This window comes from Ruditapes philippinarum, unplaced genomic scaffold (genome assembly GCF_026571515.1).
Source record: "Ruditapes philippinarum isolate M1 unplaced genomic scaffold, ASM2657151v2 ctg3166_1_1_1_1, whole genome shotgun sequence".
NCBI classification, from domain to species: Eukaryota; Metazoa; Mollusca; class Bivalvia; order Venerida; family Veneridae; genus Ruditapes; species Ruditapes philippinarum.
The window spans coordinates 36,641-108,729 of NW_026860098.1; the positions used below are offsets into that span (position 1 = coordinate 36,641).

General features: G+C 31.7%; 5 protein-coding genes across 5 annotated transcripts in view; 3 read left to right on the forward strand and 2 right to left on the reverse strand.

Moving 5' to 3' along the window:
- LOC132758888 (probable serine/threonine-protein kinase clkA) overlaps positions 1 to 969 on the reverse strand; it is a 3,123-nt gene extending 2,154 nt beyond the window's left edge. Inside the window, exons 1-3 of the mRNA XM_060750596.1 lie at positions 763 to 969; positions 412 to 612; positions 1 to 107 (exon numbers count right to left, since the gene is read on the reverse strand). The exon at positions 1 to 107 is cut by the window's left edge and continues 9 nt beyond it. Of these exons, the coding sequence (XP_060606579.1) occupies positions 1 to 107; positions 412 to 612; positions 763 to 906 (452 nt within the window). The 5' untranslated portion in view covers positions 907 to 969. The remainder of the gene's footprint in view (positions 108 to 411; positions 613 to 762) is intronic.
- Positions 970 to 29,621: 28,652 nt separating this feature from the next.
- Positions 29,622 to 43,073, forward strand: LOC132758878 (very-long-chain enoyl-CoA reductase-like). Its single transcript, XM_060750583.1, has 10 exons — positions 29,622 to 29,769; positions 35,605 to 35,652; positions 38,191 to 38,242; positions 38,634 to 38,678; positions 39,292 to 39,395; positions 39,902 to 40,011; positions 40,968 to 41,073; positions 41,387 to 41,503; positions 42,209 to 42,266; positions 42,901 to 43,073. Exons 1-10 carry the CDS (start codon positions 29,764 to 29,766, stop codon positions 43,056 to 43,058), a joined length of 804 nt encoding a protein of 267 aa, XP_060606566.1. The 5' UTR covers positions 29,622 to 29,763; the 3' UTR covers positions 43,059 to 43,073.
- A 6,622-nt stretch (positions 43,074 to 49,695) lies between these two features.
- Positions 49,696 to 59,646, reverse strand: LOC132758883 (cilia- and flagella-associated protein 57-like). The gene is made up of 17 exons (XM_060750591.1): positions 59,531 to 59,646; positions 58,172 to 58,665; positions 57,711 to 57,952; positions 57,343 to 57,499; positions 57,162 to 57,205; positions 56,342 to 56,507; positions 55,674 to 56,000; positions 55,243 to 55,416; positions 54,617 to 55,026; positions 54,502 to 54,506; positions 54,216 to 54,406; positions 53,685 to 53,858; positions 53,215 to 53,375; positions 52,205 to 52,313; positions 51,651 to 51,782; positions 51,048 to 51,191; positions 49,696 to 50,775 (listed from the first exon to the last, which is right to left on the reverse strand). Exons 2-17 carry the CDS (start codon positions 58,640 to 58,642, stop codon positions 50,464 to 50,466), a joined length of 3,219 nt encoding a protein of 1,072 aa, XP_060606574.1. The 5' UTR covers positions 58,643 to 58,665; positions 59,531 to 59,646; the 3' UTR covers positions 49,696 to 50,463.
- A 10-nt stretch (positions 59,647 to 59,656) lies between these two features.
- Positions 59,657 to 66,324, forward strand: LOC132758879 (alpha-ketoglutarate-dependent dioxygenase alkB homolog 7, mitochondrial-like). The gene is made up of 4 exons (XM_060750585.1): positions 59,657 to 60,263; positions 61,308 to 61,481; positions 62,985 to 63,109; positions 64,471 to 66,324. The coding sequence occupies exons 1-4, from the start codon at positions 59,790 to 59,792 to the stop codon at positions 64,583 to 64,585; spliced, it is 888 nt and encodes a 295-aa protein (XP_060606568.1). The 5' UTR covers positions 59,657 to 59,789; the 3' UTR covers positions 64,586 to 66,324.
- A 5,710-nt stretch (positions 66,325 to 72,034) lies between these two features.
- Positions 72,035 to 72,089, forward strand: part of LOC132758880 (ras-related protein Rab-13-like) — a 4,186-nt gene continuing 4,131 nt past the window's right edge. The window contains exon 1 of the mRNA XM_060750586.1: positions 72,035 to 72,089. This exon is cut by the window's right edge and continues 59 nt beyond it. The gene's annotated coding sequence lies outside the window, so the exon portion shown is untranslated.

Consider the following 72,089-nt stretch of genomic DNA (forward strand, 5'->3'; position numbering starts at 1 on the left):
TAAAAGCATCCAAAGAACCACATGTTCTGGTAATTTTGACCATTGGCATAAAATGAAGGGCACCAGTTCATGGCACATCCAACTGAACGACTCCTGTACCAGTCCATCTAAATTATAAAAACACAGAAATTGACTATTCTGATTGACGACTACAATTTAAATTTTAAAAAATTGATAATTTCACGTATCACTTTATAGGTATTAAAAAATCAAATTAATAACAAAATGTTTAACTGATAAAACGTCCAAAATGAATATACTGCTAAACTTGTCAATGGACTGAAGTGAAATAATCCTCGCCACCCGGATCGGAGGTTCTGTATAGTTTGGAACACCAATCTCCTCTTTTTAGATAACAAATATTGATATAGTCGAAAATATATTTCTTGTGAATATATTCATGTGTTATACCTGATAGAAATCTCCCTCATTGTTTTTCCAGTCAAATTGTGACATTCCATTGTACCAATCGTTAAAGGTTCTACGTATATTGTAGTAATGATCGCCACCGCTATAGTAGGCATAGTGTTCACCACGGCTGTAATATCCGTTCCCCATGTTACATTGTGACATACGTCTGTCTGCCTCCTCTGCTAGAGAACTGTCCCATTCCTACAACATATCAAGCATGTTTCTGAGAAAACTATGTACTATTTGCGTTATTTTATAAACCAGTCTTTAATTTCATTTTCGCTTTATGTTGAAACTAGGAAAAACGACATAAAACAGATATAATTAAAGGTAAGAAACAAAACAACATACCATTCTGTCCCATTCTCTTCCGTTGAACCATCCTTGTCTGAAGTTGTTGTGTCTGCCGACAATATACTCCATATATCTTTCAGCACTCTCACATTGTGCCCCAACTACCAGCAATAATACGAGAGAAAACTGCGCCGCCAACATTATTACCCGTTGTGAAATCACCAACAACGTACAGAAGGAATGTCGAGGATGTCTATAGAAACATTCATCAGGACAGTCTTATATATACGTATGTTCATATTTCAAAGTGAATACAAAATGCTTTTTTAACATTTATAAGCTTGAACATTGTATAAAAATAACATTATTATGGAAATTTCTAAATGGTAATTAATTCTAATTGAAGCAATATAACATGTTACATTTTTTCTGTTTACTAGTTTTCAGCACTACCGAATATAGTATTGCTATAACATCATCTAAGGCTATATTTTGTGCATGAAGTCGAATGATTTAAAATTGTTTTTAATAAAATGCAGAAACTTCAAACCAAGTATAGTTGATTTAGATAGATACGTTCATTTTAGTATTGTTTAATAACATATCTTCATATGACTTAATTAATAGTATGTTCGAGGCATTAGACTCGAAATGGAACACTACTGTATATAATATTGCAAGAATTTCTTTTATAATTGAGCGTAAATGACCTAGTGTCACAATTCAAATGAAATTTATCACTTTAATTAAAATTCAACAATTCTTTAATAACAAAGATATATGATATATATGCAGCTATATGATGCAAACGTTCCAAGTTATGTTGAACTACTTACTACATGTATATCACGCATTCAAACATATCTTATATTGTTGACTTATGTCATTTGTTAAGAAGTAAGAACATATTCTGGTTTATTTCAACATACATAGAGGATATTTGTTTGTTTGTGTGTAAGATGAAATTTTATTTCATCGAGTGGGCTTTAAAAACAGTATTCTCACGAGTGGCTACGCCACTCGTGAGAATACTGTTTTTAAAGTGCACGAGATGAAATAAAATTACATCTTACACAACAAACAAACAAATTTTCTTTTTATTTTATGCTTAAAAACAGGTTAAAACGAAATTTCCTTAATATTTACGTTAATATTAAAATCTGTTTTCCCCATTGAGAGCCTCAAAAAAGTCGAATCTCTCATTAAATACAAGAAGTCATGGGCTGAAAAATAAGTTCCACAATCAATGTTAAAAGGTAGTGATAGTATTCCTTTTATTAAAAAAAATATGTCTGATCGCTTGTTTTAATAATAAAAACAAACAATTCTAGTAGGAGAAAAAGTCCAACCATCCATCCATATTTCTGTTACTGACTGCGAATTTATATTAGACCTGGCTTTGTTAAATGTAAGCGGCCGCCATTTTTAAAGTTGCGTATTTCACTGGAGGAAAATAATTGTGTTTGATTCAGAGGGAAATCATTTGGATTTGTTAGTCATACACCTTTTTAAAAGAAAGAAAACTTATTTGAGGATTGTTACAGACAATAAATAAGTGTTGACAGATGTGTAAACATTCAAAAAAGTGGATAGGAAATTGGAAAACTTGGAAGCCTTACGAACGCTGGGTTGTTTTACATATTCTTGGACTGAAAGCTGCCATTGCTTTTCAAGTTTTCATAAAGCATACGGCAGTTATTAGTCGTAGGATACTTAAATATTCCCTAATATCATCAACAGCAGTTTTGCATGTGTAAGGAATGTGTTTTTCAGACTGTAAAAATGAAACAAAAAATTAAAGAGACGATATTTGGTGATTGGTAATTTGAATGAATAGAAGTAACATACTGTAAGTTTTCTTCATTTTATTACTTTTGATATCAATTTCAACTTTGCTTTTCTTTAAACAGCCTGACATTGTCGGAATAGTCAGCAAAAATAAAATTGAGGTACCACATGGGGAAAATCTTAAAAAAGTAGTTTCGTCATTGAAAAGTGTGAAATTATATTTTGATAATTTTCACTGTGAAATTATCAAATATAATTTTCACGGATAAATCAGTAATCCACTGAAAAGCATAAAATAAATTGATATCTTTTAATTATGTATGATATCGGTATCAGATCTCAAAAGTATTATTTAACCAAACATTTTGAAATCATTTGTCAGATATTTATTTAGATGGATATTATAATAATAATAACAACAACAACAACAACAAAAACATAATGATATGAAACCATTTATTTAAAGACCCTTATATGATTACTAGTAGTATTCATAAGACAACAAGTTGGTTGATCAATATGTTTGTACTCTTCAAATTTGGAGGAGTAAAAGAATCTATCTATCCATCCACTGGGGTATTTTTACATGACTGGACTGGGAATGATTTTTTGAGATTAGTGTTCCATTTGTTGTAGGTCTTGTGTACCATTTCCGATCATTCGCTCACTCCGTTTTTCCAGAATGATTAATCTAATCCAAAATTGAAAAGCGTTGCAACGCTCTTCACTCAACTCGGGCTAAAAAAGCACAATAATACGATTTTCGATTTATTCGTATGAGTATGTTTCTTAAATATTTTTTGCATATCTTTTCTGTATTAATTAAGTGCCCAAGTTGTTCTATGTAAGGAATTCATTTTTTTAGTTTTATGTTTTTGGACCTTAGTGGAATTCCTTTCATGTAACTCTATATTATAAAGAAATCACTATCATAATATAATGACTTAAACCATACATTTTCTCTTCTCAATATTTTTTGTAGACTTTAATACAATATCCTGATATTCGCTTGATTTTCGAGAAGGATTCTGTGGTTTAAATTTTCAACTTTCATTTCATATCAAACTCATCAAAATTAGTATTATGATGTAGACTAAACAATATAATTCAAATTGCATATTCGAAATCATGGCAAGTATATATTTATCAAAACAGTATATTCTGCATTTTTGTATGATAGCTACTTTTGCGTGATGTGTTTTGAATTGCAGGCCCTACATATATGTTATTTGTTGCTGTAAGGTACATGAGAAGAGCATATTCACATAATAGTAATTAAATATGGCGGACAGTGTATGCGATTTTCTGACATGGGATACTAAAATACGAATTTGTGATTGTTTCTAAGCTAAAAGTGAAATATTTTATTTGGATATATGTGATAAATAACAGATTAAACTATCAGTGTTAAAATTATTTCAGATAAATGTATAAAAGTAGTGGATATTAGAATTTTCTTTGCAATATCTTAGCGCGCGAAAACATCTCTCAATAATAACAATGGCGCAGTTTAAAGATATTTGCAGACAGGATTTTGTAACTAGTACTACAGATGATAAACTTGTTTATATGTTTGACGAACTTCGCAATATAAGGAATGAACAAATTGGATGTAGTCGAGGTATTTTCTCTCTTCAACAAACACTGATAGGACTGGACATGAAAGTCGGTCAGGTAATTGATGTTACCAACTCTCAAACAGAATTGTTAAAAACACTAGCGTTCAGGTCCATAGATATTGAAGCCAGATCACGCCGTAATAATTTAATATTTCGTGGGCTCCCCGAGAAAATTGGTGAAAATTGTTTTTGACTTGATATTTGAATTGCTAGAAAGTAGCCTAGCCATGAATACAAACGACATCTACATATCAAGGGCACATAGACTAGGTGCTAAAACCCCAAATAGACAAATACAAAGCCGGCCAATTATTGTTTGTTTCCGAGACTTTTGTGACACTGAAAATATTATGGGCAGAGCAAGAATGTTTAAAGACACACCATACTCTGTAGATGTTGATCTACCACGAGAAATCCAACAAGCTCGCTCAAGACTCTGGCCAAGATTTAAAACATGTAAACAAGAAAATCCGAGGTCAAAGGTCACCATTGTTAACCCTGCAAAATTAATAATGGATCATCGCCTAATACATGACGAAAATGCCAGAATGGGGCCGATACATGCGAAATGACAGATTATTAGAAATTGAGGCATATCGACAGACAACAACAAAAAACACGGCCAGGATCGATCACCCATGAATCAAAAGTCTGGACAAGAAACCATGGATGGGATTGTTTTTCCGCCACCGCCAACATACAGTATGGTAACTAGTATTAGACAAAATGACTTACCCAATATAGGGTGGCCAGGCATGCCTTGTACCAGTCCAATATCCTCAACATCCATCACAATTGCCTCCCGTTAATCAATCACAGTTGCCCCCCTATAGTTCAACACAGTTACCTCTCGTTAACCAAGCGCAGTGCCCTCTCCAGCAAAGGAATTTATACCATGGGTCACAAGTGTTAAATCACCAAATAACTGATAAAATTCCACACGAACAAACAAATTCTGAGGAACATAACATCCATTTAGTCAAAACAGGATTGTCGAACGGCGTTATAATATCCGAGAACCATGGCACTAGTTATCCGGTTGACCATTGCGACATAGTGAATCCCTTTCTGTCACAACTAAATGACCGATCTCCAACTGTCAACTCATCACTCTTATGCGAACAAAATACATTACAAGAAAACGGTGTAATTCATAGTAACTTGGAGCTTGAAAAATCACATGTACATGTAAATCGCGAGTCAATCAACCCAGTGACAGTTACAGATTCAGTTACGTTGGTCAATGGCCCAATTAAAGTGAATCCTTCAAATACACAACACATTGATAATACGTCCGAAAATGGGTCAAACAGCTGTGCACAAAAACCGGTTTCCCCAGACAGAGGTAGATCACGAAATATGCGTGCGATGTCTAGATCGGAGAGACGCTTGCACTCTGCGAGTCCGTATAGGAAAAGAAGCGTCGAAAAAACTAGGAACAGTGACAGGTTTTCCCCCGTGGCTATAAATAGACTCTTATATGGGGAAGAAGATCAAACATCTATTAATAACACAGGTCAAACTATAAATAGTACAGATAAATAGGATGGACAGGAGAAGGTGTCGTTACGTTTTACATTATTAAATATACAGGGTATCTCAACAAAGAGAACAAATAAATTAGATTCTCCTGAAGCACAGAACATATTTAAAAAAAGTGATATAGTGTTATTGACTGAAAGCTGGACAAATGATTTCTCGCAGTTAAATGTGAATCATTTCGAATATTTCGTCTTAAACAGAACTGAAAATAAAATAAGTAGTAATTAAAAGAGCGTCCGGTGGTATTATTGTATATATAAGAAATGAGTATGTATCTAACGAAACACTTGTTTTCAAAAGTAATGATGATATTTTATGCATTAAAATTGAAGGTTGTAAACTGTCTTTAATGAACGATTTGTTTATTTGTTTATGTTATGTAGTGCCCGACGATAGTAGCAGGCAGTCAATGATAGACTCTAATGTTTTTGATAGACTTATTGATTTTATAACACTTTAGATGCAAAATATGAAAATAATTTAAATCTATTGCTTCTGCAGAGACATGAATTCTCGCACTTTCTGATTGTCCGGACTATGTTATTGATGATAAATTCTATACATATGAACATGTTGCCTGATGACTATACTATTGATACAGAAATAAAACGTTTTTCTCAAGATAAATGTCATATGAATAATAACGGGACATTACTTCTTGATCTTTGTAAACAGACTGGATTACGTATATTTAATGGTCGAGTTGGCAATGATAAAGAAATAGGTAAATACACTTTCATTGGGAGTAGGGGTTCCAGTCTTGTAGATTATGTAATTGGTACACAAAATATGTTTCAATATATTGAAAGTTTTGACGTGTCAGATCCAAATATTTTATCAGATCATTGTATTGTCTCTTTTTCTTTTGTATTTGATAAACCATGTATTAATGATATAGATAATGAGTATGATTATGTAAATATAAGTATGTATGGTCTAATGATATGAAAGATGATTTTATAGAGGGTTTGTCAACAAATTGTATGTTAGAGAAATTGAATATTTTTTTCTGAACAGGTACATCATGCCGAAAATAAGCAGGATATCGACGAATGTATCAGTCATTTTTCTAATTTAATTGAAGATGTTGAGTCCCCTTTATTTAGGAAGCAAATGAATGACCAATTACATAATGAGATCTTTCCTGATAATAATAACACTAACAAATGGTTCAATGAAGAATGTTTTGAAAAGAGAGCTGTGTTTTTTATCAAATGCTGAATATTTATAGACAGGATAAATGTGATGAAAATAGAGTTAATTTGGTTCGTGCAAGGTCCGATTATAAAACATGTATCAGAAAAAGTAGATTTGAATTTGATAAAATGGAATCTTTTAAACTTGTTCAAGCTAGACATAATAATGCAAAACAATATTGGAATATGTTGAAACAAAGTGCTGGCATTAAGAAAATCAAATGTACACATAGACACCTTTGCGCAATATTTTAAAGCTGTTAATAATCCTCAAAGTCATTTTTACACACAGACGAAGATGTTGTATATTTTATAGAACGATATGAAATTAATGAATTTAGAGTTATGTTTTGATCAACTGAATACCCCTATTATTGATTTTGAAATTTAAAAGCTATCAAGCAATTGAAGACTGGTCGTAGTGGCGGTCCAGATGCACTACTGAATGAATTTTTATACACGGGTAAACACATTCTTTTTGCCATCTTTAGTTTTATTATTCAATAAAATTTTCTCTCAGGATATTTTCCGGAAAGTTGGTTAGAGGGATACGTTATACCATTACATAAAAAGGGTAGTGTAAACGAAGTTAGTAACTATAGAGTATAACATTACTCAATGTCTTAAGTAAAATTTTTACTCGTGTACTAAATAATAGCTTGAATAATTGGGCTGAGATGTATGGTGTATATATGTAGAAGAGTAAGCAAGCTTTAGGCAAAATATGGGAACAACGGATAATATTTTTGTTCTGCACGGCCGTATTTCTCACATGTTTAATCAAGGCCGACAACTCTCTTGTGCTTAAATAGATTTTTATAAAGCGTTTGACTATATTGGTCATGATAATTTATGGTTTAAGTTGATAAAACTGGGTCTATGTGGAAACATTCTAAATAATATAAAATATATGTACAAAACAGTTAAAGCAATGGTAAAATATTGTAATAGATTAAGTGACCCATACGAATGTTTACTTGGTGTAAAACAAGGAGAGTGTTTATCTCCCTTTCTCTTTTCCATGTTTCTGAATGACCTTGAAGATGAATTTATAAAAAGTGATTATTGAAGGTATTGATGTTGATATGTTTAAAATGTTCTTAATCTTATATGCTGATGATATTGTTATTCTTGCAAAATAGTAAAGACGAACTACAAAAAGGTTTAAATGTTTTAGCAGATTATTGTGATAGATGGAAACTTTCAGTGAACACATCTAAGACGAAAATAATGATATTTAGAAAGGGGGGGATACTGCCTAGAAATTTGAATTTTTATTACAAAGAAAATTTGTATTGATATAGTTAGCAAATTTACGTATTTAGGGATTGTTTTCACATCAGGGGGTCCTTTGCAGAAGCTCAAAATACCATTGCTGGACAAGCGTTGAAAAGCAATATTTAAAATGAAACAAATACCTATATAAATTTAATATTTCTACTTTACACAGATTTGATCTTTTTGATAAACTAGTTAATCCTATATACTCAATTATAGCAGCGAAGTCTGGGGTTTTATACATGGTAATGCAATTGAAAGAGTACATATGCAATTTTGTAAACGTACGTTAGGTGTTAAAAAAACAACTCAGAATGATTTTATATATGGTGAACTCGGTAGAATATCTTTCAAGACAATACGATACTATAACATTATTAGATACTGGGTTAAAATATTACATACAAATGAGAATAAATTTTGTCAACAAAGTTTATAATTTATTAAAAAATGATTGTGAAAATTACCCAAATAAAACAAATTGGTGTTCATTAGTGAAAAATCTTTTATGTACATTAGGTTTTTATGATGCTTGGTTAATGCAAAGTGTTGGTAATACTGACCTGTTTTTATATTATGTGAAACAACGTTTGAAAGACCAATTTTGTACAAAACTGGTCAAGTAGATTAGATAACTCTAGTAGAGCGCTCTATTTTATAGACATATTTCTGTTTTTAAGTTTCAACCATATCTAAATATTATCAATGTTGAACGGTTTTGTAAAGATCTCACTAGGCTAAGAGTATCATCTCATAGATTGCATATAGAATCAGGTAGATGGACTAAACCAAATAGTACACCTTTAAATGATAGAAAATGTTTTTCATGTAATGTCTTAGAAGACGAATACCATTTCATATTAGAATGCAATGTATATAATGATTTAAGAAAAAGTCTGATACCGCCGTATTACTGGAGACGTCCAAATATGCCAAAATTCATTGAATTATTAAATTCTGAAAATGTATGCAGATTACGTAAATTAGGAAAATTTGTAAACAATGCTTTTACACTAAGAAAAGAAAGATTATACACAAATAATTAGTAGTCATTATTGTTAAGTTAATTATATTTTATTTTTGTTTTGAATAAGTGAAATTTTTTGTGAAATGGATAATTATTGTCAATAATATATATGTAAATGCATAGTTAACTTATTATGCTTAATAATTTTGAATTAGTGAATGCTTTTAGTTTAGAAGATATATAAAGGATATATATTTGTAAATGTATAGCTAAATGATTCTTAAGATTGTGCGTCCCTTTTTAAATCGAACCACTCTCTATAGCTAAATTTACTGACTAATAGTTATGTTGTTCTTGTGTTTTGTTTCGGCAAGAACAACATACACGTACTTGAACAAGTATAAATAAAATTTTATATGATACAGTATATACATCCGAGTTTTTTTTCAAATTCATTTAATTTTTAGCTCGACTATTCGATAAGAATAAGTAGAGCTATTGCAGTCACCCGAGCGTCGGCGTCGGCGTCGGCGTCGGCGTAACCACTTATGTTAAAGTTTTTGTAATAGTTCAAATATTTTCAAAGTCCATTGACATATGGCTTTGAAACTTTGCACACTTGTTCACCATCATGACCCCAACCTGAGGACAGGAGGTAACTCTGTCAAGCATTTTGACAGAATTATGCCCCTTTTTCGACTTAGAATTTACGTTAAAGTTTTTGTAATAGTTCAAATATTTTCAAAGTCCATTGACATATGGCTTTGAAACTTTGCACACTTGTTCACCATCATGACCCCAACCTGTAGACAGGAGGAGGTAACTCTATCAAGCATTTTGACAGAATTATGCCCCTTTTTCGACTTAGAATTTACGTTAAAGTTTTTGTAATAGTTCAAATATTTTCAAAGTCCATTGACATATGGCTTTGAAACTTTGCACACTTGTTCACCATCATGACCCCAACCTGTAGACAGGAGGAGGTAACTCTATCAAGCATTTTGACAGAATTATGCCCCTTTTTCGACTTAGAATTTATGTTAAAGTTTTTGTAATAGTTCAAATATTTTCAAAGTCCATTGACATATGGCTTTGAAACTTTGCACACTTGTTCACCATCATGACCCCAACCAGTAGACAGGAGGAGGTAACTCTATCAAGCATTTTGACAGAATTATGCCCCTTTTTCGACTTAGAATTTACGTTAAAGTTTTTGTAATAGTTCAAATATTTTCAAAGTCCATTGACATATGGCTTTGAAACTTTGCACACTTGTTCACCATCATGACCCCAACCTGTAGACAGGAGGAGGTAACTCTATCAAGCATTTTGACAGAATTATGCCCCTTTTTCGACTTAGAATTTACGTTAAAGTTTTTGTAATAGTTCAAATATTTTCAAAGTCCATTGACATATGGCTTTAAAACTTTGCACACTTGTTCACCATCATGACCCCAACCTGTAGACAGGAGGAGGTAACTCTATCAAGCATTTTGACAGAATTATGCCCCTTTTTCGACTTAGAATTTACGTTAAAGTTTTTGTAATAGTTCAAATATTTTCAAAGTCCATTGACATATGGCTTTGAAACTTTGCACACTTGTTCAACATCATGACCCCAATCTGTAAACAGTAGGAGGTAACTCTATCAAGCATTTTGACAGAATTAAGCCCCTTTTTCGACTTAGAATTTACGTTAAAGTTTTTGTAATAGTTCAAATATTTTCAAAGTCCATTAACATATGGCTTTGAAACTTTGCACATTTGTTTACCATCATGACCCCAACCTGTAGACAGGAGGAGGTAACTCTATCAAGCATTTTGACAGAATTATGCCCCTTTTTCGACTTAGAATTTACGTTAAAGTTTTTGTAATAGTTCAAATATTTTCAAAGTCCATTGACATATGGCTTTGAAACTTTGCACACTTGTTCACCATCATGACCCCAACCTGTAGACAGGAGGAGGTAACTCTATCAAGCATTTTGACAGAATTATGCCCCTTTTTCGACTTAGAATTTACGTTAAAGTTTTTGTAATAGTTCAAATATTTTCAAAGTCCATTGACATATGGCTTTAAAACTTTGCACACTTGTTCACCATCATGACCCCAACCAGTAGACAGGAGGAGGTAACTCTATCAAGCATTTTGACAGAATTATGCCCCTTTTTCGACTTAGAATTTACGTTAAAGTTTTTGTAATAGTTCAAATATTTTCAAAGTCCATTGACATATGGCTTTGAAACTTTGCACACTTGTTCAACATCATGACCCCAATCTGTAAACAGTAGGAGGTAACTCTATCAAGCATTTTGACAGAATTAAGCCCCTTTTTCGACTTAGAATTTACGTTAAAGTTTTTGTAATAGTTCAAATATTTTCAAAGTCCATTGACATATGGCTTTGAAACTTTGCACACTTGTTCATCATCATGACCCCAACCTGTAAACAGGAGGAGGTAACTGTATCAAGCATTTTTTTTACTATCAAGCACTAAGAATAGTCGAGCATTGCTGTCCTACCGACAGCTCTTGTTTAAATTGATTCTATATCTAAACTTACCGACAAATGGTTATGTTGTTCTTGTATTTTGATTCGACAAGAACAGCATATACATACTCAAGCAAATATGAATATAAATATGAATATAAATTTATATGATGCATTATATTATATACATGTATCTTATCAAATTAATTCAATACAATGTATGAAGTTCACTTCTCTGTAAGTTTTGCTAGACAGTGGTAATTTATTTAACATTAGGTAAATTTGATTGTCCTTTTGTTCTGATGTTCATTTTAATTGATGATATACAATTTTTTGTATACCTTCTACATTTACACATGTTATTGTATGTATATGCTTTACACTGTCTTGTCATGTATCGTGTATCTGTTTATCCTCATGGGCCATTTGGCCCAATGGAATATTGAAATAAACTTATCAAACTTATCATAATTTGCATGTCAATGCGAGGACATGTCAGAAGATTTTGAGCGTTTCGCTCTTTTATCTCCATGGAAATAAGATTTCAACTGGCGTCAAATGAACAGTAATATAATAACAAAGACTGGTACGCCTTTGAAAAGATTCAGTTCAGTATATAGTTTACAAATCGTTTTAAATAGATACATTTGACGATCCAAGAAATTCTTATATATAAAAAGTGTATAGACTTTGTGACAAATCAAGTGTCAAGAGAACCATGAATATGTAATAGAAAGAGCAACGAAACACGAGGCTATCTGATTTTTACGAGGGGGCGTAGCCCCCGAGTATAAATCAGATTGCCGAGTGTTTTGGTGTTCTTTCTCTTTTGTATCATAGTCAAACATAAAAGCACGTTCCCTGTATCACAATATGAAACCCCGGCAAAAATGAACCAATGAACGAACATCTGGATATGACATTTCTGTCGTTTTCCCTTTCTCTGCCGTCACAATATGTAAACCCCAGCAAAAATGAGCCAATCAATGGGCATGCTCTGGAGTGCGGGTAACTAATACCCGCACTCCAGTTAACGCACTGTGCATGTATATGTAAACGATTTAACCCTGACACATTTTCAACAGAAAGGTCTCCAAACTATGATACAAATATTAATAATATAATAGTTATCTGGGTGGTAACGACATTTCATACAAATGCAAACAATATGATTATATTTGAGTCTGATCAGGATCCACGCTGTTCGCTATCAGTTTCTCTACTTGTTATATACGGTTTGTAAGCGAACAGCATGGGTCCTGATCAGACTGCGCGGATGAGCAGGCCGGTCTGGATCCATGCTGGTCGCAAACCCATTATGTTTGTTTTGTCATGTCAGAGCTCATTTCTCTTATAATTAAAGTAACCTCAATGTTGTTACCAGATAAAAAAAGTGTAGCCTATTGTACTTGCAGTTTCATTAACAACATGAAATGTTATTACCCCTCACTTTTTTCGTAATGCTAATTTCCCATAGGCCTCTGGGAGTTATTCTTACTGTTAATGCAAGTGTACCACGTGACTACGAATTTTGTACCGTTACATAGGTAACAGTATTTTTAACAGTATAAAATCTGGTCACGTGGTCTTTTTTCTAAATAAAATGAAATAAAATGGCCGCCATTTTTGGCTTGCAGCCACGGCTGCAAGCCATTTGTTTTGCATTAGTTGTTCCGGTTAGGTGGTTTCCTGCTTACATTTGTTAGTGCATGATTGAACGGGAAACCAGCTGCAATCATGCCAATCGCAACTTTTCGGCCCTTTCCGTCACTCTTCGGATTAATGATAACAGCCGAGGTAGTTCCGATTGCAATCGTGACAATTCGGGCGATTTCGTCATACTGCGGACTCAGACGAAGAAATATTACGGAAATCTAAGCTATTTTAGTTACTTCGGTAATCCCAGTTTGTTTATATAAATCGGATTTCTATTTTTACTTGATTCCGTTTCAATTCTTTTTCAAGACGCAAAAGTTAGTTTCTTTTATAATTGGTTTTTGTCTTTATTAGTTTTATACAATAGAGAATAGTTACTGTAGCCAAAGGGCGGTCCTGCTTACCAAAAGATCGTGACCGAATCACGCAGAATATAAGTGCATGATCAAGTTATATATTTAGATCTACTGACAGAGTTAAAACGTCTTGGTGAGGTAATCTAAAAATAGCCCATGCATATCATTAACCTTACCACGTGCTGATCTCCTGTGTTGTCGATCATAGATATTTTAGGTGTAACATAGTTGATACATGCTTATTAATTGGTACCACGTCACGAAGTCTTTTAGTGCATTTACTTGTCTCTAAAGCTGCTATATAAATGAAATTAGCAACTGCCAAAACGAATGACTCTCTGCGAAAAAAGTGGAAATGAAATGTTCACACTTATTTCCCTTCGGTATGAAAGATTGATCTACATGTGAGAGCCAATGTTAGTATTTTTACGATTGATTATTTTCTTTATTAGTTTTATACATTATAGAATAGATTTCGAATCGTTTTTGACAAAAAAATATTCGTTTTTACAAAAAAAGTTGCTACTGTTATCGTCAGCATGTTCCCGTTCAGTTATAATCAGTGGACTTCTGGTCCCTATTTGGTCCAAATTTGCACGCATAACACTGGTGCTCAAACAAATGGGCACAGGTGCTCGTCCAGTCTTGGGCTTACCCTACCTATCCCTTTAAAAGTGAAACTTTTTTTTTTCGAGAAAAAAAACTAAATAAACCCTTTATGATATACACAGTCGGGCATACTTCCTGATCGGGAAACAAGGGGATTTCCCTTCAAGGCTTCCCGATCAGGCAGCAAACGTCAAAATCCTTCCCGATCGGGAAGTTTTTTGGCCTTTTTTTACGTAGTTCAGGAAAAATGGCCGGTGCATAATAGTTTTCAACCCACTTCAATATGAACAGCTGATTTAAGTGCAGAAAAGATACATCTAAAATCCTACCGAGTCATTTTCTTTTAAAATGTCTAAAATTGAAATAATCTGAAAGTGAATTTGAGTGAAGTTTTACGATTTTACTAAGAAGTAGCTGCTTCCCGTTTTGGAAACACTGTTTCCTGATCAGGCATCTAACATAATATTCATCATTAAATGTTTCCTGTTTGAGAAGTTTTATTCTTTAAGTTAGCGCGTTTTATTCTGGAATTTTTTCGTGTTGATTGAGATTGCTTGGGACAACACCAACATATAAAATTATTTGTGCAACAAATCAACATGTGAGTCATGGAGTGAATGTTTTGAAGTCTGGTGTGTCTAGCAGTTCAGATACAAATGATAGCATCATAGGTGGTGTCTTCGCAAATTTTGTAAAAGCGAATATTCAAATATATTCGAATATGGAAAAAACGAATATTCGAACATCAATTTTCTTATTTGTTCCCGGCCCTAGTTACATTTGTATTTTCATTATGCCCCACTTCGAAGAAGAGCGGGTATATTGATTTGCTGATGTCCACACAATATCTGTAAGACTATAAATTGTATGTATACAATTTTATGTTGAATAAAATATATGGTATGTTAATGTTGGTCGGTCAGTCCATCGCGGTAGACCTCAGTTATTATCTTAAAAACTATTTATCACAGTCTTCATAATATTCATACTAATTGGACATTACTATAATAAATGACACCTATTGATTTCAGGGTCATTATGTCAGAGGTCAAGGTCACAGGGACCCTAAATGTCAGAATGGTTTCCGCTCATTATCTTAAAAATTATTTCCCACAAAGTCTTCATATTTCCAAATTAATAAGTCATATGTAGTAAATCACTCCTATGAATTTGTTGTCGATAGTTCAAAGGTCAAGGTCACAGGGGTCTTTAATGTCAGAATGGTTTAAGCTCATTATCCTGAAAACTATCTTTCACTAAGTCATTATTTTTCACATATTGATTGGTCGACCCTATCGTTTTTTGGGGTCTTTAAGTCAATGGTCATGGTCACACGGACCTCAAGTATGTTTGTTTATCCGTCGTTAGACCACATTGTTTCTGCTAATTATCTTAAAAACTATCTATCAAAAAGTCTTCATATTTCATATATTGATTGGTCATAACTATAGTATGACCTATATTTTTTTTTTGGGGGGGGGGGGGTTACTAAAAACTAACCCTTTTTAAAATAAAAGTTTTTGTTTTAATTTAAATTTTTAATTTGGTAAATGACCCAAATTGTTTTTAAAGGTTTACAAAGGTCAAGGGAACAATAACAAAAACCCCTTTTAAAAAAATTAAAGGGGTTTAGAGGGGCCATTATTTAAAAATTTTAAAATGATAATATTTTTTAAAAATTCGGGGGGCAATTTTCCCCCAAAAAATTTTGTTTTTTTTTTTTTTTTTTTTTTTTTTTTTTTTTTTTGGGGGGGGTTTTTTTTTTGTTTTTTTTTTTTTTTTTTTTTTTTTTTTTTTTTGTTTTTTTTTTTTTTTTTTTTTTTTTTTTTTTTTTTTTTTTTTTTTTTTTTTTGTTTTTTTTTTTTTTTTTTTTTTTTTTTTTTTTTTTTTTTTTTGTTTTTTTTTTTTTTTTTTTTGGTGGGGTTTTTGGGGTTTTTTTTTGGGTTTTTTTTTTTTTTTTTTTTTTTTTTTTTTTTTTTTTTTTTTTTTTTTTTTTTTTTTTTTTTTTTTTTTTTTTTTTTTTTTTTTTTTTTTTTTTTTTTTTTTTTTTTTTTTTTTTTTTTTTTGGTTTTTTTTTTTTTTTTTTTTTTTTTTTTTTTTTTTTTTTTTTTTTTTTTTTTTTTTTTTTTTTTTTTTTTTTTTTTTTTTTTTTTTTTTTTTTTTTTTTTTTTTTTTTTTTTTTTTTTTTTTTTTTTTTTTTTTTTTTTTTTTTTTTTTTTTTTTTTTTTTTTTTTTTTTTTTTTTTTTTTTTTTTTTTTTTTTTTTTTTTTTTTTTTTTTTTTTTTTTTTTTTTTTTTTTTTTTTTTTTAAAGGGAAGGGGGTTTTTGGGGAAAAAAAAACAAAATTTAAAATTCACCCAAAATTTTAAATAAAACTTTTAAAAAAAAAATAAACTCGGTAGGTTTTTAGATGTATTTTTTTTCTTAAGTATGATATTAAAATTTGAAGCGGGTTGAAAACGGGTTTATGCCCCGGGCCATTTTTCTTGAACAAACGAAAAAAAGGTAAAAAAAATTTCCCGATGGGGAAAAGGTTTTTTGGGAACATTTTTTTGCCTGATCGGGAACCCTTAAAAGGGGAATCCCCTTTTTTTCCCGATCAAAATTTAATGCCCGACTGATAAAAAATGCCGTAATTAAAAAAAAAAAAAGTTAAAAAATAAATTGAAAAAAATTTAGGGAAGGGATAAAATGGAAACAACTGGGCAAAGCCTTTCCTTTTTAAAAGGGAAACTTTTTTTTCCCTTCAAATTCATTCTTTTTTTCGACGATGGGGCCCATCGCGAAGTAAAAATTTACTCAAAAAATTTTAGTTTTTTGGCACCCAAAGGGGTCACTTTTTGCGAAATTTAAATATCTTTTTTTGAATAGTCAAAAAGGAAACTTTCCGTTTTAAAGGGAAAAGAAATTGTAATGTAAATAATTTTGGGGTCAACGGGAACATGCAGACAATTAAAGCATGCAACAAAGGATAATTTAAAAATTTTTAACCATGAAACGTTAACAGATAGATTTGGGGGGACAGACATTTTTGTGGGTTAAATGTTTTTTTCCTAAATGAAACTTTGTAAAAAAACCCATGCGAAGAATTTTCCCTTGGATGCAAAAGGGAAATCAAAATTTCACAAATCATAACCTTATAAAGGGGTTAGGGGTTTTTTTCTTAAATTTAAAACACAGCTTTTTAAATTTTTAAATTTGACTGGTAGAATCACCCATTTGGGCCTAAAGAATAAAAGAAAAACAGCTCCTCTTCTTCTGGGCCCACAGTGCACTTAAAACTTGAAAAAGGAAAAGGACATTTTTAGTTATTGCTTCTCGTGGTTTTTTTTTGTTACATTTAGATTTATTTTGCCAAATTCCCAGATCATAAACAGTTTTTTGTTGGGGGTAATAAAAAAAAATAACACGGGGTTTGTGGGTAACAGAAAAAATTATCATCCCTCTTTATAAATACTTTTTCCCCTCGGCGTAGTATTTTCCCCCGGGAATTATTTTTTTAAACTGTTACCACAAACCCATGTGTTTTTTTATATAATATTGATCAGGCAAACGGCATTTAAATAAACATTGCAAGGGTGGGGGAAACGGCGGCCCAACTTTTTTTATATTTAAGGGCGGGCCCAAATTCACACATCTTTTTTCCCTTCGAATTCAAAATGTATATAATCTTTTTTTTTGAAAATAAGAATTAAAAAGGTTTTTTTTGGAGGAGAAACCCCGCCCCCTTGGGGAAAAATGAAAATTAAAACAATCAAAAATTTTCATTTCAGAAAGAAATTTTAAATTTTTAAAATTATTTTACGAATTGTAAAAAGTAGCAGAATTTATAAAACAAAAACTTTATAGGGGTTTTAATAGATGACTATTTTTCCCTTTTTTTATCATACATTTGATATAAACCCTAAAAAATGTAATATTTCCCTTTAAACATAAATATAATTTATAAAATTTTTGCTTTTTTTCCCGTGTTACTTTACTTACTTTTTGATTAGTTTGCATTAGGAAAATTTTTAAAACCTTTTTCTAATTTCTTCTTGGATAAACTTTTTAAATTTGTAGAAAACTTTTGCAACTATGACACAAGAATTTTCCACGCCCCACTTGGAAATTGTATTTTAATTTTTTTTATTTTTTAATTCAAGCTCGCCTTTTTGGGTGAGAAATTTTTCATTGCAATTTTTTTTACGGGGGGTTTTGTTTTTACTTGTTAAATTTTCATTTTAAGCAGCCTTCTTTTTAAGAGGGAATTTTTTCATTTGTGTTTTAAAAAGTTTTGTTTTAAAACTTTTGCTTAAAAAAGAATTTTTAAGGGTTGAAAACGTACATTTGCGTGATTTTGCGTTAAAATTTTTCATTTTAAAAAACATAAAATTCTTTAAATTGGCCGTAATTTTTTCTTGTTGACCGGAACCCTGCCCCGGGGGGCCGGGTTACCCAAATTGGTGTTTTTCTAAAAGAAAAAATTGAAAATGCGTTAATAAATTTGCTGTAAAAATTTCATGAAATAAGCAAATATTTTTCCAGATAGCGACCCTTTATTTTTTTACAACAAAAAGAAAATTATGTGACTCCTGAACAGAAAATACAAGATGATGCTTCCCCTTTTAAAATGAAAAGGCAGAAAGGAAAATTTTTTAACATCTTTTTTAAAATTGGTGCTTTTGGTCCCCCATATTTTTGTTTTGATTATGTTAATTTTAATTTTTAAATTTTAATCTTTTGACTTTTTTTTTTTTTTGTTTTCAGATAATTTTAACAAATTTTAGTAACATTCTAAAAATGGGCAATTTAAGATCACTATTTTTTTCTTTTTTATTTTTTCCAGCGAGATTTTTTCCCTTTCTAGCTCCCGAATAAAATGTCTTTCCTTGGTCAATTTTCTGTCCTATACCACTGCTAAAAACGAACTATACCGTTTTTTAAGTCATAGCAAAGATAAAAGATTGATATAATTTTTTTTTAAATTTCTTAACATTAAAAGATTAAGATGTTATTATTTTCGTAAGTTTTTTTTTTAAGATTTTGCGGGTAAATTTTTCATCTTTTTGAATTTTGTTACTTTTTGTTTTGAAATTTTTATATGACTTTTTGGGTGCTTTTTATTTAAAAATTAAAATTAGTCATTTTTTATAAACCCAAAATTTTAATGGAGTGGCAAAAAACATATTATCAAAACTGTAAAAAATATAATTTGACTTTATGTGTTTTTTGTGAGACAAAAATTTAAAAACATACGGGCTACAGATTATTTCTTAAATTGAGTATTAAAATGTAAAATGGCCATCCCTTTGAACATTTTTTGGGCGCAAATCCCCCTTCTTCTTTATTCGCCGCGCACTTTAAAGGCCCTTGAAAATGAATCCAGGGGCCTAAAATTTTAAGAACAGATCACTTTTGAAAAAAGGTGAAAAACCGAAAAAAATTTACAAATTAAAATTTTAGTATTTTCTAACTGGCCTACCAAACCCTATTGGGTGGGGACTTTTTAAGAACCTTCTTTTTGGAAATTTTTTGAAAATCTATTTAACAAAAAACAGAAATTTTTACTTTTTCCGCCTAAGGAAAATTATATACCTATGTGGGGAAATTTAAAAACATTTTTTTGGAGTTTTTGGTTGATTTTCTCTGGTTTTTTAACAGTCAAATTTAAGCCACCGGAATGCAAATTTTCCACCTTTTTTTCAAAATCACCTGAAAAAACCCCCACGAAAAATAACAATGTTTTAAACTTGTTTGTACAAAAAAAGTAAAAACTTTTTTTGGGTTTTAACCCAAAACCTTTTGCGGGAACAAAAAGGGTGATCGGGCCTTTGAAACCCCAGTATAGACCCAGGCCAGTCTTTTCTTTAAATGCAGTCTGACCAGGCTCAAACTTTGGCAGCTTAACTTTGTATTTTTTATTGAATTACCCCTTTGGGGACTTTGAATGAAATGTTTAAATTCAAAAGCTTTTAACAGATAAATTATAGATATATACTTTTTTAAAGGGGGTTTTAATATGTTCTAAAAGGAACTACTTTTTGGGGGGTTTTTAGATTTCCTGATTAACTTTTTGTTGTAGCAAAACCCGGGATACATTTTAAAATAAAATCAATTTGTGATAAATTTAATTTTTTAAAAAGCTTAAAAGTTTTACAAAAAATGATGTATTTTTTTTTAAAGGTAAACATAAATCAGTTTTTTAAAATAAATTCTTAAAAATTTAATTTTTCCATGAAAAAAGAATTTTTTTTTTTTTCTATCAGGGAAAAAATTTTTTTTTTACAAAAACAAAAACCCACGAATAGGTTAAGTTTACACAGTGTTGGGGCTTTTTTTAAATTTGATAATAATATATTTTACTCTATAACCTGTGTACGGGTTTTTGATTTTTCCATGGGGAACTGTCATTTGCCTTTTCCAAGATCGGTGAACCAGGTTAGTCAACGGCCCAACTCCCAAACTTTTGCCCAAAAAAAAAAATTATAATATTGCATATTTTCCACATCAATAAAGATTTTTTAGCCCAATTTGATGGTCCTAAATGTTTTTTCCATTTTTTAAGCTAAAGGGTTTGTAAATTCTTTATTTCTTAATAATGAGTAAAACTTTTTTTTTCAATACAACTGGTAAAAACCCATTTCACAGCAAAAAAAATTTAATCTACATAAATTTGAATGAACCCGGGTTTTTAAAACTTTGTTTTAACTTAGGGGAAAATGTGCAATAATTTTTACGTTTAAACTTTTTTAACATTAAAAATTTAAAAAATTTTTCCCTTACGCAGATCCCAGGGCAAATCGTGCTAAATATCCGTGACCAAAAAAGTGAATTTTGTTTTAGGCTAAATTTTTAAAAGCGGGAAAAATAAAACCAAAAACACACGCGCTTTAATCATAATAAAAAAAAATAAAAGGGGCCAAAAAAGTGGATGTTTTTTTAAAATAAGTTGAACAAAGAAAAGTTGTGGGCAAGAAACATCTTACCTTAACCCCTGCCCAATTCCAATTTTTAAAGGGAAAGCAATAACTGTCATGTTTCGAAAATATGTAAATTATGTTTTAAGTTCTGAAAAAAAAAACTTTTAAAAATGCACTAAACTACAATACAACAATATTTTCGCACCATGTCCGGAAAGGGGTTTGTCTATTTTAAATCCTTATTATTTGTACAGCAAAACGTTTTCATTCAAAGAAGGCTTATCTTTTTAAAAGGGATTTTTTCCCAAGGGATGTTTTTTCCAATTTTTTAAAAATTTTGGACATTTTTCGCCTTTAAATACTTTTTATTGACAGGGAAACAAAGGGGAAATTTTTCTACTTTAACAATTTTTTTTTGAAAAATAAGGAATATATTGAAATTTTAAAAAGGGAATGGAAATTTTGACAATTTTTGCTCCGAATAACGTAATATTCCCAAAAATTCTTTTAACTGGTTTTTTGACGGCCCTTTTTTTGGGGTTCAATAAGAAATTTTGTGCCAGTAAATCCATTTTTCTTCTTGTACTTTTTAAAATTTTAACAACTTTACTTTTAAAATGCATTTGAATTCATGTAATGAATTTTTTAACATTTAAAAACTTTGATCGAAAAAGATCAGCTTGGGATGGGGCCCTTTAAATGGGAACACACCCCGATAAACAACCCCCCAAAAACACAGGCCCAATGGGTGGGACATGGTAAAACCGATTGTATATGAATGTTTCCCTTGGGAATTTAAAAAATCCTGAAAAAACCCTTTTTAAAAATGTTTTTAATATAAAATTTATGCTAAATTTTGAAAAATATACCCAAATATTGTAAGTTCCAAAAAGCATTATTTGTAAAATTTTACGTTAAAGAAATTTACATTTCATGTAAAAAAGGGGAGCAAATTTAAAAATTTTAAATTTCCGTTTAATTTTTAAATCAAATTTTTTTTTCAAAAAAAGAAAAAGAATACATACAAAGTTTTTTAATGTTACTTTTTAATGCCCTTTTAAAAGCGCATAAACTTTGCATAAAATATCTAACATATTCTTGGGTGTTTTTGGGAAATTTTTTAAGAATAAAAAAATTTTTAATTATATAAATATATATATATATAAAATAAATATATAATATATATATTTTATATATAATTTTATATATATATATAAATTTAATTCCCCGTTTTGGGGTTGGCAACATACAGGATCTTCAAGTGTTGTTTAAACTGAGCATTTAACATAAAAGTGAAACTTTAACCCCGAACCATTTTTAAAAAAAGTTTTCCCAAAAATGATTTTTCTCCTTTTAATAAAGTCTTATTCAATAAAGTATATGCCTTCCCCGTCCACCCCAAAAAAACTGAAAATCACAAAAAAATGATAATGTTATTTTTATATATTGTATGGTAACGTTTGCTTATAATTTAAAAATTTATTTTTTTTTAAACCTTTTTTAAAACATTTTAAAAAAAAATGTCGGGTTTTCTTCTACGAAAATTTAAAAAAAAACTTTATTCTTCTAGAACTTTCAAAATTTTTAATTTTTAAACTTTAAAGGTTGTAATACCATATGACCATATATCTGGCTAAAAACAATAATGCCACCAAAGTTTTTTAGCTCCAAGTCCCTTGGCAACTTCCAGGGATTTCTTGGGAAATGTGCTGCAGCTAAGCAAAGATTCCGGGGCATCCGGGGTTTCTTCCAGCCCCCATTCATAATCTGTTTTTATAAATATGGTACTTTTTTTTGGGCTTTCCTTAAAAGGGTTTTTTCCCTTGAAAAAAAAATGAAAAAAATTTTTTATCCTTCTGGGAAAAAATATAAAGTATGATTGAAAATCTAGGCGGCTGTCAAATTTCAATACCCTACTTTATTTCAATGCCTTAAAAATGATTACCTAACAATAAAAAGAATACAAATACTTGAAAGAAAAAATTTGGGGGGATGAAAAAAAAAATATCTGGGGAAAGACACTCCGCATTGACTTTATTTTTTCCTATTTCAAAATAGAAAGCATAAAAATTTAAAACTTTTCCACCGGTAAACCTTGGGTGTGCAAAAAAGGTTTTGATGTTTTTCCCCGAGTAAATTTTCCCCTGTCTTTTTTTTGTAATTCCAGGGCAAGGGGCAAACGATTTTCGTCGAGAAATTTTTAAATTTTTCTCTTCAGGGTAGCCCCCCCTCTGGTGCAAAATCTCTTTTAAAAAAAAATGTAAATTTTTTTTGGTTAAAATTTTTGAAACCAAAAATTTGGGAAAATTTTTCAAAAAAAGCATACTACTAAATTTTTGGGGGAAAAAAAAAAATATACCCTCCCTGCTAAAATTCAAATTAAAATTACTGCAAAATATTTGTAAAAGGGTTTTATGTTGATTTTTCCCTAATTATAAAAAAGTAATTATGGGTTTTAAAACATACAACTAAACCTATCATGAAATGTCCCGTAACTTTTACACCAAGTTTTTTTGAAAAAACCCCGCACCCGGCTGAAGTCGCCTTCGCGCATTTGCCAAATTTTGGGGTTTTGCCATCGTCCCACGGTCGAATCAAAAAATCGGGAAAACCCAACGGGTCCCCACCCGTTGACCATTAAACAAAAACTTTTTTGTAATCTATTCCATGAAATTTTAATTTTTTAAAAAAAACGGTTATTACAAACCCCAAAAAAAAACGTACAGGAAAAATTTAAAAGCAAAGTTAAAGTTTAATGTTATACGTGCAAAGATTATATTTTAAAAAAAAAACAGGAAATTTTAATATAAGTTTTATTGCAATAGCTTGAGTAAAATCAGTTATTTCTAACCTGTTCCTCTAAAGGTGTGCCAAAAAAAGAAGAAAAAACTCAAACCCTTCTTCCCCTTTTTACGTCCCCTAAAACCCGTTTTATATAACGAAAATAATCTTTCAACTAAGAAAGGGTTTAATTTTTTGATTTAAAAAAATGATGATACAAGTTTGTTTTTCTCTTAAAAACAGAAAATAATGTTTTTATAATGTTTAAAATGCTTTTAAAATTTTAAAAATAAAAGTCATAGACCTTTTTAATTTCCCTTTTAATTTATTTTTCCTGTGACGGGTTGTAATGTTTTTATAAACCCTAGTTTTTTGCTGGGCCAGCATCTTTTAAAAGGGGGGTCTTGTCTAACCTAAATTTAAAAAAAAAAAAGAAGTTTTTACTAGTCAAAATCATATTTAAAGGGAAATTAAACGAATTGAAAATTTCGTAAAGAAAACCCAAAATTATACGATTAGTAAATTTCCCAAAAGGGCTTTTAATCTGTAAAGAAAACTCAAAATATTGCAGTTTCAAAGTTTGATACGTTTTATATTCGGTCAATAAATTCCAACCTGAAATTCTGAAAGAGTTTTTTGTTGGGGGGGCTTTCAAAAAGGAAACGCCGTCAAACAAATTTAATTTGAAAAGGGAAAAAAATTTTTTCAAAATAACATTTGTTTGATTTAAACATAATTTTTCAGTTAAAATTTTTTGTGGAAACCCGGGTTTTTTTAAAGGGATTAATTTAAAACTTTGTAAGCTTTTCAAAAAGCAAAATTTTTTCGGAAAAGTAACTTGAAAGTTTTAAAAAAAGGAAAAGATTTTTGCCCTCTTCACAAAACATACTTTAATTTTAAACCACAGTTTCAAATGACCAAGGAAAGGGTTTTCCCGGAAAAAGGGGACAATTCTTGACCTATAATGAATGGTTTTTTCTTTAAAAAGGGATTCCCCAAACAAAACATTTGTTTTAGTGATTTTTAATATGAAACCCCTGAAAATTTTAAAACTGGCCAGAAAATTGGTTTTGATTAAATCTAAAGGGCGCCCAAAAGTTTGTAAAAAATGTTTTGGAAAACGAGCTCTTACGGTTTGGGGGGGGGCGGGCACAAACTTTTAGCAAAACAATCTCTAAAAATCTTTAAAAACGAAGAGAGCCTGTAAAGGGTTTTTGGGAGCCGTTGTGGGTTTTTTCCGGGGAATGATCCCCAGTTTTTGGGAAATGCCCCGACTAATTTTAAAAGGAAAATGCTATTTTTAAATTTTTTCATACAAAATGGCTTTTTTACATTTTTAATTTGGGGGATGGGTTTATCGGGCTTTTTTTAAAATACACGAAAGGGAAAAAACTTGGAAAATTTAAACGCGGGAAATGTGCCTTTTACTTGTTTAAAGAAGTGCACCTTTTTACTGGAACGAAGTAGTCCAATATACAGTTTAAATAATAGAAAGAGCCCCCGAAACAAAGAGGGTTTTCTGATTTTTAAAGAGGGGGCGTAGCCCCCCCCCCCCCCCCCCAGTATTTAAACAGTTTTCCGAGTGTTTTTGGGGTTTTTTCCCCTTTTGTTCATAGTCAAAAATAAAAACAATATAAACAAAAAGAACCAATGAACGAGCCCCTTTTTAAATATGAAATTTTTGTTTGATTTTATACTGGTCACAAATGTAAAACCCCCATGCCAATCAATTTTGGATGCCCCGGAGTGCGGGTAACTTTAAAACCCGCACTTCTTTTATATGTAAAGATTTAAACCCTGATCAAAAGAAAGGCGTAATTATATTTATTTTTCTTCCCGAGGGCGTTTTAGGGTTTTGAGTTAAAAAGGGAAAAGTTTTGTGTGTGCCAATCTTTAAAAAAATCAAACTTTTTTGGGGTTTAAAATTTCATAAAACATTCAAAAAACATTTAATTTATTTTAAGTGGGCACATGAAAATGACCACCAAACAAATATACTATTGAACCCTTTCCCCTTAAAAGGTACTTGAAAATAAAAAGTTTTGCCATATAATAAGAAAAAAAAGGAAGTTATAAGGTTTTTTGCATGAATTCATAATGAATGTGCACTGCAACACAAAATAGAAAATGTAAACAAGAGTTTTTCTTCGGCAATTTAAAATATAATTGTGCAACTTACCTTTAAAATACGTGGCGTCCGGTTTGTCAAACTCCTGGTAGTTTGCAGTGGCTCCTGGGCCTGACCCTTTAGATTCCGGGGCGAAGGAAGACATATTTTCTGCTGTTATTAAAATGCACACTTCTATTGTTTCCGACCGTGTAAAGGCAAGTACACGTTATCTGTAAGTTGAGACGAGTATTTCAACTCTGCATTAGATTATGTTTGATAAAGTGAGACAGAAACAGATATAGAGGTCACATTGTAAGTCGCGTAATCTTTTTGTTATATCCTAGAGGTCCCGTAGTGACCTTTTAGAAATTTACGCAAAAATAAAGGGCCTTTAAAAAAAATTTGTATAAACTGTAATTTAAAAAATTTTTTTTTCAAACCCCCGTTCCTTTTTTTAAAAAATTTAAATTTTAAATTTTTTTTAATTTCGTAAAAAATTTTAACGGCCCCTTTAAAAATTTTTTAAAAGCTACATTTTTTTTTTTTCATTTAGAACTTTGGGATAAAATAGCTTAAAGATCAAAGCACTAAAAATTTATTTCAGATAAACGTGTAAAAATTTTTTGATTTAAAAGGGTTTAATAAAAAAAATTCACGATTTTTTAATCAAAGTAACAGCAAACGAAAAAAGTGTCCAGACTTACAGAATACATTATACTGATTTGATATTATCGTAAAACATCGAGTCCCCGAGTTCAAATTTTTTTACAAAGCAATTTTTTTTTCAGGAGTTACGGTCTGTACAGGAAAAAGGGGTAAGCAAAGTACTTTACGGGGCAAAATTTCAAAAACAAGCCTTATTAAACGTCTTGATAGATTCCCGAAATTTTTTGTACCTTTTATAACTTTAAAAAAAAACAAAAAAAATTTTTTTTCGGAAAAAGTCTGAACTTTTGAACACACTTTAATAAAAACATAGTTTTTTTCGGGAATTTTTATTTTAAGGGGATGTTCAAAATTAAGAAATTTGGGTTTAGATTTCATGGTTTTATCAAAAAAATAACCCTGTCTTTTTAATCAGGTCCCATTTGGCGACCCTTTTCCCCTTTGCTGGGCGGAAATTCCTGTTTAGTGCGTTTGGGGACTTTACTAAATATTCAAAATAAAAAAAAAGTGAAACGTAAATCACCTAGTTTTTTTTCCGTTTTTCAATTTAAATATTTGTTTTTTCCCCAAAATTTTTTTTTCAAATTTTTCCTATATGTAAAGTCCCATATTTTAAAAAATACAAAAAAAAGTATTTTGTTAAAAGTTAACTTAAATTTTGGGCCATGCACCCCGAGCGAATCTACGAAAGTAAAAAATATTTAAAAATCGATTTTTTGTTGGGATTTTTTAGTGATTTTTGTTTCAATGCTTCCCCGGAAACCCGCTGTTTTTAAACATTTGGGTTTAAAAACTTTTTTTTGTTATCAAGTTTCATTTCTACAAACATACATTTAAGATTTTTTGGGAATTTTTTTAAATACAATATCATGGTGAAGTGGATTGAACTGAATGTAGTTCTCTCGACATCAGTACAGATTTTGGCGATGAATCCAAGATTAAATCTGTTGACATTATTATAAGAAAACAAGACAAAATCATCACAAAAAAGAAAATCAAGAGAAAAACAGAGAAGCTGAAAAAAGCTTGCATCAGGAAGAGAATCAGAGTAAAGAAGAAAATATGAGAATATATAAAGATGTAAGTGTGAAGCTATAGAATTGGGCGGACTGCAAAACGGTACCTACCTTCCATGAAGAAGATGGACATTTTATAAACATTAAGAATTACATTGACATTTTAAAAATTATTGAAAGCAATATGTTTATCATTCAATTTCAGTGGCATTAATAACAGGCTTACAATTAAAAACACTTAAATTATATATTTATTTTTTCTCAGCACACGCACATGGGCATTAACTGCATATTTTCCAAAATAAAAATTACAAACTTAATTAAACGCTCATCGTAAATATGATATCAGTGTATTAAGAGGTCAGTCGTGGGGAATTAAAATACAAAACATACAGACAGACCGAGATAGGTATTGTACAAATTGTCGCATATACTGTGAATACTTCAAATTTTCTGTAGTAATCGAATTCTTTGTATTCATTTTGTATACCTATATTTGGCCAGTAAGCTTAATTTAGTTTTAATGAATCAGAACAACATAGAATAGTGTCTTCAATCCATTATTATTTTATGCCTTTTATTTTATATTATTTTATTGTTTTTAAATGTTATTTGGCACCACATCTAACATATACAAAGTGGAAAGAGTTCAGAGATCTGCGTCTGGATATGTTTGTATAGTAATTAATTGTATGACTTCCAAAGTAGTGTGACACAAATGTTTTCTTTGTTGGTCCACCTTAGAAAGCTACAGACTCCAATCATCTCTGAAGTTCATTACAGAATACAGAAAGATCTCGTCTATATATGTAGATCAAAACCACCTCGTACCTATTTGAAATATCATGCACCTCCCTAATCCCTATAAGTCCCGTAAACGGGTATCATCCTAACTCCTATACTTCTCTACAACTCTAAAGTATTAGAAAAACCTCCAAAACCAGATCAAATCCAGCCGCAGCCTAAGTATCTTCAAGGACAGGGTTGCGACAGCTTCTCGATCTCTAGTCCCCCTATGTACGTATGATTAAAAAATCTTGCACGCATTTTTCTGTAAAATTTTAACTTTTTCACTAAAAACGTAACTATTTTTTACACAGTTTTCCAGAAAATTGTGCTGCAATAAATATGTGGATGCTGATATCTATATGAGTTGATGCCTACAAGAACCAAGCTTGTATACATGCTGCAATTAAGCTTGTATGAAACATCCACCAGTCTGATTTTTTTAACCTTTATGATATATACCCTTAATTACTGCTTTAGCTTGACAAAGAACCTATTTCACCCTTTTTATCAAATCACTAATTATGATATGTTAAGTTCCCCCGTAATATTTACTTGAACCTGGGACATAATTACCAATGCCTACATGTTATATAGGCCTGACCCTCGAGGCAATATCTCAGATTTCCAGTAGCATCAGTTCTTTTGTATGGTTAATTGTTAAATATATTTATATATTGCCCTGTATTTTCCAGCACTGGGGCGGGTTGGGGGAACAAGGGGATCACTGGTTATTATAATATTTATACTTAGTGTTGAAGACTGAATACTTTAAAAGTATGTCCTTTCAAGCGTGAGGTATGTTGCACTTTTCATTTTCACATTTCGACAGATTCAGTCAAACCAGATGTGTCTGTGATTTCAGGTCTACAAGCCCAGTGCTACCACGGATTTGTAATATAAATCCATGGTGCTACTGAGTAATTTTTTTTGTTTTCAATATTGTCAAAAGGATTTTTTTTCACTTGGTTACTAAATGTTTGGTTATAATGTTCAGTGTCTTTCAAAAGACCCTGGTTATAACAAAGATCTCAGGTTAAATAAACGCATTTACTAAATGGAATTGAGTTCTGGATCGGATTCAGGGAGCGTTCAGTGTTGAGATTCCGTCCAATTACGGATTTAAAAAGAGTAGTCCTTCATTGAAAGGCTTCGCATTTTCTTTTTTAAAGTTTTACAAAAATACGGACGAAACTGATAAGGGGAGGTCACTGCTTAATAGAAGAGTTACTTCCCTTGAATACGCCGGTCGCATCACGACTTGTTTGCCTGTTGCCAAAGGTCAATTATCACACCATGGAGGTAACTTACATTGCTTTTTAACATTTTATTGTAAATTCCTTTTATTACTATAGCATAAGTGTGTTTTTAACTTGCAAAAGTGTTCGATAGTATTATATTACAGGTTTAGCTACTTGCACGGTTTCGGATGAAATCAATGCCGGACAAATTTATATTTACCGTTTTAGTTAACTTACATAATTTGTTTTTGTTATATGAAGAATATTATAATACTGTAGTGTATTCAATGACATTATTGCATATTCTATTGAAAATTACATGTTTTGATTTAATCACATAGAAACAAACCTATAAGTATAATTATGATCAGATAAATTTATTTGGATAGATACAGTATCAAAATCTTGCCTTCTTGGTATATACGTTTCTTTTCATTTATGGTTGTTTTATCATATTTTTGCTTGTTGAGAGATTCGTATCAAGTCACTTACTTTTCATCAATAAATATTCAATTTTCTAACAATTGCTATTTTGCATGTTTTGAAGCAGTTTTCTTGTGTCCTACTTATTGACACTGATCACCTTGTACAATACTGCCTCAGTGTTTGACATTGCCAGCTTAGGAATGAAAAAATGCATTGGGCCGAAAAGCTTTCACTTAATTAAACCTGATTATTGTATACCTTTTTCAAGGCGACATAAAGGGGTTACTTTTGTTGGCGTCCCTAGCTAAAGCTTGTCCGGAGCATAACTCAGTCAGATTGACTCCATTTTAATTACTTGGTATTCATGCTAAATTCTTTCAATGACCCAAAGTGCAGTGCACAAGAATCGCTACTCTGCGCTCAGTGATTTTCCTGCTTATATAAATTAATATAACAGACTCCGATAAAAGGCCCTTCCCATTTGGGATTTTCTTTAAAATCATGCAGTTTTCCCAAAATGTGAACTTAAACCTGCTTTTTTACTTCCCAAATTAGCAATTTTAGCGATAATTTTTTCCCAAAATCAAGCGGCTAAGGCCTGTTCCTTAATTATGTGAGAAAATTTTTTGAGTTATTGCTCTTTGTTAATTTTCATACTTTATTTTTGTCCGGGCTGGCATTATTCCTAAACTATAAAAGCTATGGACTTGAAACGTCATAAGACAATAAATCTCATTAAGAAAAAGTGCAGTGCACAAAACTGATACTCTGCACTTATTATATTTGGAGTTATTGCCCTTTGTTAATTTTCATACTTTTATTTTTGTCTGGGTCATTTCTCCTAAACTTTAAAAGCTATGGACTTAAAACTTTATGGATGATAGATCTCAATAATAAGAAGTACAATGCTTAAGAACCATTACTCTACACTTCTTAATTTATACTGTTCACAAGGCAACACATCCGACTTGCGGAGTTCTAGTTGTAGACAAGCACTGTTTTGCAGACTATTGCTTGAAGACTGGGACAGAATGTATTGGAAACAAGCAGCTTTTGACTAGATAAGCAATCCTACATTGGCATCCAATAGACAGCCTATTAATTGATTAATAAGCATAGTGTTTAAGGATGTAGGAGCGTATACAAATTACGTTAGTTCAGTAACAATGTCGTAAACCATTTTTTTTAATTTGTAAGATATTCTACCGATAATATTAGACAGGCAAGTATGTTTTAATTATTCATTTGTGATACCCATTTAAATTTGAAGAGATAAATGTTCCTATCAATTGATTTTTTTTACGACTACAAATAACGATATACGGTACATGCATCACCGTGGCGCTTTGTTTTAAAATAATAATACCCAAACATGCGCCTGTCTACTTTCTGGCTACTTTAGACGAAATACCTCTCCAGATTTAAGAAACGTAATCTTAATAAATCTGTACCAGTTTCAGTTGTTGTATTTTAGTTGAATCAGTCAAAAATATATAAATATACCCTAATATGAAGGACTGAACAATCTTTCAAGCCTTGCCATTACGGTAGTTTGACAAAACATGGCATATATCTAAAAAAAAATCACGGTGACCCATATTTTTCTTTGCATATTTTTCAATGATATGAAATAGTCTCTCAGCATGAGAATTACTAAGACAATCAAAACATTTTACAAAATTAATATAAATGCTCCTACATCCTTAAATTATAATTATTATATATTTCTACTATTATTAATAAAAAATTACATAAAATTTCATAACATCAAGCTCTGGCTTCCATAACTTAAAATGTCATTTTTATTTTGATGTTGTGCGACAGTAAGCAGGTCTAGCAATACTATAAAAGTTAAAACCAGATGTCTATATAGCTACATAACATCATGCTTAAAGACCATTTGAATACAGAAGGATTGTTAAAACCTACACATAACACCTGGCTTATGTTTCTCTTATTTACACTGTTTACTAAAAGACAATATAAGCATTTCACAATATTCAACAAGGCAGAGAATCACCAGATGTCAAAGAAGTATTAATCTCTAGTTGCTTGTGTCCTTATATAATAGCCCAGAATATTTTCTGCAATCATGTCACCTGATTGTTATAGTCGTATAATAATGATGATGCTTTGTGATATGTTTTACTTCTTGGCAAAGCAGTCATAGGGAAATTGCAATGCATTTTATGATTTAGCCATATCATATTCTGCTAGGGTTTCAGTTTTGTGCATGAATTCAAGAGACTAGAACTAAACTTTAGATTATGTCAGCCCCTTAGAAATGGCATCAATATTTTTCTCAACTATCTTTTACATTTCATCATAATTAGCCAAATTTAAGGATTATAAGGGATCAACATAGCTTTATGGATGAAATAATTGTAGTCTGAACTGTCAAAAATATCACTACAAGCAAACATGTGCACACATTGTAAGAGGAATTTCGTTAAAATGGACAGAGAGAGTGAAGGTTTGGTGCATTGTGAACAAAACTTGTATGGCCTCGACTTTATAAGTCTGTAGTTTTTCTTTGTTCAAATTATATGGCAAATTCTTGATAAAACCTTTATAAATATTGTTCTTAGCATTGGTATCATTAACTTTAGAGTAAAATAAAATAAAAAGTCTTTCAAAAATTTGAAATTTAAAAAGTAGAAATAAGCATTAAGCACTTACTTGATTGTTTTTTTAGCTCAACAATACAAAGTATATGCATGAGAGCTATCCTATTCGCCCCGGCTTCCACTTCCAGATTAAATTTTTGATGCAGTAAAATATTTATCACTATAACTTTTTCATTTCTTAAGGTATCAACTTCAAACTTCAAATATATGTTCCTTATCATCAACCACATCTTATGTGACAATGTTCATAACTCTAGCACCAATATTGTCAGATTTATCTCCCCTTGAACTTAGAATTTTCCTGAAAAATATTATTTTTTACTGTAGTGTTACTTCTTTTTAGCTCACCTGTCACAAAGTGACAGGGTGAGCTTTTGTGATCGCTTTTCGTCCGGCGTCCGTCCGTCCGTCCGTAAACTTTTACTTTAAATGACATCTCCTCATAAACCACTAAGCCAATTTCATCCAAACTTCACAGGAATGTTCCTTTGGTGGTCACCTTTAAAAATTGTTCAAAGAATTTAATTCCATGCAGAACTCTGGTTGCCATGGCAACCAAAAGAAAAAACTTTAAATATCTTCTTTTAAAAAACCGAAAGAGCTAGAGCTTAGATATTTGGCATGAAACATCTTCTAGTGAGTGTCTACCAAGATTGTTCAAATAAAAGCCCTGGGGTCAAAATTGGCCCCGCCCCAGGGGGTCATTGATTTTCCCTATATGTATATAGTAAAAACTTAAAAAATCTTCTTTTAAAGAACTCAAAGAGCTAGAGCTAAGATATTTAGCATGAAACATGTTCTAATGAATGTCTACCAAGTTTGTTCAAATAAAAGCCCTAGGGTCAAAATTGTCCCCGCCCAAGGGGGTCATTGATTTTCTTATATGCATATAGTAAAAACTTAAAAAATCTCCTTTTAAAGAACCTGAAGAGCTAGAGCTTAGATATTTGGCATGAAACATCTTCTAGTGAGTATCTACCAAGATTGTTCAAATAAAAGCCCTGGGGTCAAAATTGGCCCCACCCCAGGGTGTCATTGATTTTCCCTATATGCATAAAGTAAAAACTTAAAAAAATCTTTTTTTAAAGAACCCAAAGAGCTAGAGCTAAGATATTTAGCATGAAACATCTTCTAATGAGTGTCTACCAAGTTTGTTCAAATAAAAGCCCTGGGGTCAAAATTGGCCTCGCCCCAGGGGGTCATTGATTTTCCCTGTATGCATATAGTAAAAATTTAAAAATCTTCTTTTAAAGAACTCATGGAGCTAGAGCTAAGATATTTAGCATGAAACATGTTCTAATGGTTGTCTACCAAGTTTGTTCAAATAAAAGCCCTGGGGTCAAAATTGCTCCGCCCCAGGGGGTCATTGATTTTCCCTATATGTATATAGTAAAACTTAAAAAATCATCTTTTAAAGAACCAAAAGAGCTAAAGCTAAGATATTTAGCATGAAACATGTTCTAATGGGTGTCTACCAAGTGTGTTCAAATAAAAGCCCTGGGGTCAAAATTGGCTCTGCCCCAGGGGGTCATTGATTTTCCCTATATGTATATAGTAAAAACTTAAAAAATCTTCTTTTAAAGAACTCAAAGAGCTAGAGCTAAGATATTTAGCATGAAACATGTTTGGTGTCTACCAAGTTTGTTCAAATAAAAGCCCTGGGGTCAAAATTGGCCCCGCCCCAGGGGGTCATTGATTTTCCCTATATGTATATAGTAAAAAATTAAAAAATCTTCTTTTAAAGAACTCAAAGAGCTAGAGCTAAGATATTTAGCATGAAACATGTTCTAATGGGTGTCTACCAAGTTTGTTCAAATAAAAGCCTGGGGTCAAAATTGGCCTCGCCCCAGGGGGTCATTGATTTTCCCTATATGTACATGTATATAGTAAAAACTTAAAAAATCTTCTTTTAAAGAACTCAAAGAGCTAGAGCTAAGATATTTAGCATGAAACATGGTCTAATGGGTGTCTACCAAGTTTGTTCAAATAAGAGCCCTGGGGTCAAATTTGGCCCTGCCCCGGGGGTCATTGATTTTCCTTATATATGTGTTTATCAAAAACTTAAAAAGTATTCTTTGAAAAAACCTAAACAGCTAGAGTTAAGATATTAAGCATGAAACATCTTCTAGTGAGTGTCTACAAAGTTTGTTCAAATAAAAGCCCTGGGGTCAAAATTGGCCCTGCCCTGGGGGTCATTGATTTTCCTTATATGTGTATAGGAAAAACTTAAAAAACATCTTTGAAAAAACCCAAATAGCTAGAGTTTAGATATTATGCATGAAACATGTTCTAGTAAGTGTCTACAAAGTTTGTTCAAATAAAAGCCCTGGGGTCAAAACTGGCCCCGCCCCAGGGGTGTCATTGTTTTTAACTACATGTGTATAGTAAAAACTTAAAAAATCTTCTTTAAAAAAACACAATGAGCTACAGCTTAGATGTTTAGCATGAAACATCTTCTTATGGGTGTCTACCAAGTTTGTTCAAATAAAAGCCCTTGGTTAAAATTGGCCCTGCCGGGGGTAGGGGAGAGCAGATCATTGTTTTTCATTATAAGTGTGTACATCATGAAACGTTTTCTTATAGATGTCTTCCAAGTTTGTTCAAATAAAAGCCCTGGGGTTTAAACTGGCCCCGCTCCGGGGGCCTACATACAGGTGAGCGACCTTAGGGCCATCATGGCCCTCTTGTTTTCTTAAGGGGTCAGCTTCATACTTTAAATATATGTTCCTTATCATTAACCACATCTTATTTCAGCCCCTCTATGGCCTTAAAAGGTCACTGTCAGGCTTGAAAATTTGTAATTATGACAAATAAATGTATAAATGATAAAAACATTATTTCAGGTGCTTGTTGTGCATGCCAAGTCAGGCAAAGAACTGGGAGCATTTAGTGTAAGTAACATTTATACTGTCTTTCTTAATGAAGTACATGTAAATGACTTGAAAATGTTGGACGTCTCTGTATTGTTTCATTTTCATGATATTGTCTGCTTGTACTTTTAACCCTTTTCGCTGCCAGAGGGTTATTTATTTATTGATCACCTATTTGCCAGAAGGTTTTCTAAGAAATTACTATATCATTAATTAATATAATTATTATTATTTGTTATTAGTATTATAATAATTATATATGTTTCCAAATCTGCTTGTATATAAATTATAATAATAATTATTGTCGATGGTATAATTATCTATATATTTATTATTATTATAATTATTATTACTATAATTATTATTATGCCCCCATTTCGAAGAAAAGGGGGTATATTGCTTTGCACTTGTTGGTCCGTCGGTCTGTCGGTCCGTAGACCAAATGGTTTCCGAGTGATAACTAAAGAACCCTTAGGCCTAGGAACTTCAAACTTGGTATGGTGATTGGTCATGACCAGTAGATGACCCCTATTGATTTTGGGGTCAAGGGGTCAAAGGTCAAGGTCACATTGACCTCTTGGGTAAAAACGGTTTCCGATCAATAACAAAAGAACCCTTAGGCCTAAGAACTTGAAACTTGGTATGGTGATTGGTTATGACCAATCAGATGACCCCTATTGATTTTGGGGTTAAGGGGTCAAAGGTTAAGGTCACATTGTACTTGTAGGTAAAAACGGTTTCCGATCAATAACGAAAGAACCCTTAGGCCTAGGGACTTCAAACTTGATATGGTGATTGGTCATGATCACCTATTGATTTTGGGGTCAAGGGGTCAAAGGTCAAGGTCACATTGACCTTGTAAGTAAAAATGGTTTCTGATCAATAACTTAAGAACGCTTAGGCCTAGGAACTTCAAACTTGGTATGGTGATTGGTCATGACCAGCAGATGACCCTATTGATTTTGGGGTTAAGGGGTCAAAGGGCAAGGTCACATTGACCTTGTAGGTAAAAATGCTTTCCGATCAATAACTTAAGAACCCTAATAGGCCTAGGAACTTCAAACTTGGTATGGTGATTGGTCATGACCAGCAGATGATCTATTGATTTTGGGTCAAGGGGTCAAAGGTCAAGGTCACATTGACCTTGTAGGTAAAAGCTGTTTCCGATCAATTAACTAAAAATGCTTAGGCCTAGGAACTTCAAACTTTGTATGATGATTGGTCGTGACCAGCAGATGACCCCTATTGAGTTTTGGGTCAAGGGTCAAAGGTCAAGGTCACATTGACCTTGTAAGTAAAAACGGTTTCTGATCAATAAATAAAGAACACTTCGGCCTAGGAACTTCAAACTTGGCATGGTGATTGGTCATGACCAGCAGATGACCCCTATTGATTTTTGGGTCAAAGCTCAAGGTCACATTGACCTTGTATGTTAAAATGGTTTCCGATCAATAATAAAAGAACCCTTAGGTCTAGGAACTTCAAACTTGGCATGGTGATTGGTCATGACCAGCAGATGACCCCTATTGATTTTGGGGTCAAGGGGTCAAAGGTCAAGGTCACATTGACCTTGTAGGTAAAAACGGTTTCTGATCAATTAACTAAAAACGCTTAGGCCTAGGAACTTCAAACTTTGTATGATGATTGGTCGTCACCAGCAGATGACCCCTTTTGAGTTTTGGGTCAAGGGGTCAAAGGTCAAGGTCATGACCAGTAGATACTTGATAACCCTTATTAATTGTTTGATCACTGGGTCAGAAGTCATGCATAATAACCTTATCACATGACTAATTGGCTGCTGATAGGGGGCATACATGTTTTACAAACATATCTTGTTATTATAGAAACTGCAAAAGCCGTCCATATGGCAAATACACAAAAATAATAGGAACGGCATATGCCGTCCCTATGGCAGTGAAAAGGTTAAGAAAACATTTTATAACTGCTGACACTAAATACTTATAGGGAAAGGAGAATTGAATGTGATAAGTAATAGAAAGAGCATCGAAACACAAGGCTATCTGATTTGTACAAGGGGGCGTAGCCCCTGAGTATTAATCAGATTGCCGAGTGTTTTGATGTTCTTTCTCTTTTGTTTCATTGTCAAACATAAAAACATGTTCCCTGTTGACGCAATATTAAACCCCGGGAAAAAGTAACCAATGAACGAGCATCAGAATATGATATTTCTGCCGCTTTCCCTTTCTCTGCCGTCACACTATGTAAACCCCAGCAAAAATGAGCCAATCAATGGGCATGCTCTGGAGTGCGGGTAACTAATACCTGCACTCCAGTTAATGCACTGTGCATATATATGTATACAATTTAACTCTGACACATTTTCAACAGAAAGGTCCCCAAACTATAATACAATTGATATGTAGAAGCCTTTAAATATAAAATAACCACATTTGGTTCACTTAATCTTTATTTTTATGATAAATAGAAGAAAATATATAAGATGAAGAATTAATGTGCTGTTTGTCCATTTAAAATGAAATATTTTTAGTTCAACATTACGGTTTCTACTATAATATTCCATCTTTTTCTTACTTTCAGGTAACTGAATCTACTTCAATTGGTGACTTGAAAAAACAGTACCAAAGGAAGTGTAAGTTTGAATTTACAACCATTTAACAGTAATATTGTTCTGCAAAACAGACCAAATGTTGTGATTGCAAAGTCAGTATCTGATATCTGTGAGAGGTACTACTGTTGTTTTCCATTATATTTTGCCTAAAAAATGAGAGGTCACTTAAGCATTTAGAATTATTATACCTCTGTTGAAAGATTTACTACATAGCCTCATGCCATGTTTTGTTGGGCATACCAGGTGCAAGGTTTTAGTTGTTTGGACGCCCTAGGTGCTTAAAAACTGTTAAGTATGATAAAATATATACAATGTCCCACCAAGGGTAGTAGAATAAATGTTCACCAGGAACAGAGTGATGTCAGTCTCAAATTGTGCTGGTTTATTACTGTTTTATTTCTGTTATTTACAGATGGCAAGTACTACCCTGAGAGGCAGTCATACAGAACAGATCCTAGTATGTAGAATTTATAATATTATTATTCTGAAACCTGCTCAATTTGTTGGATGAATTTGTGTTCCTTTCAATTTAAAATTGTTTATTTTATTTTGAAAAACTTTTGATATCAAATAATGTTACTGAGCAAAACTATAGTTTGTTGATACTACAAATGTGTGGACTGGCATGTCTGTATTACTAGGTGTTGATTGATTTACTTGTGTGTGTGTGTGTGTGTGTGTGTGTGCGTGTGCAGTGCCCGTGCATGTGTTTGTGTGTGTGTTTGTGTGTGTGTGTGTGTGCATAAGTCATATTACAATACATTAAAGACAATTTTTCTTGCAACAAGTATTTTAAATGTAGTTTATAAAATCATGAACTTTAATGGATTTGAATTTTGATTCTGGCCTTTTTATATATGTTGATATACAAACATTACCAATTGTATTTGTTTTAAATAGAATTATATATTCATTCTTGAGAGAAAAAAACAATTCTTGAGAGAAAAAAAAAACAAGTGTATTATATTGAAATAGAAAATAAAATAATGTATGTTGAACAAATATGGAGCAGTAAGTATAACAGATAATTAAAAAGAAAGTAAGAATCTGTATGTTTATTATTTAATTAGGAGGCAAGATGTTGAAGGATGAAGATAGATTAGGAAGTTTGGACCTTGGTAATAGAGGAAAACTTTACTTTAAGGATCTTGGACCTCAAGTTGGCTGGACTACTGTAAGTATATTGTATGTTAAATTAATGATATAAAACATTTATGTACCTGGAGATAACCTTAGATTTTAAAGCATAGTTTATTAATCTGATGAACATTCAATGTTGATAACTACTACAAGTGTGGCATGTTCATCTTACAATGAGAAATGTTAATATTATTTATGTCGCACGTTTTGTAAAGCATGAACCATTAACAACCAAAAAAAAGCCACACTTATATTGCTGATAATTTAATGCCTCAATGAATTATTTTATCTAGCCTTTAATATGTTGAACAAGCAACATTTAAACTATGAATGAATCAATTTCTTGTTTTCTACACAATAATCATTTACTTGTTATAATTGGGTTTTTGATGGAAAACAGTACATGTATCTTAAATATTTGATTGCTGCCTGCTCTTATTTAACAGAAAAGAAAGGTTGTAAGTTACCAAATTAGAGAAATGAAGTTGATCACGTAATATGCTCATTCTTTGTCATTAAATATTAAACTTGTCATTTTAGGTGTTTTTAACAGAGTATGCTGGGCCATTGTTCATCTACCTTATTTTCTATGCTAGACCATCTATCATTTATGGCAGCTTGGCTGACACTCCTAGAGCTACTGTTGTAAAGTAAGTGGCTGGAATATTTATATTTTGAAATTTATTAGGATGAAATTAACAAAGTTCCCCCTTGTGACTGAGGAGTTGCCTATAAGGATTGAGGCATCAGAATTGCTGCCACCATTTATTCTTGCCTGATCGTAAGTGGCGACTAAATGGGTTTTGAATTACTGGAATATATGCATAGCAACAGCAGTTGAGTTGGTTCTGACCATTGGTGTTGCTTTAAGTTTATAACACCCTAAGTTAGCCAAAATTATCTTTCTCTTTTTGGCGCCATATGACCTAAATTGTAGCCATGCACCGTAAAACCAAACCAAACAAATCAATCAGATTAACAAAGTTGTTTTAACTTTACTGATCAGTATTAAATGTACAGCATTATGTGAACATACTTTAAATGTAACTTAGGATGAATAATGCTTTCTATTAAGATATGGTTTTTCTTTCTCATTCAACCAGTTAAACAATTTTGCTGTCTCAAATATGTTTTTACACAACTTAGTTGATTCAAGTAAAGAAGTTGGTTGTTAAATATGTAAACATAGTAATGCTTGCATAATGGTAATTTCAAAACCATTATTCGGGAATTTATTTTATTTCCTTTTGTGATAATTCTCATTCTAAAGAAGGAGTCTGTTATCATTTTGCAAATACCTGGAAAGGTCTAACAATATCTATCAGTTTGTTCAAAAGCTTCTAAAATTATAATTTTCTTTTTTTGGAGCCAGGTTTTTAGTTAAATATGTATGGCTGGTATCTTTCAAGCTTTACTTGTGAAGGAAGACCTCAGGTGTCTCTCCATGCATAATTTCAGGGACAAGGGGGCACCTTCGTAGTATGTCTGACCTTTGTAAGCTTGTTTAATAGCTTCCTTACTTAAAATAATCTTATATTTATAAAGTTTTTGTGTCTTTAAACATACAATACATTTTGTTAATTTAAGTAATGTTTTCTATTTACAGCATAGCTGCTGGTTGCTGGTCATTCCACTATGCTAAAAGACTGTTAGAGACAGTGTTTGTTCACAGATTCTCACATGCTACCATGCCAATCATGAACATTTTCAGGGTAACATTATGTTCTTCATTAGACTATACCATAGCTATTTCCTTGAATAGTGATACAATGTTTTTAAGTGACTTTTTAAAATGTAAATTGATGTTAAAACATTTATAATCTCCTGCCATTAAATATACCAAGTATTTATATAAATTATGGTTTGAACACATCCTGCAATAAGGTTTTCCTATACTATCAACAGTTCATTGATTACAGAATTAGAAAATGTTACTTTTGATCAAAGTTTTTTGTCAGATAAGCTTTTCTGTGCTTTAACGTGAACTGTTTTGAAAGTTTACAAAATATTTTGGAATGTTTACAGAATTCATCATATTACTGGGGATTTGCAGCACTGGTTGCTTACTTTGTGAACCATCCACTTTATACTGTACCTTCCTATGGTGATGCCCAGATCTATGGCGGACTTGCTCTTTTTATTGTAAGTTATTTTAATGAATCAGGTTCCATGTATTTTAACATTTCATGTTTGACTGAAACATACAAAATATGAATAAGATATTGTATTTATTACACACCTTATAAAGTATAACCAATGCACTTACAGCATTTTGCACCATGTGATGCTCTAAGAGAAATCATTATTGGATCCAGTCTGATCTAGTTAGCCTTGTTTTTATTTCCACAGTCCAAAAAGTCCATATCAAATACATATTACACCCCATATAGCCTCGTTTTCATTTCCAGAGTCCAAAAGGTTCATTTCAAATCCATTTTGCACCCCATATAGTCTTGTTTTCATTTTCAGAGTCCAAAATATTTTTATGCATATCATACTCCATCTAGCCTCTTTAAGAGTCAAAATCCATATTATATTCATATTGTATTTGAAGTAAAAAAAGTTCTGTCAAAATGTCAAAAATGGTGGTGGTAAATTTAGAGGTCTGTAAACATGCTTCAGAACAATACTTATTCTACTTGACTAGGCCATAGCTGCAAAACCTCTATCAGACTCGGCTAGTGCCTCATCCAATATAGTTTTGACTGCTGTGTAATTGTCCAAAAGAATTCTGTATTATGCTCAACTATGTATAATAACCTCGTGATATTGACACAGAAAATAAAGGGTATTAAACTTAATTGATGTAATTGATTAAAATTAAGGTATATTGTTTTATACTTTCAGTTGTCAGAGCTTGGAAATTTATCAATCCATCTTGCCTTCAAGAATATGAGACCAGCAGGTAAAATTTTAAATATTCTTTTGTAGATGACTAACAAGCTATGTTTGTAAATTTTTTGGGAATTTTGAATATTACAGAAAATTGTAAACAACATTTTATGTGACATTACTGAAGTTATTATAATTGATATTAAAATCTTGTTGAACATGTATTTTATATTGTTGTTGATAGTAATTTAGTATTTCTGTTACAGCAGAATTATTTATCAAAGAACTTTTCTTTTTTAAATTGAAGCATTGAAAGCAAGAGCAGTTTCTTCAGTTATAGTGGAGGTATGACCAACTTCAAGTGGTTAAAGCGTCAGACTAGTAATCTAAGGATTGCTATCTGTGTGGGTTGACCGTTTCAAACCCTATCAGGGGCAAACCGTTGTTTTCTTGAGAAAGAAACTTTATACCATTGCACAGTACTGGTTTGTTCCAGGAACTGTCTATAAGCTTCCTACACAATTAAATTAAAATAAATTCTGTATAAACCACAGCAATGTCTTTTCAGTTATTTCACATTTAAATTGCACTGTGCCACAGATGAAAAAATAGTTATTATTCATAAATACATTCCAGCTTATCAGTTTGATTTTATGTATGATTCTTATAAGATTAATTTCATTACTCTCTTCACTTTATTTATTTAGGAAGTAAAGTTAGAAAGGTCCCCTATCCATGTGGTAATCCATTTACCCAGTTGTTCAACTTTGTGTCCTGTCCTAATTACACATATGAGGCGTTGTCTTGGGTTGGATTTTCTGTCATGACACAATGCCTTCCAGGTATGATATTTATATTCATTTAACACCAAGTGTAATGTAACTGATGACCTTTCAATGCTTACTTTACAATTTCCAATATAATAAATTGTTATTGAATACAATTTTTTCAAGTTAGACACATTTTCATATTTGGAGTCAGAAAAAGAAATCCATATAAAACCATGTTGATTAAACACTTTTTAGTCTCATTTTCATTTTTTTAATCCAGAAAATCAATATTGAAACCATAATGTACTTTTATTATATTGAAGTAACACACAAGTTACATGATATCATAAATTCTTTATCATTAAGTGCCTAGTTACTTAAGTAATGTTTAATTGTTATTGGCTGTATTTTGATATAATTCAAAACAATGTTATTTTGTGTACTATCCTGTAACTCATTTTTTTATGGTTTTATATCATAAATAAGATAGACAAATAAAGAGTTATCAATATTGTAAGTTCCAAAAAGCAAAATTTATTTAGATATTACCGAATTTACATTTCATGTAGATAAAGGGAGGTAATTAGAAATTTATTTTTTCCATAAAGTCTAAGGCAAATTTTTCAATAAGAAATGAATGCATATATATAATGTGTATAAACATTTGCAGTACATATTTATCCTATTCTTGGATGTTTGAAAATTGTTTTAGAGGAATGATTACAGACATATATACATGTAAAATTTCACTTAAGTGTTGTTACATCATTAATTACAACATACAGGATCTTTAATGTAATATATTTTCTCTTAAAAAATGCTGATTTGAATTAAATAGGTCATTTATAATAGGTCATTATTCTATTTGGCTCATACACAACTGCAGGATCTATATATCTGATAGATCCAGCTAATGCCGAGTCCAGTATAGATTAATGGCTATGTACTCATCAAATAGAATGTAGCATTGTAGTCAACAATGTGTAATATAGACAATACATTTTTATCAGTCCTCTGTTGTTGTCATTATGTACTTGGCTTTGACTTTTGTTCATGAAATATAAACTGTATAAGTAACTGTTCCTCAAACAAATTGACTTATTATGAGCTATAAGAATAGGCTAATGCTCTGTTGCTGTCAACATTTCACATTTAAATCTTAAACATTTTGACAAATAATGTATGTAGATTGTCTCATATTGTAAAGATATTGGAAATGAAGTACTATTTAGTTAGCTAATTTTTTTTATTGTTTCTTTTCCAGGCTGCTTTTAGTTCACGTGTAGATGTGGAGTTTCTTCAGACTGAAGTATGGGCCTATTGGCAAACATAAGAGATTACAGAGAAAGAGTTTTCCCAATTATCCTACGAGGCAGAAAGGAGTTTCATAACATTCCTCATACGTTAAATTGATGGCAGATGATGTTGTAAAACCAGAGTGTGACAACAAGGAGAGAAAAGGTGTGAATTTTATGTTTTGTACGTTTTTTGTAGTGAAATGAAAATTGTATGTGTGTGGTATGAACAGCAGATTGTAGAAGATCATGGTTCTAAGGTGTAGACAATAAGTATGGATCGACCTTTACTAAGCATTGATTGACATTAGTATAAGGTTTAATAGATCTGTTAAGGAGGGGATATGAGTGTCTATACAATGTACATTATTGATTTTGTTTTGCTCTCTAGGTTAAAGAATTTTTCTTTGTGTATGTATGCTGAATGTAAACAGTTCCAAGTAAAGTATCTTATTGAAATCACATTGTTTAAGCATTAAATGCTTACAGGTGAAGATAATTCACAGCTTTTATTTGTTTTTAGAGTTTTAACATTTGAGCTATTTACTGTTTATCATGCTTAAACAAGTTCACCAGTTACAATATTTGAACAATACACCGATAAACACTTTCAGAACTAGCAGACGACAGGCTATTCTTATCAGTGGTATTTCGAGTAAAGATAACGGGTTGCGTATCTCACTGTATAAATCGTATGTAAAATGGTCTGACATATGGTAGGTTTAACAGTTAATATAAATACTTTTGAGTCAAAAGATATGTTGAAGTTTATATATATTATTTTGTATTGTTTTAGCATAAGCGGTATTGATTTTACTCGAAGATAAGGGAATCAACTCGTATTTTTCACTCGATATACCTCGGTTATTTACATATATCATATTGAAAGTGTTTATGGGTGTATTAAATCTCTGTTTATCTATAAATTACTAGTTGATGGTTATTAAATGAGGTTTATGTTATGCTTACCAAATCATAATGATTTATGAAATCCTTTGCTCAAGACTTTTATATGTTAAGTGATAATAATTATAAACTATTAATAATTTTCTCTTTCTTTTTATAATCATTGCTTTGATAATTTCTATGATTGTGTCTAATAATAAAATATGAGATAAAAACAAGGGGGTGTTGTATTATAGTTAGTAAATGTGTTGTCATGTTTTGTTATGACAGAAGTTAAGACATAATAATGATTCCTTTCAGATTCAAGTTTTATCAAGTACATGTTTGTCTTGTTGAAATTTTCAACCTGTAATGAATAACCCAATGGTAACATAACATTAAATTTTGTGATTTAACTTTGCTCACAATCATAAACAATCTACTGAAACACCATTTTGTTGACAGAAGTACATTTCTTGTACATATCTGCTGATCTTCTAGTGGTTAATGGTTACCATGGAATTCAGAATTTTGGGAACTTCAAAGTAAATTCAGACTTAGTTATAACTTTGTGGTGTTGCTGTAACGAATGGTAAATAAGTACAACTAAAAATTTGTTTGTACCCAATTGCATTGTTTTATGCCCCGGTCATTAAAGGAGGTACATAAAGTGTACATGGGTAGGGTTAGTGAGTGTTGTCTATAAATTCTTCATCTGCAATTCCAAAATAAATAGTTACACAAGATCACTACAAGTAGATGATGTGTACATTGAGACCCAGAAGCTGAATGAAAAATCACAATAGGGGTTTGAACTTGGTGTATTTTGCTAAAAGTCTTGCATGCATTTGGAATAGAAAATGAAATGGTACTTAAGTAGATGATGTGATGTTAAAGTCAAGGGCATAGAAAATGATTAACTTTGGTGTTCTTGTCCTATAGTCTGAAGTGCTGTTAGAGTTTGATCACAATATTTTATCACCATAGAGATGATTTGTTGTGTGCAGGTCAGGTTGATGAAAGTGATTGACCTTACTATTTTGTAGTGTAAGTCACAAGTGCAGCTGAAGTGTTTGGTCTGTACTTAGCATGCATGACAAGATTATAAGAAAAACTGGTAAAAATGATAACCTTAAGAAAGATAATGTGTTTTGTGCAGGACACATGTCTACACCTTCAAGGTCAAGGTTGATGGCACATGGATTATCAAATGTCTTCCCACAGCCAGATGTGTCTCATGCAAAATTTTTACAGGAGTTATTGCGTTCACCTCAGTCAAGCAAAAAGTTTTGTGTAAGACTCGTGTCAGCTTTTTTAATGTCAAGGATGAACTTGAAGGTCAAAGTTCAAATTTTATTTTTCTCTGGCTTATTTTAAACAGATTGTCAAAACATTTCATCAGGGTCAAACAAATTATTGCATCACTGTCCAAAGATTTATCTGAAGGTAAAAATGTCATATTGCGGGTAAACTGTGTATTTTAAATGAACATGTTTTTTAGTGTAACTAAGTTTGTATGTAAAAAAGAAAAAAGTTTTTATCACACACCCGTGCCGATTTTGCGACTCCGTAAAAATGGTATTGCATGGCCGTGCATATATTTTGATGTGACATCATTATCATTATACAAACATGTGTAATGATGCGCTAAATGTTAGCATTATACTATAGGCCCGTCAATGAAAAATTACTATTTTTTCACTTTAATCTGTTAATTTTGGATATGTGATAAATAGAATATTAAATTTGTGCGAGTTCATTACTGAATTTATTGAACTTGTTGAATAAAATAATATTACAAGGCTCGCAAGAGTCAATCAAAATATAATTTTATTCAAATTGTGCAATAAATTTAGTATTGAATTTACACTCATTCAATATTTTCTATGTATGTACTCTATATATCAGGCCATATTGGCTAACATTGATAAATTTAAAGAAATAAAATATAAATCATTGTATTAAAGATATGCTAAGATTTATCATTTAAAATGTTCACTTCCAATTATTGCATGAAAACAGCTAAAGATAATTGGCCACTATAAAAAAAATCATACAACTGGTTATTTTGTATCAATGCAATGCCAAAAAACTATTTTTTTCCTAAAATTCTACTTGTTCATCAAACATGATGTACATGAGTCAAACTTGCTTGTAAATTCTTATTTTATACTTTATAAAGTCATTACACAGGCATAAAGAACTTTAATCAAGCTGTCCATGTCAAAAGTAGCTGTAAAGAGCAATTGGGAATATCAAAATTGTTTATGTCAAATAATCTGAACAATGATCTTCCGGTACTTGAGTTCTTATTCTAACATGACCAACATTTTTCCTTATTGAACATAGAAGGAATGAAAGTGTGTGTAAATATGCGATAAAATCACTGTTGATGATCTATTTTTGGACATGGGACATAACCATTAAAATTGTGACATTCCGAAATTGGAACGAAAACAAATAAGGCACAATTTAGCTTGATATCAGGTACAGCAGCATTTATTTGTTGTTGTGTTCGAATCAAAATAATATATCCCAAGCAGTGATGTTATCACTTGATTAAATCACCGTTTGTGGTTTGGATGTGCAGCATTATATCACTTGGGCTATGCTCTTGTGATATAATTCTTCGCATCCAAACTCTGAAACTGATTTTATTGTGTCGCCTTTTTCTGTCGCATTGAAAAAGGCGACATACAGGGGTTACTTTTGACGGCGGTGTCGGCTTCGTTGTTGGCGTCGTTGTCCCCTTAAGTTTGTCCAGAGCATAAGTCAGTCGTTATAAGTTGCATTGACTTCAAACTTGGTATGCATGCTTCTTATAATGACCCGAAGTGCAGTGCACAAGGACTGGTACTCTGCACTTCTTAATTTTTAGCTCACCTGTCACAAAGTGACAGGGTGAGCTTTTGTGATCGCTTTTTGTCCGGCCGTAAACTTTTGCTTCAAATGACATCTCCCCATAAACCACTAAGCCAATTTCATCTAAACTTCACAGGAATGTTCCTTTGGTGGTCACCTTTAAAAATTGTTCAAAGAATTTAATTCCATGCAGAACTGTGGTTGCCATGGCAACCGAAAGAAAAAACTTTAAATATCTTTTTTTAAAGAACCCAATGAGCTAGAGCTTAGATATTTGGCATGAAACATCTTCTAATGAGTGTCTACCAAGTTTGTTCAAATAAAAGCCCTGGGGTCAAAATTGGCCCCGCCCCAGGGGGGTCATTGATTTTCCCTATATGCATATAGTAAAAACTTAAAAAATCTTCTTTAAAGAACCCAAAGAGCTAGAGCTTAGATATTTGGCTTGAAAGATCTTCTAATGAGTGTCTACCTAGTTTGTTCAAATAAAAGCCCTGGGGTAAAAATTGGCCCCGCCCCAGGGGGTCATTGCAGATTTTCCCTATATGCATATAGTAAAAACTTAAAAAATCTTCTTTGAAAAAACCCAAATAGCTACAGTTTAGATATTTAGCATGAAACATCTTCTAATAAGTGTCTACAAAGTTTTTTCAAATAAAAGCCCTGGGGTCAAAACTGGCCCCGCCCCAGGGGTGTCATTGTTTTTAACTATATGTGTATAGTAAAAACTTAAAAAGTCTTCTTTTAAAAAAACCAATGAGCTAGAGCTTAGATGTTTAGCATGAAACATCTTCAAATAAAAGCCCTTGGGTTAAAATTTACTCTCTGCCGGGGGGGGGGGGGGGGGGGGGGGTGGGGCGGAAGAAGGTCATTGTTTTTCCTAATATGTGTATAGCAAAAACTTAACATCATGAAACATCTTCTAATGGGTGTCTTAATTCCAAGTGTGTTCAAATAAAAGCCCTTGGGTTTAAACTGGCCCTGCTTAGGGGGCCTATATACAGGTGAGCGACCTCAGGGCCATCATGGCCCTCTTGTTAAGTTATTGCCCTTTGTTAATTTTCATACTTTATTTTTGTCTGGGCCATTTCTCCTAATGTATAAAAGCTATGGACTTGAAACTTCATAGGATGATAGATCTCATTAAGAAGAAGTGCAGTGCACAAGAACCGGTGCTCTGCACTTCTTATTTTTTGAGTTATTGCCCTTTGTTAATTTTCATACTTTATTTTTGTCTGGGCCATTTCTCCTTAAGTATAAAAGCTATGGATTTGAAACTTCATAGGATGATAGATCTCATTGAGAAAAAGTGCAGTGCACAAGAACCGGTACTCTGCATTTCATATTTTTTGAGTTATTGCCCTTTGTTATTTTCATACTTTATTTTTGTCCAGGCCATTTCTCCTAAAATATAAAAGCTATGGACATGAAACTTCATAGGATGATAGATCTCATTAAGAAGAAGTGCAGTGCTCAAGAACTGCTGTTCTACATTTCTTATTTTTTGAATTATTGCCCTTTGTTAATTTTCATATTTCATTTTTGTCCTGGCCATTTCTCCTAAACTATATTGTTCACAAGGCGACACATCCGACTCGCGGAGTTCTAGTTTAGCTATAAAGTCACTGTTGGGCCGAAATATTATTTCTTAAGTAGATACAGCCATAAAAAAAAGAACAATTCTTGAAAATAAATAGATAATCATTTATTTTTATCTCAATGTATACACCGTCAAATATACTTAAAATTTATACTCATGTAAACTTGCAATATTAAACCAAAATAAGGACGGGTAAAAATATCACAGATTTATAAAAATAATAAAACAAATGAAGCATTTATTCATTAAGGAAGTTTACCACAATCTACAAGATAAAAGTTATATGATAAACTACAGTCACAATAGCATCATGTCAATATTGAACAATAGGAGATCAACACTCGATGTATGCTTACCATAAACATTACAGTCATATCAGGGGAAAAAGAAAGAGGAGTGTTATGTTCCTACCTCCAACACAAAGTTTTGTATGTAGAAAAATACATATAATACAGTATCTTCAACTTAAAATTCCCTCTAGATGATCATTTTAATAAAAGATCAACAAAACATTAACTGTTAATGGTATGATTTTTCATATTTAATACAATGAACATATTTTCATAAATCTTAAACGCCAAAGTTAAATTCACATATAAGTTACACTAGTTTCTATAAACAAATAAAGTATTCATTGTAATTTTTCATAAAGACAAAAAAAAAAATCTGAAACATTATTGGGAATAAATCAAGAACATCATCAACTGATAACTGGTAAAATTTCTCTTTTTCCAAAATACTTTATAACAATGAAAGTAAAAATGTTTTGACAATAATTTCCAGATTTTACACTTAATGAGTTTATTAAAATCAATACTTCCTTGAAACAAGTGCAGTTAAAATGTCTTAAGGTGATTATTATGCTGAAGATTCTACTGCTTGCATAGGTGGCAGTTTAGTTGAGGAACCAGGACGAGAACCTGTTTCCATTTCCATTCTTAACTTTCTGATTTCAAATTTCTGCATGTCTATAATTTTGTTTTTCTCTTCTAATTCATTTTCAACCAAGGCATTTGGTGCTTTCAGCATTACAGCATAGATGTCTCCATCTTCCCCACCTGTTCTCTTTGAATATTGTTTAACTGTAGCCTCTAGGTCATGAATCATTGTTCTTGCTATCTTCAATTCTTTACGCAAATCATTGATTTCTTTGATAAGGGAAACATTTTCCTGAAAAAGTTGATGATTCAATATATGTTTCAAGTGTTTAATGAAAGGTTTGACTTGAAATAAAAGCTTAAAGTACAAATGTAATGTGTGTAATTGTTTTGAATTAAATTTCAGTCTTAAAACTATCAATAATACATGAGCATTGAATTTTTGCATACCATGGCTAATTTATTAACTATAATGATAAAATTTAGTGTTAGAATATCTCATATTTAGCACAAACTGTCTCGTGCATAAAATTACAAGCCCATGCAGACAATGAGACATTTTACCTGCATAATCCTAACATTGTCAGCTCTGTGTATTTCTGAATCCTTAGCCAGTTTTTTACGAAGAGAGGCGACAGATCTTTCAAGATGTTCTCTCTGACGGCTGTATTCCTTCTGAATGTCAGCATCAACACTAGCAGACTCAGTCTGTTTGTAAATTGAATGTCAATATGTTGGTTTTTATAGTAAAGAAAAGTTAGTTATGTAAACAATTCAAAATGATGAAAGTTATAAGTTCCATTCAGTTCTTATTCAGTGCACAAGATTATAATAGAAATATATGTGAAACATTACAATTCTTGAGCAACTTCATGAAATTAAATCAATATTTAACATATGATTCAGCATTAAATGTAGTCAATAGACCAACAATTAAACTAAAAGTACTTATTCAGTAGTAATTACTGTTTAATTCATTCATATAACATATAATGTTACAGTTCGGATCAGAATATCCATCCCGAGGGTACCAGCCCATTGGGCGGTAAGAAGACTTGGTGAAAATACAGCATTACCATCATTATTTGTAAAAAAGCCTGAAATGAAACTGATAAAGTAGTGCAGGACTTCAAGAAAATGTAATGAAAATAAGTTAAGGTGACTTACAATATCTTCTTGTACATGTTTCTGGTAAAGGGCCTTGATACTTTCTTTCAACATCTTAGGGTCCTGTATGTAACCTACACAGTTATGAAGATCAGTCTTGAATCTCTTCACAACTGCTTCCTTGTCTCTAACCTGAAATATACACCATTCTTTAGAAAGTGAAATCTACACAACTGAATCTCATGTACTACTGATTATACATCTGAACATAATTTTATCAAAGTAACATAATCATATTCAAACAACTTTGTAAAAAATTGAATGAATCATGCTGTATTTGAAAATTTCTTTCATGCTTATCAATGTATTCAAATGAGCAGTTTTTCCAATATTCTTTCATTGAAATTATACAAAACACATCTATGATTATGATATCTTTACATGTTTGTATTTAAAACTGTTATATACTGTATATTTGAAACTTAAACATTTTTTTAGCTCTGTGAAATTTCAAAAATATGAATTCAAGTTATTTTTTATAATGACTGACAACAATAGCAGTTGAAGAGAGTTTAAAAAAGAGGTTTCATGATAAGATAAATCACTGTACTCACCCTCTGTCTCTCTTGGTGCATCTCTTTATCTGTGGCCTTGAGTTTCTGTCTGAGCTCAGTAATGTTAAGTTCAAGTGCAGTGTTGAGCTTATCAATCACCAAACTTCCACTTTCCATTTTTTTTTTTTTGGTTTTTTTAAAAAAAAAAAAAACATTTCAAAATTGGGATTTTTTAAAAAAAAATTTGCTTTTTTTAAAAAATTTTGGGTTTGGGGAAAAAAATTAAAAAAATCAAAATTTAATTTTTCAAAAAACCTTTTGGTTTTTTTCCCTTTAAAATCAACTAAAAATTTTTTGTTTTTAAATTTTAATTTTTTAAGAATTTTTTTTTTGAAAAAATTTTTTTAAAATAAACTTTTCAAAATTTTAAAACATTTTTTCCATATTAAAATTTGTTTCAAAAGGTATGGAAATATGCAAAATTTTTTTTTTACTTTTGGATCTTTTTTCAGTTTTGATGTCAGTCTCCTTGGTTCAATTGTTTTTTAATTTCTTTTCTTGTAATCCAGTAAAAACTTAAATTTCCCAATTCTTGATTCTTCTTTTAAAGCATAGATACGTTTTCCCCTATAACAAAAAAATAAAATGACTTTTGGGGAGTATATTTAAAATTTAACCCCCAAAAATGTTCTAAAAAAAGAGGACAAAATTTTCAATAAAGGGGCATTTATTTACTACAGTGTTGAAAACCATTCCATTAAAAATCAACAAAATTTTGGCAATTTTATTTTTTATTAAATTTTAATATTAAAGGGTTGAAGAGAAAAAAAAATTTTTTTAAAGGGCATTTCTGGGTGAAAAGGCGTTTTTTTTCAGCATTTTATCTTTAAAAAACACCTTGCCCGGGTTAAAAAACCAAAAATACATATTTATTTGGGGTGCTCCAAAACTTTTAGTCTACAATTGGAATAGTGGGTTGAATAAAATTTAAGGAAAAAAATTGAAATATAAAATTCTTATAAACCCAAAGACTTTTTTAGAAACCTAGAATATAAGTATTTTATTGTAGCTCCCTTATCTTGATGGTATCATCTCTCTCCTGGATCTCTTTCTTCAAACCAAGAATATCCTTCTCCAGATTTCTGATAATGTTCTCAAGTTTGGCCTTATCTGCCTGATATTTCTTGATCTCTTCTTTATGATCATCAATCTCCTTTTGTAGACTGGTGAACTAAATTACAGAAAGATAAACAAAAACTTAATGGTGAATTTCAATTTTAAAATTATGGTGAAAACTAATAAAACATAGAAAAACCGAAAGCAAATCTAGAAATAATAAATATGAAATAGTGTTCTACTTGTATATGAATAAAGGAGATACTAATTGCTCAAATCAGCCAAATGTATTAACAGTAAAATGAAATTCTGATGGACTGTAATTATATGCATGCATTTTGATGAGAAGTTTTTTTATGATACAGTTTTTGTATGATAATTTTCTGTATACATTTATGCAAAGAATATACTGAAACTCTTTTACCTTTTTCTTCATGATACCAGTTTCTCCCTTAAGTCTCATGTTAGCTTCCTTCTCATCTCTCAGCCTCCTCTCATACTTGTTTTTGATATCCAGTATCTCACGGTCAGCATCTTCTTCAATCTGTTTCTTTGTCTCCTCGTACTCACGAGTCTGCTGGCGAGTCTCATCATTTGACTGCAAACATATAACATAAATTGATGATATGTATGAACAGCCATCTAAATGCAGTGTGAAGTTACAAACTTCATCTTCATGATAAAAGACAAGATTTAAACTTAAGTTTATTTTTCAAATCAATAAGATTTAAAAACAAAAATTCATTTTGAACAAAAGAAAAAGCAATTCTATACAAAAAATAATTTACCTTAAATATAGACATTCAAACACAAAATTTTAAACAAAAAAATATTTTTCACTTTCATTTTTTTTTACATTACATTATTTCTAGCTAAAAGCACATGAAAATAGTTCTTTTCATTAGAAAAATTAAAATCAAATCAAGAACCTTCAGGTTTAGGATTCAGCTCTTACCTGCTCAAGTTTTGTGGTCATCTCCTGTATTTTAGTCTCGTAGTATTCAGTGAGCTCCTCAAGGGCTCTCTGTTTACTCTCCTCCATTTCCACCAACTGTCTGTCGTAATCTTCCTGCATCTTCATCATCTTCGCCTGCTGTTCCTGGAATTTCTCATACTCCAACATTAACTTCTGGTTGTTGGCAGACTCTGAAATTAGTAATTATAATTTAACCCAATAAAATTAAGTAATTTTTTAAAAGTTGCTTCAAGGGCTTTAAAAAACTAAACCTGATGAAATGAACTTTTACTTAAAAGGGAAAAAATTTAAAAACCAGTTCCCCCTGTACAGTATATTAAAAAACCCCAACGGGTTTTTTTAAACAAAAACTTTTAAAACCCATAAAAAAAGGGTTTTACCAAAAAATCATTTTTTTGCTATGTTTCTCCATAAGTTCAGCCATTTCTTCTTCATGTTTAGCTTCCTCTTTATCTTTGTCTGTTTTCAGCACCTGATTCTTTGTCTTCAACGACTCCATCTCCTGAATGAACTTCTCTGTCAACTCTTTAATCTTCTCATTATAATTCATATCCTTCAGTCTTAGCTGGTACCCATTCTCCATCTTTAGTTCATCTACACGTGTTTTAAGTTCAGCCATCATGGAATTCTTCTCTTCTAGATCACTCTTGGTGATCAGAATTTCTTCTGCCCAGCCTACTTCTTTGTCACGTTTAACACCACGACCTTCCTTGTCTTGAATCTTCCAAAGAATTATTGAAGAATCCTCGGATACTGTGACAAGGAACTGGTCATCATATGTGATTTTCATCTAAAATTCCATAAACATAATGAAAATAGCATAATAAAATCAAAATAAAATCACAAAACATTTTTACAAAAAAAACAGGTATATATATATATATATAAAAATTTTTAGACTGACAGAAAAATATTTGAACCAATCATCCTTTTTAGTCTGCACATGTGTAATCACGTGAATGGCTATTTCTAAAAAAAGGTTTTTGAGTTGGGTCTGTGTATATACCTTTGAAATAGTGCTTCCATGACCTTGCAGCTCCTGCCACTCACCAGGAATGGTCAGTGGAAACTTCAAAGACCACAGGGTTCCTCTGGAAGTGCCTGCAAACAACATACGACCAGAACGAGACAATGCAACATTGGTTAGTGTAGCTTCCCCAGCATCTACCTCTCTTAAAATCTGGAATAAGAAAAATCAGAGGATTCATTAACCATTTTCTATTTATAAAAACAAGTGCAATCTATTTTAATGAAATCTTTTATAAACCATCATGATTTTATGGCCAATGAGCAAGAGCTCAAAATAATTATCAATAAACTTCTGTATGTTTCATTGATACTGTAAATGCACTGCATGTATATGTTTATACAAGTTCTTCATTTAACAAAATAAAAATTTCACTTTCAATATGTTTATTAATACTTAGATATACTTACTGCCGAATCTGAGATTTCTTTCAAGGTCTTATCTGACCCGACAGCAAAGGTAGTTTTCCCATCTGAAGTCACAGCTACGCCAGTATAATGACAGGATTTGAGGACGGATTCTCCCACTCTCTTACCAGTAAATGTTTCCCACTCATAGACAGCACCATCTAGACCACAGGACACAATCTTGCTATCATCAGAACTCCAGACAATTGATCTGACCTTACCATTATGGCCTTTCAGATTAGCAACATTGTCAAATGTGATGGTTGAATAGATTTGAATCACATTACCGTGAACAGCGGCAAACAAGTTACCACCATTACTGAAGGCACACTGAAATTATAGAAATTATTCATATCATTAATATGTCACCTTCTTTTTCAAAAGCTTAACTACAGTGAGTATATACTTTAATACAATTTAACTTAACAGGTCAAGTTATATTTGAATTCTTTTGCATTTCCACAAGATATAATTATACAGTAAGAACATTATGATTTTTATGAGTAATTAGCATACAATTATCTTGTCAAGTACAATGTAGGATTTGTTTTCTTAATTCTATACAAAAGAGACTGAGAATTATTATTTCTTAGAAGGCAAAAGAAAAATTAAAGGTTATAGAATCACAGATTTACACAATAAGAGCTAGTTCTTAAAGTAACGTAACTTACCTCTCTACATCCTCTGATAGTGAACTCTTTGAATGTTCTAATGTCATCAATGAGGAGGTTCATAAGTCTGAGTTTATCACTGAATCCCACCAGGATATACAGACCAGAGGGATGTAGGGCAATACTGTAAGCCTCCTCTGCAAACTCTCTGTACAATTCCAGATTACTGAAATAATAGAGTATAAATTTTTAAAACAAAATCAATTTTTCCGTATTAATTAAACCTTAAAAAATAAAGACAGGATTTAAAAAAACAAAACCCTAAAAATAACATGAATACCCTAAAACATTTAAAATACTAAAAGGATTTAATTAACAAATTAATTTAGATATTTTCAAGTTAAACAAATTTATTTTTAAAACGGTAATTATTTCTTTAAAACTGTATTTTTTATTAAAATTAGGGGGGAACTTCCCGTTTTTATAATTCCCGATTCTGACAATTACCTGGGAAAATGTCAATAGGGCTTTCCTTGGGACACAATAAGACCCAAAAACTGATTTTAATGGAAGGGCCCGACAAACACCCAAATGAGCCTGATCTCCCTGCAAGTGATGAAACAATTTTTTTTATTTACATGACATATTACTGAATATTTCAGTTTATAGTCTAATGTTTTTAAACTTTGCAATATCTCTTTAAAACTAATGTTGAAGAGTCTCAGAAGAGATCAAATACAAATCATTAAACTATTCTAAAATATCAATGGGAATGCAAACCTTTCCCATGTCAGCCTAGAAAATTAAAAAGTGTATAGTGGGTGAGATCTTCCAAACCAGGTCTTTCTGATGGGGCTACAGTCAAACTTGTTTTTATTGCTGCTGTGACTTTGAAGGATCAGCACTATTTGAATCTTGAGGAATCTAAAATAAAATATTAATAATCAACATTAAAGTTTAAAATTAGGTGTTGAAACATGGAAGCATTTTCAACTATATTATCTACAATTATGTAAGTACTAAATAACATATTTCAACATAAACTGTAATGGTAAAGTTACCTTGATTTCTCTAGCCTTCTTAAAGAAATCTTTGTCATCAGTTTTCTCGAACAAGTGAACAGTTCCTGGTCCACAGGCACATGCAAATCCCTTTGAATAGGAGACAATAGCAGTTATCTGGGGTGGTCCTGTAGCTATATCCTCTTCTCCAGGTTTCCTAAAATTGTAATGTTTTGTTTACAGATCTCTATAAAATAAAACATATGTCCACTATTTTGCAACAGTAAACAACAGAAATATGATTCAATCTAAATTCAAAGGCCACAAATCTTCATTGTTCAACTATTTTGTTTGTAACTACTCAAAACTTTTAGCAATTTTACTTATTATACAAAATATTAAGACAGTGTCATTAGTTAAAGACTTACTTTTCTTGAGCAGCAATGTTGAATTCATGCTTCATTTCACCAGCCTCAAACAACATCAAGCGTCCAGTGTCTGTACCAACAATGACTCTCTCTTCAGATACCCAGGCATGACAAAGATAATTTTGTGGCTCTACTTTCTGAATATTAAAAGTTTTCAAATTTCCTTCACTGTAACGGAAGTTCTTGAAAATACCATTGCCAACCACACATAGCTGTGTATTGTCTTGTGGATTGAAGCTTACCTGAAATTTAAGTATATATATTATTAAGTATGTAATAACTGCAACTTACAGAGCAAATTGATAACATTTATCATTGTTATATGTATTAAAGTAGGTTATGGGAATATATATGATAACTTTAAGAAGCTCATGATATAAAAAATGTCATTACTTATAATTTAAATACAAAATTTATTGACTGGATAAAAAAATGCAAGTTTGTATTTATAAGCTTTATACCTGATAAATTGGAGGGTTTGTCTGAGGATTTGAGGTCTTTGTGACAGCCATGACTTTTGATTTCTCCCATGTCCAGTACAGGAGAGTGTAATCTGGTTTTCCTCCTTGTGCAACAAGATACTTAGAATCTGGACTGAAGGCTAGACTGACATACTCATTTGAAGCCACATCAGGAGAGCTAAGTACTTTCCTCTTTCTAAGACTATGCAAGTCATAGATGGTAATAGTTGGTTTTTCAAGCTTTTCAGCAATAGCTACATATCTTCTGTTTGGACTGACAGCTAATGCTGTCATTCCTTCACTTTTATCAGTACCTTGTATAAATTTCTGCACCTTCTGGTCGATGTTATACAAGATGCAGTTTGCCCCCGAAGGGTAAACAATTGTTTGTTCATCATGGTAGCAGATGTTACCACACACACCTGACTTTAGGCCAAAAATATGCCTGGCCTGGGCTATTGCTATAGACATGTTTCTTTTTTAAGTTGAGTCCACTGAAAACAGAAAATAAATAATACTTGAATCTATCTTTCTTGCTGGGAGTAAAATTCTGATATCTTGGATAATATTAATTAAACATTATACAAGAGCAAGTTCAACATAAGTGAAAGCAAGAAGAATATTTTGAATGTGTGGTGAAGCAACTAAAATATAAAGGTTATCATTTAAAGCGAAAAATATTAATTTAGATTAAAACAGCATTTATGTAAAGACTTCATATACAACTTGTACAACTTCATATAAAATCTAAAGCCACCGACAGCCTTTAAACATGTTTCTTGTAGTTGGAAGTGTTATGTACATTGCCATTTCTTCAGTTTATAAGATAAATCATAAACATAACAAAGTTTGATAAATGAGAGAACAACATTTAACTGCTAAATAGAAATGTTGTCAAATAAAAACTTTTTTACATAAACACTGTGTTCAGCTCAGCATGTTTGTTGCAATTAGAACCTAAATCAATCATTTGCTGACTTTCATAAAAAGTTTACATATTTGACAAGTTTAATCATGTTTCCATCAATAATCTAAATTTAATTGGTTGCTACCATAACATTGCACAATATATAGTGTAGCCGACAAGTTAACATTTTTCAGTCAGGTACATACTTGGTCTTAGATTATATTTTAATCATACTACATTAATCAATTAACTTCAATATTCATTAAGATACTCATTTCTTATGATAACATGAAAAAAATTCCCCTGAAAGTTTAAATTAAACAGGTTTTATTCAAAGTATATTTTATGCTGATTATTCCCACCTACCTGTCTAATTACATTAAATATATCTGCATTTAATTACACTGTGAAGAAAACTGATTTAAATAAGCAATAAAACACAAAAAACCTACGGGTAAAATTTATTTCATGTCCACCATTTGTAATCAACGTCACCCTTGGCAACGATTACCAATACAAAGTTTCCGCTTCCTGTCTAGCTAATCATTATCATTCTGACGCTCGTAGTTCATTTTTAAAGCGTCTGTCACAGAAGTTAATCAAAATTTGATTTTATTTGCAAATTATAGATCTTGTCGCAAAATTAACATTCTGATCCAGCATTTTGATTTCAGAATAATAATTTGACTTTGTTTATTATTTTAAACTTAAATGATTGGAATGACAATGAAAGAATTTATGAAATTTTGTTCAAATATGATTGTGTCCTCCAAAATAACACCAGTGTCACGTACACCAATTCACTGCTGTAGGTGTCTCTACAAAAGGAATTTCAGTAGGACAAAGGCATCGTGTACACGACTCAACTTTCATCAAAATTTAGACATCAAAGGCTTTTTGAAACATCTGAAGTCTTGTGGTTCCTTTTCGGTAGATAGCTATTTGCTTGGGAGATATAACACTAATAATTTTATTTGTAACAAACATTACACAGTTTCTACAAATGCAGTTGATAATTCAAAACATAAAAAAATGGAGTTCAGTGACGAAGATACAAAAACAGTTTTGTCGGAAGACATGCAAGTTATCAATGATTTCATATCGGAAGAAGAGGAAGAAGTTCTATTCCAGGAAGTGGAGCCACATTTGAAACGGTTGAGATATGAAAGTAGCCATTGGGATGATGTAAGAATACATATTTGATAGGCATAATTTTTATGCACAAATCAATTTTAACCAAGGACCCTCATCCTAAGAGCAGTAAAAAGGATATCTATCTTCCAATTATGTCAAACCCCTCACAGGGACGTAGACATACATGTACAATGTAGCTCCTGCTGGAGCTAAAAGATGCATAGACTTCAGTTGTTCAAATCCATTACGATCACCCAGGGATAAACGGTGGCTGCAGTTCTGATGCCTCCCCCTCAGCCACTAGGGTAACAAACAACTGTTAATTGGCACTAATATTATTACTATATAAGGCTGCTTATTTAGTCTTTATCTACCTGTCTGGTTATATTATGTTTATATTATGTCCCAGTCTTAATTTAGTCCTTTATAAAAATTCTTTTAAAATTAGTTCATATTAATATAATTATATTACTAAACAAAAACAGACAGATTAATTTATGTGTATCAAAATACGAAAATTTGCAATAATGAATAATTGGAAGATTGATATGAGAAACTCAGTACCATTAGTTGTCTGTAATATATAGTTAGAGTTATCCTATTTGCCTGCCTGCATGCAACACAAGTCTTCAAAGCTACTGTCAAGGTAATCAGTTGAAAGCAAATACAAGTATTCAGGATCATAAGTAGATGCTTTTTTCATGGCCCATAACTCCATTATGGACTTTCACTTAATTATGACCTTTTTTAAACTTAAATTCTTCAATCTATTCCCTTTTTCAACTTACAAAATTCTTAGATCATGTTTTTTAATAGACTCATAACCTATGGCAAGTTCATTATTTGTATTTTTGTGAATGCAGTCTTCCTCCCTTGTTAATTCTTACATTATCAAGGTTCTTATTAAGCATCATTTTTTACTGAGAATAGATGAGTATGCTGTCCTATTATTATAGCTGTTAAAGATGATTTCAGGGCATGCAAATGATAGACAACTCAATTATATTGAATGCTATATCATTATATGATATGAATGCTACTTGCATAATTTTCAAGTGATGAAAAATGACTTTTATGTAACTGTAATATTTGTAGGCAATACATGGCTACAGGGAAACAGAAAGGAAAACTTGGACAGAAAAAAACAAAGCAATTATTCAACGAGTAAGAGATGCTGCTTTTCCTGCAGGGGTTCCTCAGCTAGCTCATGTACATGTTCTTGATTTGCAGAAAGAAGGATACATAAAAGCACATGTAGATGCCGTAAAGGTAAGTATTTTAAAAAAAATTCTGTGAAAGACTGGATCATTGTCTTTATACTGAATTAATTTAAATTACTTTTTAGCTTGACTATTGTATGTATGTAATAGGGAGATCTATCCTACTAATCTGAGTGTTATTGAGGTTGTCATACTTTTGGTTAAGTTTTGTATGACCAACTTTTTCATAATACCCTTTGAGATACTGCTTTTAAAAATTGAATATGTACATGTGTTTGTGAATGTTTCTCAATGGACTAGTGTCCACGCTCAAACTCAGATCTAAGTTACTTGAAACCACCACATAATATGCACTGACCAATGAAATGCCTGAGGTGCAAGAAAGGTCTCGCTAAAAAAGTTTTATAACCTCCAGTCCGAATCTTATTCAACAATTTAGTACTAGTCTTACAACATGTATCATCTTTTGCTTAGATGATCATTATGTAAACATGGAGATGAACATATTGTTGTATATTTGCCTGTTTAACAAAGCTAACAAATTGATACTTAGATAATTGAGTGTAGATTCTACATACTTGCTGCAGACTTGTATTATAACAGACATATCAGTCAACATGGCAAAACAGTGCACTAACTCTTGTAAAGGGTCATTAAAGGCTGTATGATACCCCTATATGTTAGCCTCCATAGCAATAGAATCTGCCCAACTATATTGTTGTCTATATCATTATGATATTTTGATTTAAAATTCACAAAATTTACTATTGTTTTATATTCAAAGTAGTTTATCATTTCATCTAATGACTGCTTGTTTTCCATGTAATATAATCATAGTATATATTCTTTATATTACACATGTGTAATATAAACTCATTTAGAACTTTGAACAGAAGCTTGCTTTTGAAATGTCAAAACAAGTTTTCTATACTTCACAACAGCAGGTGTCAAGTGCTGTGTGGCAGCTGTAAAAAGTTGCTCCGTTCTTCACTTCAGTGTTGCTATATTTTTCTGGTCCTTCGGGATCATTGATAGTGTTGAGAATTGAGTAACGCTCAAGCCGGTGCTAGGGGGCATGAGGGATGTTGCACCTATTCATTATCCCTCATGTACAGACTCAATGAAACCGAGTCTGCAATTCTCTTGTAATTTTGTTGTGATTAATGCTTCCGAGGGATCACTTTGTTTCCAGATTTTTGATTCTTTAATTAACTTCAATGCTATTTTAACAATCTTTAATGTCTTTTAAATTCATGTGCTAAAAAGCTTCTCTCTTTCATTGTCATATAATATAGTTATATAGTAAGCTAGTCTAAGGAAATATTGTACATCTCACTAAAGGCTCATTTCATAATGTTTATTAATAATTTCTTCAGCTAAATTGGTAAAAATTTAAAATATGTGGCAACTCTTGTGTGATCATCATGTGTATAAATACATAATAGGTTATTTAAGCATGACCAATCCCTCTCATTTAATGTTATAATGTTATTATAAAGTATACAAAGTTGATATCATTATTACACTTAATATACATGTATATATTTTACAGTTTTGTGGTAGTACTATAGCAGGTATATCTCTATTGTCTCCGTGTATTATGAGGCTGGTACATACAGATGATAAAACAAAGTTTGCTGATATTCTCCTAGAAAGAAGATCATTATACATAATGAAGTAAGTAAAAAAAAAAGTTTCACTGTAGGTGTTTGTTTATCATGCTTGATGTAGGTTAAAGGTCAGTACAATAGTGAACAATTTTTATACTTTGTGTGACATGTAAATAAAAGTAAAATGATTAGCTAAACTTACAATGTATGTGGAATGGCAGGTATTTTTATCAATAGATGAGTGATGTCTTAAACTTTATATGTACCATTGCAATACACAAGTTTAATACATGCATACATATATATGTAATGTTCGGTGACCTCAATATGAAAAGTCGCACAATGGGTGATTGACATGCACAAAAACATAGTTCTTAGCCAACTTTTGCAAAATATGATGAAAAAGAAAATAAGAAAATAATGTTTCATTAAGATCAGACCCAATAACCTTCAATTTGAAAATGAAATAACTTTTAAGTTATATAAAAAACATGTACTATACCATTATGCCATACTTTAAAATTCAGAATCCTATAATAACCAATAAAAGGTCATTAAATGTTCAAATGTCTCAGGTCAATATTGCCAAACAATATGCCTATTTCATTGTTCATGTTGCTATTCTTCATAAATTATTCATGATACTATTCCTATTTGATTGTACATGTTATTATATAAATCCCTATTTTGTTATTCATGTTATTTTTTCTATTTCATTGTTAGCTCACCTGTCACAAAGTGATAAGGTGAGCATTTGTGATCGCTTTTCGTCCGGCTTACGGTGATCGTCTACCAAGTTTGATCAAATTAAAGCCAGTTAGCCTTGAGGTCAAAATTTGCCCGCCCCAGGGGTCATTGATTTTCCTTATACATGTATGTATATAGTAAAAACGTAAAAAAATCTTTAAAAAAACCAAGAGCTAAAGCTTAGATATGTAACATGAAACATCTTCTAATGGGTATCTACCAAGTATGTTCAAATATTAAAAAGCTCTTAAAATTTGGCATCGCATCGGGGGTCATTGACTTTCCTTATATGTACATGATGTATATTGTAAAAACTTTTCAAAAGCCAAAAGAGTTAGAGTTTAGATATTTAGCATGAAACATCTTCTAATGGGTGTTTACCAAGTTTGTTCAAATAAAAGCCAAAATTGGCCCTGCCCCTGGTGGTCATTGAATTTCCTTATACATTTGTATGTCTATAGTAAAAACTAATGTTTTAACACATGCACTTTTTCAGATGCAAATATGAAATTTGTGATATCAGTTTAAGATTTAGTTTTTATATCTGTTTTTGTTTATAGTTTACAATATTTTTTGTTCCTTGTCATGGACAGTTTTTACATACTGGTGAGGGATTTCAGGGGCCCTCTTGTTTATGTAATTTTTCCTATTTCATTGTCCATGTTATTATTTCTATTACAGAGATGCAGCAAGGTACAATTACACCCATGAAGTTTTACCAGATAATTCTGTGTTTGGAGGACAAACCATTACCAAAGATAGAAGAATATCTGTTATCTGCAGAAATGAGCCTTGAAGTTGGTCAATTAGTTTCGCTCAAGTGTTGCTGTGTTCAAAAAGACATGGACAATGACAGAAGAAATTAGAATCTGACGTTAACATAAGCTTAGCTAAACAACTTTTTACCTTGAAGCTCGTCTGAGCAAGAATTGCTTGTTATTTAACCATTTAGGTTACATGTCTGTCTTTCATAATTGTTAATATCCAGAATTGTTTGAAGCACCAGTATACATATTTCATTGCTTCATATTTTCGTGGTACTTAACCCATTACCTCATGAGCATTTTGTGACAAATGGCTGTTTTCATTGCAAAGTCTCCCGTTACAAGTTCAAATTGCTATAAAACTATAAAAACTGCTTCAATACTAATCAAACTTGACACAAATGTTAACTGGACCATTGCCGTTGTAACAACATGCTCAGTCTTTAATTTCCTGTTACCGTGGCAACGAGAGGACATCTCAAAATTGCCAAAATCACTATTTTGCATTGATTTTTTCCATCAAAATTGACTTCAAAGTGCTGCAACTTCTAAATGGATTGAGATAAAGTCAAATGCTTTTCAGCCAAGGTTACAGGTAACCTTATGATCGATCTGGGGTCATTTTTAGCCTCTCACAAGTCCAAAATTTTCTTGGCAATGTATCTTTTGTTGGGGGGCCTAAAAAGGGGGGGGGGGGGGGTCGAAAGTGCGTTGTTTCGCGTATATATGAGGTAAAGGGTTAACTGTTTTACAACACTACAAAAGTCAGAAGAATAAAATTCAGTAAAATACTATGAATATTATAGGAAAGACATATCAGTAATGTCATAGTTTATTATGCCACCACTTTAGTGGCGGGCATTTAGATTTACCCAGTTATAGCCCTTGACTTAGTAAAAATTTGCAATTTTCAACTTGTGTCGCATGTAACTCAAAAAGGATTTGACCTAGAGTCATGAAACTTTACAGGAATGTTGATCAGCATGTGTAGTTGTGCACCTGGGTATTTTTGTCTGGATTTATAAAGTATTTTTAGAGTTATTGCCCTTGACTTAGAAAATTTTTCAATTTACAACTTATGTCGCATGTTACTCAAAAAGAATTTGACATAGTGTCATTAAACCTTACGGGAAGGTTGCTCAGCATATGTAGTTGTGCACCTTGGGTTTCGCTTGTGGATTTATCCAGTATTTGTAGAGTTATTTCCCTTGACTTAGTAAAAACAGTTTCATTATGTTGTTATTTGTTCCTTGAGTGCTTGAGTTAGAATCAACCAACTTTACAGGAATAATGATCAACATCACTGTGAAGCTATGCACCTGGGACTTTGCATGTGGATTTTTTTCAGTTTTGTTAGAGTTATTGCCCTTGACTTACAGTAGTATAAATTTGCAATTTTCAACTTATTCATGCATAGCTCAAAAAGCATTTGACTTGTAGGCCTGAAAGTTTACAAGAATGTTGGTCAGCATGTGTACTTATGCACCTTGGGGTTTGCTTGTGGATTTATTCAGTATTTGTAAAGTTCTTGCCCTTTACTTAGTAAAAGATTTTTAGTTTTCAACTTGTGACACATGTAGTCCAAAAAATATTTGACCTAGAGTCATAACATTGACCGAACAGTGGCGTGTGGGGGCACCCGTGTCCTATGGACACATTTCTAGTTCCTTCAACAATTATGTACAAAACATGGCTACAGACACCTATCTTAAAGTTATTTACCTGTATTTCCAAGACAATTACATTTTAAAGGTACTCAACTGAGGTACGGCCGAATGTCACAAAAAAAAGTAAAATTTCACGAACCGATAATTTTTTGTTACCTGTGTGTTAGGGACATTCAAACAGAATCAGTGATACATTGATATGTGTTCTTTGGATTGGCAAATCGTTTGAAATACATATTTTCTCCAATTTTGTGGGAAAAGCGTTTAAACACCTTTCAGTTTGCAAATCTGAATAAAAACAACGGTCACGTGATGATTCTCGGATGACTAAAAAGCGAAACGGAGAATTTTTTGTGTATCGGCAGCAACGAAAGTGCGAAAGTGGAAAGTTAAATTTCTTGTTGTTCACATAATTATGTTCTTGTGAGAAAAATCTTTCAAAAGCAATTTCAATATATTTAAAGCATTACATTGTTGTAATCATGTTTTTTTTCTCCATTACAATGATGATATTAGCTAAACGTACGGAGTTGGAAACTGACATACACAAATTTTACAAATATTCCATGTTAATTTGAGAGCTTTCGTGTAATTATTTAATTATTTGTTATTTGTTCCTTGAGTGCGTGAGTTAGAATCAACCAACTTTACAGGAATCATAATGATCAACATCACTGTGAAGCTATGCACCTGGGACTTTGCATGTGGATTTTTTTCAGTTTTGTTAGAGTTATTGCCCTTGACTTACAGTAGTATAAATTTGCAATTTTCAACTTATTCATGCATAGCTCAAAAAGCATTTGACTTGTAGGCCTGAAAGTTTACAAGAATGTTGGTCAGCATGTGTACTTATGCACCTTGGGGTTTGCTTGTGGATTTATTCAGTATTTGTAAAGTTCTTGCCCTTTACTTAGTAAAAAGATTTTTAGTTTTCAACTTGTGACACATGTAGTCAAAAAATATTTGACCTAGAGTCATAACATTGACCGAACAGTGGCGTGTGGGGGCACCCGTGTCCCTATGGACCAATTTCTAGTTCCTTCAACAATTATGTACAAAACATGGCTACAGACACCTATCTTAAAGTTATATACCTGTATTTCCAAGACAATTACATTTTAACAGTTTCAAAAGTAAAAAATAATAGTTACCAATTTTTTTTAGTACTTAGCCTTGTCTGCAGGTGTGAATTTCCTCTAAGGTACTTATGAAATATTTCAAGGAAACTAAAAGTAAAATGATGAAATCATTCATTTTACTCACAAGTTGTATAAAATGATAAGTTTTCTTAGTTGTATACAAAACATATTGATGAAAATTATACAATAAGAAAGTGAATATAAAACTCCTGGCAAGTGTATGAAGTCTAGGAGGCAACTGAGGCTGTTTATGGCAAATACCTTGAAATAATGGGTAACACAGAAATATGAGGCACTGGTATAATTACTCACATGAGGTTTATATTGATTATTACAAAATGGTTATCTAAGTATTAAATACAGAATACTTTACATAATGTAATAGATATTGTAACATTAAATTTTGACCCTGTTGAAAATTGACCCCATTTTCAATGTTGAGAAGTGAACCAACAGTTCAACATTAAATTTTGATGAAAAAGTAGTTGTGAACTGATCAATTAACTTTTGACCAAAATAGGGTAATTTTTATGCTCCCCAAAGGGTGAGCATATAGTCGCCACTTTGTCCATCAGTCTGTTCGTCTGTCCGTCCGCTATTCTTGTCTGGGACATAAGAGTTATCAAAATGAAACTTTGTAGGTAGATAGATCTCATTGTATAGAAGTGCAGTGCTAAAGAACCATAACTCTGTCTTGCCTAATTTTTGAGTAATTACCATTTGTTTATTTGTACACTTTGAACTGTGTCCCAGACATATAACTCTAAAAGTATAAGAGATATCAACATGAAACTTTGTAGGTAGATGGAGCTCATTAGATAAAAGTGCAGTGCAAAAGAACCTAACTTTGTCTTGCCTAATTTTGGAATAATTGCCCTTTGGTAATTTTTGCTCACATTGAACTTTTTCCGAGATATAGCTCTGAAACCATAAGAGGTTTGTTTAAGGAAGATTGATCTCATTAAATAGAAGTGCAGCGCAAAAGACCTTAACTCTTCATTGCTTAATTTTGTTTCAGTTTCAGTTTGTTTATTAAACCAAAGGCAATATTACTTGCAATACTGTTGTAACAACCAGACAAATATAACTCTAAAAGTCAATAAGAGATAATCAAACATAGAAACAATTGTAGGTAGATTGGAGCTCATTAGATAAAAGTGCAGTGCCAAAGAACCTTAACTTTGCCTTGCCTAATTTTGGAATAATTGCCCTTTGGTAATTTTTGCTCACATTGAACTTTGTCCGAGATATAGCTCTGAAACCATAAGAGGTTTGTTTAAGGAAGATTGATCTCATTAAATAGAAGTGCAGCGCAAAAGACCTTAACTCTTCATTGCTTAATTTTGTTTCAGTTTCAGTTTTTTATTAAACCAAGGCATATAATATGCATCTGGTTATAACAACAAACAAACAGAAAAATAACAGTCAAAAATCACTAATATCAAAATATAAGAATACAATTATGACTAGCTAAATAAACAAAAAAGGAGATCATATTGTTCATTTCAAGTACTGAATTCAATACAACATGTATTTTACATTGTAACAAATGGGAACGGAGAATGAGAAGTATTAATTATCTAAATTTTAACATAATGTTTTTACAAAATAAAGATAATTTTAGTAGAATCTTTTTATCACTATTCATTAATGTGTCAAGTTTAAAAATATTGGGATGAATGTAAAACCTGGGAAGAAGAGAGTTACGTCTTATGTCATTTGGAGTTATTGCCCTTAGTTCATTTTTGCACTTTGAACTTTGTCCAGGACATAACTGACACTTCAAGAGGTATTCTTTTCTGTGTCCAAAACCTACTTGGGGAGCATCAACCGGTTCTTGTTTTTAATGGTTATTTAAATGTCTGTTTGTAGTAGTGAAATGCTTAAAAGAAGCAGAGCTTTAGAAAAGCATAACATTTATACTCTCTTAAATTCATATTGCTGGGTAACTGTATAGGAAAAGACTTTGAATGAAGTTTAAAAAATGAAGAAAAAAAGTGGAAGGATCATTATTGTCATGACTTTCTTGTTAGAGTTGGCATTGGTGAACCTTTTTGTTAAGTTTCTGTTTATGGTTACTAACATCAAAACTAACAAAGGTTTTTCAATGAAATTTTATAAGTGGACACACCTTGGTGATTTCTATCAGCCACATGAATTTCTTTAGTTCAAAAGGTCCAGGGGACTGGGAACTGCAATATCAAAACATAAAACTACTCAGTGAATTTAACTGCATTCATTGACAAAATAAATGTAAATTCTGTATGTTGGTGCACCTTATTGAATTTTACATGTGCCACAATCTATGTTTGAGTCAAATTGTCAAGGTCACTGGACCTGTAATAACATGGAAATTGAAATTAGAAACTGGAATTATAGAGAAGTGCATTGACCTAGGAACTTTAAACTTTTCATAAAGATGCTCTTTAATGAGTTCTACCAGCCACATAACCATTTTCTTGTCAAAAGATGAAAGGTCACTGGGCCCTATAATAACAAAATGTGAAACTGGCTATTTAAATGAAGTGCATTGATTTCAAATATTTAATGTTAATGCACATTGGTGAATTTTACCTGCTACGTTTTCAGCTCAATTATTTGAAGGAAATGGAGAGCTTTTGTAATGACCCAGGCCTGGTATTGACATCAGACTTTAGTTAAGTTTTTGTGTGAAAGTTGGAATTTCATGTCATAACACAGATCAAATGTCAAGGTCAAAGTGCATTGACCTAGGAGCGAGCTTAAGGCTTTGTGTGTGGATACATCTTAACGATTTCCTGCTAGCCATGTACATTTTGAGTTAAAAGTCGAATGTGAAGGTGATGTTTCAATCAAATTTTCGCTGTATGCACTTTACAAACCAACAATGAGAAAAGAAAAATTTTATGGCAAACCTGCATCTTTGTAATGCAATTTAGAATCTTTGTTATAATTTAAAATGTGTTTACACTATTGTGTTAAGTTTGAAAATATGCAAGGCTATACTAGATTCTTAAAGTTTTTGTTTTACTTTGTTACACTTGCTCAAGCATTATTATTCGTGTAAAATGTCTGATTTCTCAACCTAGTACTTGGTACTTTTGTTAAGATATGATTATTCCTCTGTTACATGCTTGCCTTGAAATATATGTTCAGCTATTTTGATAAACTTTTTAACAACTGTAACTAGTCTGTACATAGTTTTTTATTTGACATGTTTCTTCTGAGGTCATACTTGTAACGCGAGTCACATTGAAGGTTCCGTGATAAACGTCGTAAGAACACATCTGTGGATGTTTCTCAATTCAAAATTTCATCATTACCATGATTAAATGGCGAGTTTTGCTTAAGCCGGTGCTAGGGGGCGTGGACGGTTAATTGCACCTTCCATTACCGTTCATGAACAGGCTTAATCAAACCGAGCCTGCAACATTTTAAATTTTGTCGTTTTGTGCGTTCTTTAGGGATTATTTCTATTTCTCTCTATATTATAGTCAATGTTTGCTCCACCGTCATCACCTATGGTACAATTAAATTCTTGTCTTTTTCCAGGGAATAATTGTTGTTTACTGGCAAAGCCTTATAATTTGACAATAGATATTGACTGAAAATTTTCCTGATTTCATTTCTAATTACATGTACTATGCAAATTAATATACAAACTTTTAAGTACTGACAACGAGGTACATGTATATACATGTACCACGTACGTACATTCCTGGTATTGACGAGGGAAAAGGCAAAGCCAATACTGTTGGAGATTTTCAATTTATGATTGGCTTTTGTCATTAGTGCGTCCAGCATCAGTATTGATTCATAGACGCAGTAGACATTTAACAGTTTCACCACCGGCCTTCCAGCGGTTTACAACGTGAGATAATCCAATGTCCTTTGAGGGAGTGGTGAGGATCAAATGATTTTAAAGATTCTGTATTTGTAAATAAGGCAAAGTAAATTTGGCATTAATTACGATTAAAACATTAATACATTCTGGGATGTTTTTAATTAGGATAATACTTAAAATGGATTCATCGAACATCATATTACTTGTGTATGAATTTCTGTTAAAATATAAGGGAATATGTTGATTTCTGAACGACAAACTGTATCTTTTCAATGTGTGCATTAAGACTTAGGGCATCCTTGGCCGAATGGTGAAGGTCTTTGACTTCAAACCACTGGCCCGTTACCATTGAATGTTCGAAGCTAAAGCAACTACAGTGGTTCTACTCAGGTGCCTGTTCGTGGGTGAAATAATGCACAGAGGCCGTGCACAATCTGAGGTCTTCCTTCACCAGTAAAGCTGGAAAATCGCCATATAAACTTTACAATTTTGGTGAGACTTTAATTAGTTGGTACTGTCATTAAATCTTCATGAACAATCTCTAATAAAGGTAATCAAAAAGAAAATAAACTGGAAATGAACTTTTTATTTTGAAATTAAATTATCAAAATGGTACAGCCTTACAAATACTGTATATATTTTATTTATTTCTAAACGTATTTTCTGCGTGCATAGAAAAACACGATCTTGTGAATGGATCACGTTTTAACCATGAGATGTATTATGTAGTGGATGTGAAATATTATCTGTTTATTTTGATGTAATTGTGATAAAAATGGATTTTACATTTAAACAAGGTCAGGAGTTTGTCATGTGATACTGAGTTGATTTATGTTTAACCTGTACGTCATTGCAAGGAAAACCATATAGATAACAACATATCATACATTAGTGTTTATAAAACATA

Bases quoted from the DNA above. Each gene is read 5' to 3' on its own strand.
- LOC132758879 (XM_060750585.1), top strand. From the start codon at position 59,790: ATGATTGGAATGACAATGAAAGAATTTATGAAATTTTGTTCAAATATG. The intron at 61,482-62,984 runs GTAAGTATTTTA...TATATTTTACAG, and splicing joins CACATGTAGATGCCGTAAAG to TTTTGTGGTAGTACTATAGC. The intron at 63,110-64,470 runs GTAAGTAAAAAA...TTTCTATTACAG, and splicing joins AGATCATTATACATAATGAA to AGATGCAGCAAGGTACAATT.
- LOC132758878 (XM_060750583.1), top strand. The intron at 35,653-38,190 runs GTAAGTAACATT...TCTTACTTTCAG, and splicing joins AAGAACTGGGAGCATTTAGT to GTAACTGAATCTACTTCAAT. The intron at 38,243-38,633 runs GTAAGTTTGAAT...TGTTATTTACAG, and splicing joins AAAACAGTACCAAAGGAAGT to ATGGCAAGTACTACCCTGAG.
- LOC132758883 (XM_060750591.1), bottom strand. From the start codon at position 58,642: ATGTCTATAGCAATAGCCCAGGCCAGGCATATTTTTGGCCTAAAGTCA. The intron at 56,001-56,341 runs GTAAGTTACGTT...CTATAATTTCAG, and splicing joins CTATCAGAGGATGTAGAGAG to TGTGCCTTCAGTAATGGTGG. The intron at 55,027-55,242 runs GTATATACACAG...ATGGAATTTTAG, and splicing joins ATGGAAGCACTATTTCAAAG to ATGAAAATCACATATGATGA.